This window comes from Myxocyprinus asiaticus, chromosome 13, assembly GCF_019703515.2.
Source record: "Myxocyprinus asiaticus isolate MX2 ecotype Aquarium Trade chromosome 13, UBuf_Myxa_2, whole genome shotgun sequence".
Taxonomy (NCBI): domain Eukaryota; kingdom Metazoa; phylum Chordata; class Actinopteri; order Cypriniformes; family Catostomidae; genus Myxocyprinus; species Myxocyprinus asiaticus.
The window spans coordinates 4,490,313-4,551,992 of NC_059356.1; the positions used below are offsets into that span (position 1 = coordinate 4,490,313).

General features: G+C 39.5%; 1 protein-coding gene across 1 annotated transcript; it reads left to right on the plus strand.

Annotated features, from left to right (window-relative positions):
• Positions 1-7,072: 7,072 nt before the first annotated feature.
• Positions 7,073-36,507, plus strand: LOC127450378 (gastrula zinc finger protein XlCGF8.2DB-like). Its single transcript, XM_051714463.1, has 2 exons — positions 7,073-7,324; positions 28,479-36,507. Exons 1-2 carry the CDS (start codon positions 7,243-7,245, stop codon positions 29,564-29,566), a joined length of 1,170 nt encoding a protein of 389 aa, XP_051570423.1. The 5' UTR covers positions 7,073-7,242; the 3' UTR covers positions 29,567-36,507.
• The last annotated feature ends 25,173 nt before the right edge of the window (positions 36,508-61,680 follow it).

A 61,680-nucleotide genomic window follows, 5' to 3' on the forward strand; every position in this document is an offset into this window, starting at 1 on the left:
CTGACCTCCAACCCCTCAAAATAATCTGCCTGGCAATCATAAACACAGGTCAGAACCCAGTTCTCTATGTGACTATTCCCCACATCGATGACCGCCCCATCTCCCAAAACAGAGTCTGGGGCAAAACGAAACCCGAGTGCCCACCACATCACACACAACGCTCTGAACCTTCAACCAGAATTCCTGAATCTCAATACTCCACCAAAAAGCATGGGCCATGTTTCCATCCTCTGATTGGTATCGCCAGAAGGTGGGTGTGTCTTTAAGACCAAGCCTATACAATCTAGAGGGGGTCCAATAAATCTATGTAAAATCTTGAATTGCATAAGGCGCACCCTTGCATCTCTAGACATTTTTGTTTTTTTAATCCTAGCCCACACTCCCTCCTCCAATACCAAGTTGAAATCTTTCTCCCATAATCTCTTGATAGAAGTTAAAGCTCCGTCCCCCAGACTCTGAATTAGCAGGGAGTAATACATTGATGCCTCGTGACCTTTTCCAAAAGCAGTAATCACCATTCCCAGAGTATCTGCAGCTTTATGGGGGTGTAAGCTACTCCCAAAATAGTACAGAGCAGGTGGCGCTGTTTTAAATACCTATACAACTGAGATCTGGGAGAGTCCACGGATGCCATGCGAGAAGCAGATGTGTGAGACACGAGCTCTGAGAACTTTGCTAGTTTTTTTATTATTTTCATGTTATAATCCGGTGAGATTCGATACACCCAGTTACATACTTGCTCTTTGAGGTAAACATGGCAAAGAAGTCAAAATCCTCAGACTCTGGAGACATTAAAAGACACTTACATGTTCAAGCTGAGGCTTCTGACGGGCCTGCGAGCCGGGGACTCGATTTGGATGGCACGTCGGTAGATGAAATTCAGCGTCAACTTTCCAACATGTCGGTAATGCTGACGAAGGTTGTTGCTGACTTGGAGGATCTCACTGTAATACGTCGATCGATTACAGCGATGGATACAAAATTCTCTGAATTGGTTACAAGAGTGACAGAAGTTGAAAAACAAATCGATTATCTTGAGTCATCGGAAAGGGAATTATTGGCTAATCCACCCGCAGCCGAAGGAATAACATACAAATTGTTGGAATTCCTGAGCATGAAGAGTTTTCTCGACATAACAGGTCATAAACTGGAAATCGAGCGAGCTCACAGAGTCCCGGCTCGCAGAACTGCTGAGGGAGACAGGCCCGATCAATTCTGGACAAATTTCTGAAATCATCCGATAAAGATCTTGTGTTGCGCCAGGCGAGAATCAAAGGGAAAGCTTTCTTGGAGGAATCACAATGTTTTCTTGTTCCCAGACTTTGCGAATTCGACAAGAGAGAAATGCGATCGGTTCAAGGAATGTAAGAAACTCTTACACCAACAGAAGATCACTTTTGCACTGATGTTCCCGGCCAAACTGAGAATACAAATGAAGAATGGTCGCAAAGTATTTACATGTCCAAAACAGGCACTCTCCTTCTTAAATACATTGGAGTAAGCCATTTGATGTTTCTTATATTAGTGGACTAACTCGCGGTTTAGGGACTCTATTATCTGAGGAAGCCGGGTGCCATTTTTGTTTCTTTTTGCACTGGCTCCGCCTAGCGGCTGGAGTTTGTTTTGTGGCATGACTCCAAGAAACTTTTGCATTGACGGAAGATTTTTATTTTATTTTTATTTTTTTTACACGGCCAGATTGAGAATGGATACTATGGATGACCGCAAAATATCTACATGCTCACATAAAGGATGTCTTTTATAAAGTTGACAGGCTGAGTAAATTATGGTGTATTTTTCTTTTTTTTTTCTTTTTTTTTTGTTGTGCGGCCTCCGAGTTAGTTTGGCTCTTGATCATCCAAGGAACCGGGATGCCAGTTTTGCTTTTCGTGCTGGCTCCGCCTAGCGGCTGGAGCTTGTTCTGTTGAATAACACTCTTTTGGAACAGGTGTGGATAAATCTGTTTGTTCTTTGTGCTGTTGGCTGGAGTTTGTTTTTGTGGAGTATTTTTAAGGGACAATAGAGTGATTACATCATCTGCTGAACTCATAACAGCCGGCTCACTGAACAATTGTTTATCTGTCTGAGGAAACTGAATGGCTTTATATCAGCTGGAGTGTGTTTTGCGGAGGACCACACCTTCAAGACGGTTCTGTGAATGAGTCTACATGTTTTTTCTGTTATTCTGCCTGTTGGCTGGGGTCTGTTTTACAAAGTATTTTCTGTTATGCAATTTTGCCTCACAAAATTTGTATAGAAGCACCGGACTTGAGCAATCCAATGGCAAAGTTGTCGCGGGGACTCTCGTAGGCTTACATGGACTCTTTGAGTTTTAAGGGATTGACGCCGGTTGGCGCTGTCGTGCACGGGGTTAATGCGCACGTTTTTCTTTTTTCTGTATGTTTTGTTCGGGGGGAAGTTCAGGGTTTGATTGTTTCATTAATGGGGAATGTGGTCTGTGTAATCTTGTTTTTGACACACAATTTATTTTTTTTATTATATCAATATGTCAAATGTTAATATGAATATGTTGTCTCTCTCCACATGGAATGTGAATGGGTTGGGGCACCCTATAAAAAGAAGGAAGGTTATTTCTTTTCTTAAACGTAAGAAATATGATATAGTGTTTCTTGAAGAAACACATCTTTCCTCGCAGGAAGCTGAAAAATTTGGGAAGATATGGGGTGGATATGTTTTCTTCAGTGCTGGCTCAAGTAAGAGCAGGTGAGTCATTTCATTAATAAGTAAACATCTACAATTCAAATTTCTCAAACAGATTAAAGATAAATTAGGAAGAGTCATTATTGTTTTAGCAGAAATTCAGGGGCAAAGTTTGATTTTGGCTAATATTTATGCGCCTAACGCATAAATTTGCGATCTTTTTTATAGATCTTGAAGGGATGCTGCAAGCCGCTGGCACCCCTCATGATTTAATATTGGGAGGAGACTTTAATCTTTTGATGGACTCAGTCCTTAATCACAGTGAAGCAAAAGTGTGTAAGCCCCCTAGAGCAACAGTGACGCTTCACAGGATGTGTAAAAATCTTGGTCTTGCAGATATTTGGAGACTTTTGAACCCATCTGGTAGAGACTATACATTTTTTTCATCAGTCCATAAGATTTATTCTAGAATAGATTTTTTTTTTTTATATCTAAGTCCCTCGTTTCATCTGTTGTTGACTGCTCAATTGGAAACATCTTAGTCTCGGATCACGCCCTGGTGAGTTTGGAGATGTTGCCACATACGGAGAAAAAGAAATCATATAGTTGGCACTTTAATGTATCCCTTTTGCAAAATCCTGATTTCCAACAAATGTTGAAGACCGAAATCAATGTTTATAGGAGACCAACTGGTCCTCAGTATCTTCTGTGGGCATGGCTTGGGAGGCATTTAAGGTGGTTCTTAGAGGTCAGCTCATACAGTATGCCTCATTCACCAAAAAATCCAAAGCACAATACTTGAGTTGGAAGGGAATATTTAAAGTGCAGAGGCAGAGCTGAAGCGCAGAATGTCGTCTGATGGCCTCAGAGAATTGACTCGACTGAAATACAGATATAATGCTATTTTGTCGCGGAAAGTGGAGTTTTGGTTATTCAGGGCAAGACAGTCATATTTTGAGTCGGGGGACAAAGCAGGGAAGCTTTTGGCTAGATATATAAAGCAGAGAGAATCGTTTTCTACCATTCCCTCAGTGAAATCTGCTGGTGGTGAAATTTTTACCTTGGCCACTGACATTAATAATGCTTTTAAAGAGTTCTATCTTGATCTTTATAGTTCTACGTCTTCGCCTACTGATGAAGATATTAGAAACTTTGTGGAACCATTAGAACTTCCTAAACTGACGACTGAGCAAAGAAATTGTCTTGATTCTGAGATAACCTTGGGGGAACTTGACGAGGTAATTAAGGCCTTACTTACAGGCAAAGCTCCGGGGCCAGATGGTTTTGCTGCTGAATTTTTTAGATCTTATGCTACAGAATTGGCTCCACATTTGTTAGAAGCTTATACGGAATCATTAAAGAATGGAAAGCTTCCTCCAACTATGACACAAGCCCGGATCATTCTGATTCTTAAAAAGGACAAAGATCCAAGTGTGTGTAAAAGTTACCGTCCAATTTTCCTGATCCAGCTAGATGTAAAAATATTGTCCAAAATTTTGGCTAATCGTTTAAGTAAGGTTATGACATCTCTTATACATATAGATCAGGTGGGGTTTATTCAGGGCCACAGCTCTTCTGATAACATCAGGCGTTTCATTAATATCATGTGGTCAGTAGCGAATGATCAGTCTCCGGTCGCTGCCATTTCACTTGACGCCGAAAAGGCGTTTGATGGTAGAATGGGATTATCTTTTTAAGATTTTAGAAATGTATGGGTTCGGGAGTACATTCATTGGTTGGATTAAGTTATTTTATAGACACCCTGTAGCAGCGGTACAAACAAATTGATTAATTTCAGATTATTTTACTCTGGATAGGGGCACTCGGCAGGGTTGCCCTCTTTCCCCATTATTGTTCTGTCTTGCCCTGGAACCATTAGCAGCCGCGATAAGAAAGGAGGAGGATTTTCCAGGGGTGGTGGCGGGAGGTGTGGCGCATAAGCTTCTGCTTTACGCAGATGATATTTTATTATTCGTCTCCGACCCCACTAGATCTATGCCTTGCCTCCACAGAATTATTAATTCCTTTTCCAAGTTCTCTGGATAGAAAGTCAACTGGTCTAAATCTGAAGCTTTAGCTCTAACTGCGTATGCCCAGTAACGGCCTTTCAGCAGTGCGCCTTTCAGTGGCCCGAACAGGGCATTAAGTATTTGGGTATTTTACCCAATCAAGGTGGACTCCAATCAAGTTGTAGAAACATCTCAAGGATGATCAGTGGAAACAGGATGCACCTGAGCTCAATTTTGAGTGTCATGGCAAAGGCTGTGAATACTTATGTTCATGTGTTTTTTTGGTTTTTTATTTTTAATAAATTTGCAAAGATTTCAAACAAACTTCTTTCACATTGTCATTATGGGGTATTGTTTGTAGAATTTTGAGGAAAATAATAAATTTAATCCATTTTGGAATAAGGCTGTAATAACAAAATATGGAAAAAGTGAGGCACTGTGAATACTTTCCGGATGCACTGTATGTAACTTATTGAAATGTAACCTGGGATGCTTACCATTCCAAATGAAGGACTTCACTATGCTATCAAATTGCTTGAAATAAGAGAGGGGGACATCTACAGGGAGAGATTGTAGCAGGTAGTTAAATATTGGAATATAATTCATTTTAATAACATTAACATTCCCAATCATAAATAAATGTAATAAACCCCACTTCATAACTTTACTTAATCTGTTAGCCAAAATTTTTGACAATATTTTAATGTCTAGCTGGATCAGGGAAATTGGATGATAACTCTTACATTCGCTTGGATCTTTGTCTTTTTTAAGAATCAGACTGATCCAGGGGGTCCTGGGTAGCTCAGCAAGTAAAGACACTGACTACCACCCCTGGCGTTTGCGAGTTCAAATCCAGGGCCTGGTGAGTGACTCCAGCCAGGTCTCCTAAGCAACCAAATTGGCCCGGTTTCTAGGGAGGGTAGAGTCACATGGGGTAACCTCCTCGTGGTCGCTATAATGTGGTTCGCTGTCAGTGGGGCGCGTGGTGAGTTGTGCGTGGATGCAGCGGAGAATAGCGTGGGCCTCCACACGCACTATGTCTCCGCTTTAACGCGCTCAACAAGCCACGTGATAAATTCGTGGGTTGATGGCCTCAGACGTAGAGGCAACTGAGATTCATCCTCCACCACCCGGATTGAGGCAAGTCACTACGCCACCACGAGGACTTAAGAGCGCATTGGGAATTGGGCATTCCAAATTGGGGAGAAAATGGGGAGAAAATCGAAAAAAAAAAGAATCCGACTGATCCGGGCTTGTGTCATGGTTGGAGGAAGCTTTCCATTCTTTAATGATTCTGTATAAACTTCTAACAAAAGTGGAGCCAGTTCTGTAGCATAAGATCTAAAGTTTCCTCAGACAGTCAAACGAATGTTCAGTGAGCCGGCCCATTCAACTGTTACATGAGTGCAGTAGATAACCCAATCACTCGAATGTCCTGCAAGAAGTACTCCACAAAACAACCTCCAACCAATAGGGGGCGTAAGCACAAAGAACGTACAGATTCATCTACAACACTGTCCCGATGTAGTGCTGCTACACAAAACAACTCCATTCGCTAGGTGGAACCAGCACAAAATCAGCTTGAGCACGTAAGTGTCTTTTAATGTCTCCAGAGCCCGAGGATTTTGAATTCTTTGACATAATGTCTTCCTAGAACAGTTAAGGATCATGGTGTATCGAATCTCACCGGTTTATGACATGAAAAGTATTAAAATTGCAAAGTGCGCAGAGCTTGCCGTTCACACGTCCGAACCTTGCATGGCGTCACGTGACTGTTTTATTATTGTTCCTAATCAGAATCATTTTTTGACAAAGCGCAGGAAGTGCTTTTTAAAAGTTAATAACATTTTAATTATCGATTTATTTTTCTACACAAATGTATTAATTTTCTTCAGAAGACATTCATTGATCAACTGGAGATGTGTGGATTACTTTTATGCTGCCTAAATGTGACTTTTGGGTTGTCAAAGTTCTGTCACCCATTTACTTGCATTATAAGGACCTGACAGAGATCTGTCTTCTTCTAAAAACCTTTATCTGTGCAGTCATACACATCTGGTATTGCATCAGGGTAAGTGAATAATGAGAGAATTTTTATTTTTGGATGAACTATTCCTTTAACTCCCTTTATTTAGAGAAAACAAACCCCTGAATACAGTGAATACTCAATCCCTGAATACCATCATAATGTAATTAATATTGTGGTATGCATTATATGTAGCCTATGTATTATGTATAATGTACTGAGTATTGTAACTGACTGGTTATTGTGATGTCCGTATGTCCAAAACATTGCATTAAAATATTCTTGTTTACAAAAGGAAAACTTGTCTATGCTTTCAGTAGGTGGCGATAATGCGCGGTATTAGTTAGTGATTGGAAGAAGAAGAAGAAGACGACGACGACGATGATGAAGATGAAGATTCTCCGCGCTGAATGAGAATAAATGTGTGACTTTCATCTGTTTTATTTCTTCAGTGATTTCACAAGTTTTATTTGCAGTGTTTATTTTCGGCGGGAGAATTGTAAAACTCCAGGAAACAAGTGAAATCTGTGTGACACTGTTGTAAAGATGTTTATTAAAGAGGAGAGTGAAGATATGGCTTATCCAGAAGCATGCAGAATTAAAACCGAACACACTGACGAACAAACAGGTTGGTGTTCATTCTTCATTCTTTACATATAAAACCAAAGAAGGTGATCATAACATTGTAAATTAAACAAAGACGCACAAATATATAACAACAACTTTTACAATGCTTCTTAAAGTGATCAAAACATTGAATTACAAACACCTTAAAAGATTTGTTGAAGGGCTTTTGCACAATTGTCACATGCAAGCGGTACAGAATGCAACAAGAACATCAGATTTAATCAAAACAATTTCAATGTAATCATTTAACAATCACATTTAAGGAATAGTTCACCCAAAAAATAAAAATTCTCTCATCATTTACTCACCCTCATGCCATCCGAGATGTGTATGACTTTCTGTCTTTTTCAGAGCACAAATAATTTTTTTAGAAGAAAATCTCAGCTCTGCATGTCCATACAATGCAAGTGAATGGTGATCAGGGGCTGGTTACACCAGCTGTGCGTAAGTTAAAACTTAGCCTAGTTGTGGCGTAAATGGCCACTAAGTCACAATTTACGCACTGCTAAATATTTGAGCTTTGCACCATTAAACTTGGGTTTAACGTAACCCTACGTATAAACCAAATATTTACGGAAGCCTCCGACCAGGAGTAACTGATGGAATAATTTTATGACATCAATGAGCTCATGTTTTGCATCAATCCTTTCAACATATATGATGATGTGGACATTTACACTCGTTTATATTTATGAGAAAGAGAGAGAGAGAGAAAAAAAAATGTACTTTTAAGGCGCTCTTCAGTATGAAACCGATCTAACGGTGCAGTTTTTAGAATGCGTCGCCTGATGTCAAGTTTCAACACATTCAAAATATATAGGATTAAAATGAATAATTGTCTGTTTTTCCAGCCTATTGTATTAGTATTTGTTTATCACCCCTCGTTTATTTTAGATAATATTGTTATTTACACAGGGCAAATATACTATTTATCAAATCTACTTCTATGTATCATATTTTAATGGGGATTTCATTTATTACAGCTGACAGTTACGTGAGCAAACAAGGTTTGAACATCAACCTTAACAAGATCAAATTAAAGTTCATGGATTTTTAACACTTCTGTGTTTAAATATGAAGGCTGCTTATTGGATAAATACGGGTAAACGTCATATTATCCGACTATGCATTACTTTACGGAGAGCTTACGACCTACAAGTTAAGTCTTGCCTTGAGAAAAGGTGGTGCAACCAAATTAAGCACTGACTTAGTTACAAACTAACTAGTAGTTACTAAGCCCTTAGTGTGAACTTTACATCCTAACTTACGTGAGAACTTACGCACAGCTGGTGCAACCCTACCCAGGCCTTTGAAGCTCCAAAACACGGATAAAGTCAGCATAAACATAATCAGTCAGACTCTGGTGGTTTAATCAAAGCCTTCTGAAGTGATCCAGTTGGTTTTGGGTGAGAACAGACCAAAATATAACTCCTTTTTCACTGTACATCTTGCCATTGCAGTCTCAAAGCACGATCATCAGTGTTTCCCCTAGGATTTTTTAGCCTGCAAGGCCGGACCCGTATTTACACACATCGGTGGAGTAATAGCTTAAAATGACCTTAGAATCATTATAGATGGGTTAGTCATGTTCGCGTTGTCTTGTGTGTTTATTATTTACTGGGAGCTTTTGACACTCAAAGCACTCAAAAAATCACTTTCATTATTTTTATTAAACATAAACACCAATAGGAAACATGAACCTATCTAACAGAACATACACGTCACCACAGGGCTCCAGACTAACATATGCCAAGTTCTACAGATGGTGGCACCAGCACCTCATTTCGTAGCAACAGTGGAAAACTAAATATTTTTGATTCTTAATTTAAAAAAAAAAAAAAATTAATGATAGAAACTAATAAAAATAGTGACATTATATTTTGCGCTGAAATGCACATTAGACAGTATAGCATTGATTTTGACTTGATGCAACAGTAACAACTGTAAAAATGTTTATTTATATATAGGCCTACCTAATTTACTGTATATAGGGCTAAATTGAAATATTCTGTGTGTGATTCTACTGATTAAGTACAGTCATCTCTTTGAATTTCTGAAGGCAATCAAAGCCAGTTACTTTTTCACTGAAGTAAAACTGATCGCTTGGTCCAAAATAATTATGAGAAGTTTCCATAGTTCCTCCATTAATGTCCATAGTTTTCAGTGATATTTTTAACTAGATCACAGGTGGGGAGGTATTGTGGGGAGGGTCCGCCATATTGTGAGGCCTCGCACACTAGCCGGTAGCCAAGCACCACACAATGTTTACCTCATACTGGTTTGGTTTCAGTATCAAGTATTTTTAAGTATGCTTACAAACTCCTACCGGACGCCAAGAAATGCTATGTTGAGAAAATCAACATTATCGGAAATGTCGATCCTTATGAAATCCCAAAAGACCAGTGGATACGAGACCTGATGCCTTACCTCCCGTCACATTTCCTGATATTTTTACTTACTCAGACATGTTTACATTTATTGCTGGAAAAATTCAGTTCAATTTCAACCACCCAAAAACTGTTGTTTTTGTACTTGCAGATTTCATTTTTATTAAACCAGTTTGTACAAGAAAATATTGTGTCATCTGTTTTCAATAGAAGTATTTAAGTATACAAACATGTAATCAAAAAAACTAATATAAATGTCTACAACAGTAATATAAACATTTACAACAGTAAAATGCAACATACAATTTTAACATGCACATTTTTCATTTTCATCTGGTTTTACAACCACACTGGGACACATGTTAAGAAGTATACAGCAAACATTCACTATCTTGTCAAGAAGTGTCATCTCCTCCCCCTCACATGGCAGTAACAAACTACTTGGTATTCTCTTATGTAATATTGTGTACTTGTTGCGCATACTACCAATCACCCTTTCAACATGAATCCTCAGATGTGCTATCGCTCGTGTATTTTCCACATCCTTAGCATCGAGTTGACAACTTCCTTTAGTGAACGCAGGAACTTTGACCTCTGCACATATCATTCCCACACTATCCTTGATATCGAAGCCTCGATCAGCAAACACTAATGGCACTTTTCCACTCCACGTTACGGTTCGACTAGACTCTGCTCGCTTTACATTTCTGAGCTTGCTTTTCCACTGCAGTTTAGTGCAGCCTCAATGTGGGTGGGATTATAGGCTGATCGTCATAGTTGCGCCGCCTCTACTGCTGTGACATCATCTTAAACTCGAGACAAACACACAACAAAGGAGCAATGGAGGATATCGAAGGAATGGTGTTCTTGATTCTTGGCATGTGTCTGTTTTTCACAGCAAGACGGCAAACTTTATTTCAAAAGAGGCTGACGGCAGCAAGACAAAATACAGCTAAAAAAAACAGGAGAGTTTGGGAAAATCGCAGACGAGGACATCACTGTGTTAGCTCAAAGACGATGCACGAGGGTAAGCTAACCTGCCATCTAGTTTATAGCAATGATGCTGGTAGTGACGATTTTCTCTGACCAATCAGTGATCTGCAGGGTTTTTACGTCACATTTAGTATCGGCTTGGCTCGCTTGGAACCTCGACCGAGGTGGTACTAAAAAAAGTACCAGGTACTATCCACAGTGGAAAACCCTAAAAAAGCGAGCAGAGTCGAGCCGTACCGTGCTGTGGAAAAGCCCCATATGTCACCTGGTAACAGTTTGTTAAGAAGGCCACAGCTCTCAGTTATGTGCCTGTCAGAGGCATGCGCACCCCATCCCTTGGAAATAAATGATATTGCACCTTGTAGTGTAATACCAATGAGGTATTTCATGGTGTGTGTACTTTTGTAGTGAGCAAAGGCCTGTGCACGTGCTTTTAGATTTTATGGCCTTTCTGTACATATTTCAAAGCAGTCGACAATAATAGCAACACGTTTCCCAAAAGCTTCCAAAAATGTATGTGGCATTGTGGCTTGTAAGCAGTGCCTCTCTGGCCAGTACACCAAGGGGTGAAGCTGTGCATACAACACATCTATGGTGTCAGTAAAGGCAGTGGAAAGAGTTTCACGTGAAACATTAAAGAGATGGGCAGGGTGCTGTACTGGAAGATCAAGCCTCAGACGTATGAGTGTCAGCAAAAGCATTTGAAAGGATGACAACTTTTTTATAAAGGGCAGGAAAGCCTTAACATTGTTGAACAATGACAATAAAATGGCAAAACATGGAATTCCTGTGTAGTACCTGACCTTATTTGTGTTACCTTTTAAAAAGTCTTCATCTTTCTCTTGTTCAGCTCACACATAAGCTCCCTGTTCTCCCGCAACAGATGGTTGATTTCTGCACTGTTGCGCTGATGGAATTGACATTCTGTTCTTTGTCTCTTAGCTGTTGGTTCATGTGCCACTTCATCATCTGCCTGGTTTCCACCTTCCTCATCCTCTGCTGCTTCCACATCCACCCGTTCTCCACATTCATCATCTTCTACAGCTCCCACCTCTGCCTGGTCACCACCTCCCACATCTGCTGCCACTTCTGCCTCTCTGCCAGTCTCTGTCTGGTCATCATCTTCCTTTCTTGTGCTGGTCCCACCTGGTTTATTTCTTCCTCATCTTCTGCAGTAGTTTCTCCCAGCATTTGGGATTCACTGTTGTCTCCTGCTACTGGCACGCTTATTTGTTGTCATTGTAATTGACGAGAATACTGGTCTGACTCTGTAGCACGCACTTCAGAGTGTCCCAGGTGCAGTGTTGGAGCCCAGTCAGGATGTGACTCATCCATTTCATATGCTGGTTTACCTTCAAGAAGACATCAATAAATAAATACAAAATAAATCTACTGCAGTGAAACAACTTATATTTAACCAACACAAAAGATACATATTAAGATGCATATTAAAGACATAACACACCTTAAGTATTTCCTTAAATAAAATGTAGCTAGATAGATAAAAACTGCAGTTTGGTCAGAGTAACAAAACTACTTGGTTGGGTTTAGAGAATGAAAAAATAGACCCAGGCTGACAACTACTATTTATTTAATACTTTGACACTCACCTGAATAAAAATGTCTGGAACACACTTTTAACGATCTTGGGATGCTGGAAAACTTGATGTCTGTATGTCTTACGGCTGATATCCAAGACAACCGTCGTCTCTTTGGCTATGTTCAGACTGCAGGCAAATCTGATTTTTTTCTCAAATCAGATCTTTTCAGGCAGACTGTCCGCACTATTAATTGCAAGTGATCAAATCAGATTTGCATGGGTTGCTTTGATAATGACGTAGGCGTACCCACGACGATGCTTTCAAAACAGATGCGGGAAAAATGGAGGTGCATCATCTCGCTCTCCAAATAAGCACCCTGTTCAGTCACGGTGCAGAACTCCTCTGTCACACAAGAAAAACTCAGCGACGGAGGAGACTGGTAAATATTGTAATGTTCCTTGCTGCAGTCACGGCCAGCTTATGAATACTTCAGGCATTTCCATCACCGATTTTTGACGTCATCGTTTTGTGTCGTGTTAAGATTGATGCAAAAGACCATTTGAAATCCGATTTGAGCAGCCAGAGCTTTTTTCGCATTTGAAACCATCACCCGATGTGGTTTGAATCAGATTTGGAAAAATATGATTTCATGTGGTTTTTTGCTGTCCAGACTATCAAAACTCATCTGGATACAATCTGGATATGCAAAAAATTTGATTTTTAGTGGCAGTCTGAACATAGCCTTTGTTACATCAGACACATTGGCTGTGTCTCGTTTGGAAGGCTGTGTCCTCCGGAGGCCGCATTTGTCAGCTGCATACATCATCGAGGCTGTCTCGTTTCAGAAAAGCGAGTAGGACACTTCGAATGCAGCCTTTGAATACGACCTTCTTTCACGGGAATTCGGAGGATGCATGAGGTGTATCTTTCATGGGCACTCACAACCCACAATTCTTTGCTTCAACGGAAATGTCTAAAAAAAAAATTACGCCAATTTGCCCGTAAATATGATGTTAAAATGCTAGCAATGTTAATTCCCAAGTTGAAGTACCTCAGTAGATGGGTGCAGAGTATATAATATGTATAATTATATTAATAATTAAAATAAAGTATTAGACTAAAAGTATACCTGTAAAATCTATTTCTTTTCTCTTTACATCATTATAACTCTCCTAAAATTTACCTCATACGTTCACTTCTAAAGGGACTTTGTTCCCTTCTCACTCAAAGTGCTTGTGCTTGTTAAAGAGTGGCGTGCTGTCATAGCAACCATGTTACGTTCCGTTTCCGTTTGTCCTACGAAGGCCGTCTTGTTTAAACGAGGCTTGTTTAAAGGAGGACGCTCAGTATACTGCAGCCTTCAAAGGACGCATCCTACCTAGCCTTCCAAACGAGACACAGCGATTGCTTCCTTGATTCTGCCTCCATGCGTGAAAGCTAAAGAAAGACAATCCGTTGTTTAATTTCTTACCTTGTCGGTCGTGTGAATGGACATTACAACCAACAACACAAGAAGTTTTTCCCATGACTTTAGTCGAAATGTATCTTTATGCTTTTAATTAGCGCAGGGCCTTATTCTTGTCTGCCGATTTAACACCGGTACCGCGATGGCATCACAATATGGCGACACTACCCATCAGCCACCGCGGCGTACTGTTGCGTGACGTCACGTTGCCAAGCTCTATAATTAATCTGGGTAGAGGCTAGTGCTCTTGCACTCCGTTTTTCTCATATGAAACAGAAAACATACGCGTCGCGCATAAACAACGAGAGTTGGCAAACTCTGTAGTCGCACCAGTGTGACCCCTAAAAAAAATTTAAGTCTCACCGGCGGGAAAGATTATTGCAAGATGCAGCCGTTTAGTCGCAGTCTGGAGCCCTATATTTCTACTACCTTTGCCAAATAAGTTATCAGAGTAAAAGACTTTCCACTAGAAGAGGTATCATGTCGGGTCTCCTGCTTCTCTGTTGTGTGTTACGCACTCGCGAAAAGCCTTTGATGGGCTGCTATACGATGACGTCACTGTGAATACGTGCGTGTATATATATGGTGGGGTCCCTTTTGCTTCATACAGGTGTCCCATTTGCCTTTGACTGGTGCTGGAAAGTGTTACGTTGCATCATGGATATTAATGAACCATGTGAAATATCAATAATTGCAGTGCCGCTCCTGAATGCATATAGGGGAAACACTGATCATTATTTCAAGATCAATTACACTTACTAGTGCTTGATGCATGCACAGAGCGCTAGATGGCGCCACAGGAAGTGTAATCGAGCTTGAAATTACAATCGCCAAGGAGAGTGCCGTCAAGTATGAGGGAACTTACTTGACAAAAGAGAAGCGAACGGCGCGAGAGAGTTTGGGCATGCGGAAGAAAGACCCAGCGCATCCGCGGGAAGAATTATCTGCGGGAGAGAGAATGAACCGATGGCAAACGCATGAGAGATATCAAAAGTGTGTGAAGAATTGAACCATAAATATTTTAATCATTATTGTAAATGCCAAGAACATCCTACACACAGTGTATTACTGTTACACCCTTGGAACAATATATCGGTATCGACGTATATTTTACCGATATGCGCCGATATGAAAACTTTTTTTCAGAACATATAAATGCAGAAAACAATGTTTTAGAATTGGTGTCATAGCGTAGTTTGTCCAGCAGAGCGCGCTCCGACTCCATTGTTTACAGAGCTGAACTGACGGTGGCTCTGCAGACAGGGCGGAGTTCAGCGGTGTCATCACGGTAAGTTGTTAACTAGATTGTTAAATACATACTGGAAACTTAATAAACAATAGCCTAGTTTCCATCCACTTTTCACGCTATTTTGTTATCGACAGTGAAAATGCGTACAAAATTTTTTCGCAATTTGCCGTCTTCTGCCTGTTTCCATTCAAATGGCCTTTTATCGATAAAAATGGTGTGCGTGATGACATCATGCCTAAAAAAAACACTTTGTTGCATACGTTTTGGTTTAGCGCAAAAGAAATCTGCCTTTAAGCCGTTTCCATTCAGAAATGTGTGTTTATCGCTAATTCGCCTCCCAGATGTCCCTAATTTTTTTCCTCAAAAGTTTTGGTAAAATGGGGAGAGTATTGTGACAATTCAATGAAATTAACCAGCTAACTGTCATTCTAATTTCACAAATTAACGCAATCAGAAGATGAGGAATTGCAATCAAAAGGGAGCAGTTGCCCTTCTGATAGGACTGTAATATTGGTCCTGATGTTGCGCCTATCGCAGGTTACCACCGGTTCTGACCCGAAAGCGAATCATCATGGCCCTGTTCAAGCTGGCAACCTGCACCAAGTAGTGGGGAAATTTTCAGTCTTAGTATAAGGACCATCCATCGATGTGTATATGCTGTGTGCGCAGCTATTACAGAAAAACTGATGCTGTGTAATTTCAGGGTTTACATATGATACATTCCTGATATTCATTAGGCTAATTTGAACAATCATCTAATCTAAAGCATCTCCATCACAACTGCATTATGTCCCGTATATTTGTCCCACAACTTTTAACGACCAACTGAACTTAATTTTAGCATCATAATGCAATTGACATTTTCTGAAGAAGCTCGGCAAATGCGATCCGAGGTAAAGAGGGTTACATGTTCAATGGCTAGTTTTCTGAAAGTGAACTCATTGGACAAATAGTTCAGATAGTTTATAGTCTTGAAGTGTAGAAAATGTCATTCAGCCGACTTTATTCATCTACAGAACAGGGTATAGCTAATTTAAGTTTGTGTAAAGAAAAGGCATATATAGGTCTAAAAATATAATTTTTTTCGTTTGGTAATTTATTTTTTTAATTTAATGCATTTTTCATTTGGTAATTAATTTAAAATAGGGAATTTTGCCAGCATTTTTTCAAAAGTAAGCTAAACAATAATTTAATAGAATTGGGCTGTGTTAGTGTTTCAAAAAAGCAAACTGAAGCTTTTCTTCTAGTATTGTGCATATATTTTTAATTTAAAACATCTTTGTGCACAGTGTTTTTTGTATTGTGGGCTAATTCCATGACTGCCTTCTTTTATTTTGAATGGTGTGTAAAAGCAACATTAATACATAAACGATGTCTACCGCGATTCAATTAATCACAAAGAGTGGCCATTAAGTTGTTCTCAGTGCACTTGTCAATGTGCATGTCTTGATACGAGATATTTGTGTTGGCACTCCTGGAAGTGTCATGTTTGCAGTGATTGGATCTTTATGTCGTTCAGATCAATCCATAATCACGTACAATAAATTGGCTTTCAAGGATCCTATACCTTGTCGTCATGATTAATACAGGCTAACGATTGGGGTAAATTCTGTCATGTGACACTACATTTTTGGTTAATGCCAATTTTCTCTTTCAAAATATTTCCAAACCAGTTTTTCGTGGCATTTGATGTATCGACATAGAGTTTATGCGCTAGAGTTAAACGGAAAAATATGATGTCGACACTTGTGAAATTTTAGCGATATATTGCATTTCCATCAGCTTTATTTTGATGCGCTAAATTTTTTTGCAAAACATCCTTGGATGGAAACGTAGTTAATGACCCCATCATTTTCCCTTTTCAGTATTACTAATACAATGTTAACCTTGTCCCTGACAACCATGTCACTCGTGTCTGTTTGCTGTTATCCAGCTATAGTTTGTAATGTGCAGTAAGTAATGAAGCAGATTGAAAGGTAAACATCAGAGCAGCTTTTTGCTGCTCAGCAGACAACAGTGCGGTGGTGGATTGTGTCTGTTGAGTGTTGATTTCACGCTATGTTGTTACCTATTTGGTGAGACACAATGCTGGAAAGTAAAATAAACAATGTCCGTCTTTTACTCTCCGTGACAATGAGCTTATAGCTAACTAGCTAATCACGTAGCTACTTTCATTGCTTGTCAGCTGAGTGGAAGCTAATGAGTAAACATGTATTCACCAAACTGTTTTGTGTAGGATTCACAGTTTGGTACCCCCTTCAACTGAACAATTCCAGTCGTGTCATTTATAAAATGTAATATTTAAAAGTCTGGTTTTCCACCGTTGAAAGTTTCCCCTGAACTTGTATAGCAGAATACAGTGTAACACCGCTGCCGCTGTTTATCTTGACTCAGCGGTATTAATATAGTCAGCATTTGACTGATACTAAAACATCAGTACTGCTGTTATTTAGTTGTTTATTTTATTTTTATTCTTTATTTTAATGGTCAGCATTTTACTGATACTAAACATACAGTACTGATGTTTATTTAGCTATTTGTTTTATTTTATTTATTCTTTATTTTCTCAGTGTTCATTTCTAGAATTTGTTGACAATGTATAGTAATAATGTCAAATATTCTTTGATAAAAATATTTGTTTAAGAAAGCAGCCTTCTGAGTACCTTTGCATAGTCAAATCGGTGAAATATCCACATAGAAAAGGTCTGTTTTCATTCCAGCTCAAAAATTAAATATATCGGCCACCATACCGTTGAATTTTTCTCCTCTAAAACTGGTATCGGTCTCAAAAATCCCATATCTGTCGGGCTCTATTCTTTTGTCTGTATTCTACCCATTACATTTATACACCCATATTTGCATTAGTATCAGTGTCATCATAAATTTCACTTACCAGTGCATATAATGGTCGCATATAGTGTGTTAGTGCAGTAGCGCTATGAATTCAGAATGTAAACAAGTCAAATTAAGCACTATCTACTACACATGTTACTTTAAATCATCGAGTGGTTAAAACAGCTTATTTTATCTTCTGTGAATTCTACTTGTAGACAGAGGCATGTCAAGTCATTAATGACACATTTTAAGTTCACATCACAGGGCTCCAGACTAAAAAAATTACTTGATAGTTGGGAAGATAAGTTTGCATTCCCTTTTGTCTCATAAATGTTCACACCCCTTTCATAATTTATACAAATATAAGAGATAAGATTTTTTTTATTAGTACTGCTCTTCAGAATCTACATTACAGATGTTTACATAAAGTATAGTATGCATATAGTAGTGCGTTGTCTTCTTGAGCATCAATGAATGTTTGCACCTTGTGTAATAGTTGTGTACAAGTCCCTCAATTGTCCTAAATGTCAAAAGCTTGATTTTATATATATATATATATATATATATATATATATATATATATATATATATATATATATATATATATATATATACATACACTGGCGGCCAAAAGTTTGGAATAATGTACAGATTTGGCTCTTATGGAAAGAACTTGGTACTTTTATTCACCAAAGTGCCATTCAACTTATCACAATGTATAGTCAGGACATTAATAACGTGAAAAATTAATATTACAATTTTTTTTAAGTTCTTCTTAAACTACTTCAAAGAGTTCTCATCAAAAAATCCTCCACGTGCAGCAATGACAGCTTTGCAGATCCTTGGCATTCTAGCTGTCAGTTTGTCCAGATACTCAGGTGACATTTCACCCAACACTTCCTGTAGCACTTGCCATAGACGTGGCTGTCTTGTCGGGCACTTCTCACGCACCTTACAGTCTAGCTGATCCCACAAAAGCTCAATGGGGTTAAGATCCATAACACTCTTTTCCGATTATCTGTTGTCCAACGTCTGTGTTTCTTTGCCCACTCTAACCTTTTCTTTTTGATTTTCTGTTTCAAAAGTGGCTATTTCTTTGCAATTCTTCCCATAAGGCCTGCACCCCTAAATCTTCTCTTTACTGTTGTACATGAAACTGGTGTTGAGCGGGTAGAATTCAATGAAGCTGTCAGCTGAGGACATGTGAGGCATCTATTTCTCAAACTAGAGCCTCTGTTGTACTTATCCTCTTGTTTAGTTGTACATCTGGGCCTTCCACATCTCTTTCTGTCCTTGTTAGAGCCAGTTGTCCTTTGTCTTTGAAGACTCTAGTGTACATCTTTTGTATGAAATTCAGTTTTTTTTAGCAATTTCAAGCATTGTATAGCCTTCAATCCTCAAAACAATGATTGATGAGTTTCTAGAGAAAGCTTTTTCTTTTTTTGCCATTTTTGGCCTAATATTGACCTTAAGACATGCCAATCTATTGCATACTGTGGCAACTCATAAACAAACACAAAGACAATGTTAAGCTTAATTTAACGAACCAAATAGCTTTGAACTGTGTTTGATATAATGGCAAGTGATTTTCTAGTACCAAATGAACAATTTAGCATAGGATAAGCTGTTGGAGTGATGGCTGCTGGATATGGGGCCTGTCTAGATTTGATCAAAAATTACTTTTTTCAAATAGTGATGGTGCTGTTTTTTACATCAGTAATGTCCTGACTATACTTTGTGATCAGTTGAATGCCACTTTGGTGAATTAAAGTACAAATTTCCTTCCAAAACAGCAAAATCTATAAATTATTACAAACTTTTGGACGCCAGTGTATATTAGTTCGGGAAACGTACGTTCATTTCACAAAAAAATTATGCTGTAGTTTAAATTAGGCTTGCTTGAGCATTCTGTGTTTTTCAAGTTTTGGCTTTCGTGCGTGGACATGTTTTAAAATGTCAGTTAGTATTATTAGTTGGCTGCAACATAATGAACGATGTCCATAAGCATAGGGTGTCTTATTAATTGTGAAGTGGTGTTTTCTTAATGGCATGAATCGCACTGAAGGCCTAGACTTGAAATGCACGGTGCGCCACTGATTCCCAATACCAAGACCTATTGACTACACCAGTACATGGTTGTCCTATAAATTGTACCTTAGGAGTTTTTCTTTTTTCAATTAACATTTTTTATTGATTCATAAAGATGACAAAGAAAAACAAAACTTATATATACAATGAATCAACATTTAACTCCCACTACTACCCCTCCCCCTCCCCAATCAACAACCCCACCCCGACCCCCAACGAACAACCCCGTGGTCACACATAAGTACACAAACACACGAAAATAAATAAATAAAAATAAACAAAGAAAAAAAATTAAATATAATAATCATACATATCTAAAACTACTCCTCTCCACAGCCCCTCCCCGAGAGTCCCCCAAAAATGCCAAATAACTGCCCCAATTCCCATCAAATGAATCCCAGATCCCCAGGTGTAGAACATGACACCTCCTCGAAAGCTGCCACCCTCTCCATCTCCGCGCACCACTCCAGAAATGAGGGCGCTCCAGCCGACTTCCATCCCCTTAAAACAATTTGTCTGCCTGTCATAACACTGGTCAGAACCCAATTTTTTATGTGTTTAACCCCCAAATTTTTGACCGCCCCATAGCCCAAAATACAGAGTCTGGGGCAGAGTGAAATTCGAACCTTCAACCAAAATTCCTGGATCTTAACACACCCCCAAAAAGCATGGGATGTGTCTCCATCAGGTGGGTGTGTCTTTAAGACCAAGCCTATACAATCTAGAGGGGGTCCAATAGAATCTAAAAAATTAAAGTTTTTTAGAATCCTAGCCCACACTCCCTACTCCAGTACCAAATTTAAATCTTTCTCCCATAATCTTCTTGAGAGAAGTTGAAGCTCCGTCCCCCAGACTCTGAATAAGCAGGGAGTAATACAATGATGCCTCATAACCTTTTCCAAAAGCAGTAATCACCTCTCACAGAGTATCTGCCGCTTTGGGGGGGGGGTGCCACTCCCAAAAACAATACAGAGCAGGTGGCGCAGCTTTAAATACCTATAAAACTGAGATCTGGGAAATTTTCCAATTGTGCAATCCACAACAGATGAAATGAGGGACTTGGAGATAATAAAAAAAATCTATTCTAGAATAAATCTTATGCAGTGATGAAAAAATCTATAGTCCCTACCAGATGGGTTCAAAAGTCTCCAAATATCTGTAAGACCAAGATTTTTACACATCCTGTGAAGCGTCACTGTTACTCTAGGGGGCTTACACGTTTCACTATGATCCAAGGACTGAGTCCATCAAAAGATTAAAGTCTCCTCCCAATATTATATCATGAGGGGTGCCAGCGGCTTGCAACATCCCTTCAAGATCTATAAAAAAGCCCTTATCATCAAAGTTAAGTGCATAAATATTAGCCAAAATCAACCTTTGCCCCTGAATTTCTGCTAAAACAATAATGACTCTTCCTAATTTATCATTAATATGTTTGAGAAATTTGAATTGTATGTGTTTACTTATCAATGTAATGACTCCCCTGCTCTTACATGAGCCAGCACTAAAGAAAACATGTCCACCCCATATCTTCCCAAATTTTTCAGCTTCCTGCGGGGAAAGATGCTTTTCTTGAAAAAACACTATCATATTTCTTACGTTTAAGAAAAGAAATAAGCTTCCTCCTTTTTATAGGGTGCCCCAACCCATTCACATTCCACGTGGAGAGAGACTGTCCACTCATGCTGACATCTGACATTATGACATATTAGAAAAAACAGACTGTGTGTCAAAAATGAAATTATAAAAACCACATTTCAACATTAGAGCAACAAACAAACCCTGAACTTCCCCCAGTACACAAAAAAAAAAAAAAACAGAAAAAAGAAAAATGTACGCATTAACCCCACGCACGACAGCGCCAACCGGCGTCCATCCCTCTAAACACAAACAGTGCATGTACGCATACGAGAGCCCCCGTGACAACTTTGCCATCGGATTGCTCAAGTCTGGTGCTTCTATACACATTTTTTTAGACAGAATTACACAACAGAAAATAATATGTAAAATAAACTCCAGCCAATAGATAAACACAAATACGTGTAGATTCATCGACAACTGTTCTGAAGGAGTGTTATTCCACAAAACTAAAAGAAACAAAAAAGGCACCCAGTTTCCTCAGACAGTCAAGTGAATGTTCAGTGAGTTAGGCTCACTCGGCTGATAAACGAGAGCAAAAAGAAATATTCCAGAAAATAAACTCAAACCAATAGGAGGCAGAAGAACAAATAACGTGCAGATTTATCCACAAATCTTCAGAAGGAGTGTTACTCCACAAAACATACTCCAGCTGCTAGACGGAACCAGCACAAAAAGAAACAAAGAAGGCACTCAGTTCCTCGGACAAACAAGTGAATGTTCAGTAAGTCAGGTCCACTTGGCTGCATCACACAATGACTTACTCATTCTATTGACTTTATGAAGGACATCGCTTGCTGTGGGCATGTAAATATTTTGCGGCCATCCTTAGTATCTATTCTCAATTTGGCCAGGAACATCAGTGCAAAAGCGACCTTCCGTTGATGTAAGAGTTTCATGCATTCATTGAATCGATCACATTTCACTCTTATCGAATTTGCAAAGTGTGGGAACAAGAAAATGTTCTTCCAAGAAAGCCTTCCTTTACTCTTCACCTCACGCAACACAAAATCTTTATCGGATGATCTCAGAAATTTGGCCAGAATTGATCAGGGCCTGTCTCCCTCCGCGGATCTCCAAGCTGGAACCTTGTGAGCTCGCTCAATTTCCAGCTTATGGCCTGTTATGTCGAGCAGATTCAGGAAGAGCTCGTCTAGGAATTTCACCTATCTCGACCTTCTTCGTTCTCAGGAATTCCAACAATTCTGACATTGTTTCGCCAGCTATGATGATCTAAATCTTCCAACTTTTCCCAAACGCGTTCCAAATGTTTCTCAACATCCGCCATTCTTGTAACCATCTCAGTGAATTTTGTCTCCATGGATGTGATCGATCTACATATTACAGCAAGATCCTCCAAGTCTGCTACGACCTTCGCCAGCATCACTGAAATGCTCGACAGTTGATGCTGAATCTCTCCCGCTGTACCGTCCAAACTGAGTCCCTGGTCTGCGGGCCCTGTCTGGGGGTATCACCTTGAGCACGTAAGTGTCTTTTAACCAGTTTATGACATAAGTATTAAAAACTAGCAAAGTGTACAGAGCTCGCCGTTCGCACGTCCAACCCTCGCATGGCGCCATGCAACTCCCTCTAGATATAGACTTGACGTTTTTTAGAATCCTAGCCCACACTCCCTCCTCCAATACCAAGTTGAAACCTTTCTCCCATAATCTCTTGATAGAAGTTAAATCTCTGTCCCCCAGGCTCTGAATTAGCAGGGAGTAATACACAGATGCCTCATGACCTTTTCCAAAAGCAGTAATCACCACTCCCAGAGTATCTGCCACTTTAGTGGGGTGTATACTGCTCCCAAAAATAGTACAGAACAGATGGTGCAGCTTTAAATACCTAAAGAACTGAGATCTGGGAATGCCAAAATGTTGAACCAAATTTTCACAGGATCTCAACACTCCACTCTCATATAGGTCACAGAGTGTATTATCCTCCCTCACAATCCACTCTGACCAGCAGAAAGGGGACGCATTAATACATAATTTTGGGTTCAGCCATGTGCTCGAGGCAACATTTAAATAGATGTCCGAATTAAACACCTTGGACACTTTTGTCCATACCGAGTGCAAATGCGTGATTACGGAGTGTAAATTAACTTCTCCAATTAGTTTGATAGAAAGGCTTTGCAATGGCGAAATGGGGGCAAGAATTTCCTGTTCAATACAAAACCAGGGAAGGGCTCTCTCAGGTGGAAGCGACCATTGAGCCAAATGTCTGAGACCAAATGCATAATAATAAAACAAAAACTCTTGGGTAGGCCTAGCCCTCCTCTGTCAACTGGCCTATGTAACTTATTGAAATGTAATCTGGGACACTTACCATTCCAAATGAAGGACTTTGCAATGCTATCAAATTGCTTGAAATAAGAGAGGGGGACATCTACAGGGAGAGATTGTAGCAGGTAGTTAAATTTTGGAATACAGTTCATTTTAATAACATTAACCTTCCCAATCATAGATAAATGTAATGAAGCCCACCTGCCCACATCGCTCAAACCTTTTTATTAAGGGGTCAAAATTAACTAACTAAATCACAAAAATTTGTTGGGAATAAAATCCCCAAATACTCAATGCCCTGTTTGGGCCACTGGAAGGCGCCCGGCTGAAAAGCCGTTACTGGGCAGTACGCTGTCAGAGCCAAAGCTTCGGATTTAGACCAATTGACTCTGTATCCTGAGAACTTAGAAAAGGAATTAATAATTCTATGGAGGCAAGGCATAGATCTAGTGGGGTCGGAGACGAATAATAAAATATCATCTGCGTAAAGGAAAAGCTATGCGCCATACCATACCGCCATTTTCCATACCTGGAAAATCATCTTCCTTTCTTATCGCGGCTGCTAATAGTTCCAGGGCAAGACAGAACAATAACGGGGAAAGAGGGCAACCCTGCCGGGTGCCCCTATCCAGAGTAAAATAATTGGAAATTAATCCATTTGTTTGTACCGCCACTACCAGGTGTCTATAAAGTAACTTAATCCATCCAATTAAAGTATTCCCGTATATTTCCAAAATCTTAAAAAGATAATCCCATTCTACCATATCAAACGCCTTTTCGGTGTCAAGTGAGATGGCAGTGACCAGAGTCTGATTATTAGCCACTGACCACATGATACTGATGAAACGTCTAATGTTATCAGAAGAGCTACAGCCCGAATAAACCCCATCTGATCTACAGGTGCATCTCAATAAATTAGAATGTCGTGGAAAAGTTCAGTTATTTAGTAATTCAACTTAAATTGTGAAACTCGTGTATTAAATAAATTCAATGCACACAGACTGAAGTAGTTTAAGTCTTTGGTTCTTTTAATTGTGATGATTTTGGCTCACATTTAACAAAAACCCACCAATTCACTATCTCAAAAAATTAGAATATGGTGACATGCCAATCAGCTAATCAACTCAAAACACCTGTAAAGGTTTCCTGAGCCTTCAAAATGGTCTCTCAGTTTGGTTCACTAGGCTACACAATCATGGGGAAGACTGCTGATCTGACAGTTGTCCAGAAGACAATCATTGACACCCTTCACAAGGAGGGTAAGCCACAAACATTCATTGCCAAAGAAGCTGGCTGTTCACAGAGTGTTGTATCCAAGCATGTTAACAGAAAGTTGAGTGGAAGGAAAAAGTGTGAAAGAAAAAGATGCACAACCAACCGAGAGAACCGCAGCCTTTCGATTGTCAAGCAAAATCGATTCAAGAATTTGGGTGAACTTCACAAGGAATGGACTGAGGCTGGGGTCAAGACATCAAGAGCCACCACACACAGACATGTCAAGGAATTTGGCTACAGTTGTCATATTCCTCTTGTTAAGCCACTCCTGAACCACAGACAACGTCAGAGGCGTCTTACCTGGGCTAAGGAGAAGAAGAACTGGACTGATACCCAGTGGTCCAAAGTCCTCTTTTCAAATGAGAGCAAGTTTTGTATTTCATTTGGAAACCAATGTCCTAGAGTCTGGAGGAAGGGTGGAGAAGCTCATAGCCCAAGTTGCTTGAAGTCCAGTGTTAAGTTTCCACAGTCTGTGATGATTTGGGGTGCAATGTCATCTGCTGGTGTTGGTCCATTGTGTTTTTTGAAAACCAAAGTCACTGCACCTTTACCAAGAAATTTTGGAGCACTTCATGCTTCCTTCTGCTGACCAGCTTTTTAAAGATGCTGATTTCATTTTCCAGCAGGATTTGGCACCTGCCCACACTGCCAAAAGCACCAAAAGTTGGTTAAATGACCATGGTGTTGGTGTGCTTGACTGGCCAGCAAACTCACCAGACCTGAACCCCATAGAGAATCTATGGGGTATTGTCAAGAGGAAAATGAGAAACAAGAGACCAAAAAATGCAGATGAGCTGAAGGCCACTGTCAAAGAAACCTGGGCTTCCATACCACCTCAGCAGTGCCCCAAACTGATCACCTCCATGCCACGCCGAATTGAGGCAGTAATTAAAGCAAAAGGAGCCCCTACCAAGTATTGAGTACATATACAGTAAATGAACATACTTTCCAGAAGGCCAACAATTCACTAAAAATGTTTTTTTTAATTGGTCTTATGATGTATTCTAATTTTTTGAGATAGTGAATTGGTGGGTTTTTGTTAAATGTGAGCCAAAATCATCACAATTAAAAGAACCAAAGACATAAACTACTTCAGTCTGTGTGCACTGAATTTATTTAATACACGAGTTTCACAATTTGAGTTGAATTACTGACATAAATGAACTTTTCCACGACATTCTAATTTATTGAGATGCACCTGTATATGTATAAGAGACATCATAACTTAATCGGTTAGCCAGAATTTTTTACAATATTTTTAAGGAGTTTGTTTCTTAATCCGTGTATCCATGCAGAAGCTCATCACAACTCTCTATAAAAACTCAAAAGAGTACTTCAAAGCTGCTGGGTACTCAAGGTTTACACAATAGATGATGCCTATAAGCATTGCAAAGCTTCATGGTACATCATTGAGATTGTGTTCTACAATGGTCTCCTCCACTACAACTGCTATATTGAAAACCTTCTCTGCACCTTCATAGCCTATCAGGACACCAACTTGTATTCCCTTCATTCATCAGGGGTCTTCAACCTTTTTTGCACCACGGACCGGTTTCGTTTTGAAAACATTTTCGCAGACCCGCTGGTGGGGGGGGGGGGGGGGGGGTTAATTTCACACTCATGTTAACATTGGCTATAAATAAAATTACTGACGTCACACTGCAGGAAACCCCGTTTCCGGGTTCTTTCGAGCAGCAGATTTCAATGGTGGAAATAGGCAGCGCTGCAGTTTAAATAATCTTTTAAGCTTAATAGAATGTAAATATTTTAATGTTAATACAAGTTATTATACAGGAATATCTATGGGTTACAGTGAAGAAATGATGTGGGTTATTTTCTGAAATATCAGCAAAACAAGTTTAAACTTGTTTTAGTGAGCCTGTATGATTATGTCAGACATGAAACAGGTGGATGATTGCACATCCTCACATGTTTAACACACTTCTAAAGCCTAAGAAATGTGATATATAAAAATAAAATCTATGACTAGACATGCAATATGTGTCTTTACTGCTTAAATTATTAACCCACATACAATAAATAATCATATTTTTCTTCAATATGATCATGTTCCATACAGTAGTCCATGTTCTGCGGTGGTGAAGACAGGATCTGTTCCTCCTGTTATATTGTTTCAGTGCAAACTGAGCACAGCGCCCATAGACAGCAGCTCTTTTCTGGGCAACAAAAGAACCAGGAAAGGGCAGGGTGGAGCATTTATTTGTAAACAGTAACTTCATCTATAGGTAGAGTTGAACTGATGTTTTCTGAAATTGCGCCTTTATGTAAATTGGGTTGGGAACCTCTGGTTTACACAATAGATGATGCCCATAAGCATGCAAAGCTTCATGGTACATCACTGAGGTTGTGTTCTACAATGGTCTCCTCCATCACAACTGCTGCATTGAAAACCTCCTGTGCAGTTTCATAGCCTATCAGGAAACCAACATGTATTCCCTTCATGGCCACATCCAGCATTTCACTCAGGCATTCCCAGAATTCCCTGTGTGACCCATCACATTTCATTATATTTTATTGAAATGTTTCATGTTTCTTATTTTTAATATCAGTTATGTACTTTGGGGTGTTCCGTGTTATATATTTTGTAGTTATGTAGTTTTTTTAATGTTTATTGCATTATTTTAGTTACACATGTGTTACCCTGATGGTGTTCTGTGTTTGTGTGAGTGACACTGTGCACACTACATGTCCCTACATATTTATTGGTCTTTGATCCTGGAAGGGCCACTATTGATGGACTTTGTCATTATGTACCTTTCTGCAGTTACTACAGTGAATAACAATACTTTATCATGTGAAAAGCAAATTTTTATAATCCCAGAATGTTAGGGTTTCAAGTTTATATCATTTAATAATATAAATGGTGATGAACCGTAAAATATACAGGCATCAAAATGACATCCCGTAAAGGCTGAAACATGGTCAACGCATGTTTTACGGTAAATGTTTGGCAACCACAGCTGCTGGTAATATAACATCAGATCATGGTTTTAATTTCATTAATTGTGCATTTCAGATTAAAAGGAGTAACAGAGCACACACTCATATAAGCATATGAGCATTTGAAAGCAGTTGTGTGTCAGTCAGACAGCGTGCGGGTTTCAGATTGAGTCTGTGCTCTGTATTACCGGTGCTGCAGAAATATTATTTTATTTTAGTACCAACTGTCCTTTTGACAACACTATTAGGCTACAATACAAAATACAATTAATGTGTAGTAGATAAAACACTTGAATAACCATATTAAAATTTGCTGGCAACAGGTGGTGGTTGAGGAGAGTCCATTGTTATGGATGTAAAAGCCATTTCTTCCATTACATTGAGGGTCACTTTAATTGATATTCATTAATATTATTATTTTTGTTTTCTTTTTAGACTTGAGGGAAGTGAAAGAGGAATATCAAGAACTGATAGAAGTTAAAGAAGAAAGTCAAGAACTGAATGAAGTGAAAGAAGAAAGTCAAGAACTGAATGAAGTGAAAGAGGAAATTCAAGACCTGAAGAAAGTGAAGGAGGAACATCAGTATCAGGATCCTTGTTTTGTAACTGAAGAAAAATCTTTTAGTTGCTCACAGGCTGAGAAGAATTCCTCACAAAACAAAACTCAAGCCAAAAATTCCTTCACTTGCCATGAGTGTGGAAAGAGTTTTATGCATAAAAAAAACCTTCTGATACACATAAGAACTCACACCGGAGAGAAACCTTTCACATGTCCGAAGTGTGGAAAGAGTTTCATACGGAAAGAAGGTCTTAGAATGCACCTTAAAATTCACACTGGAGAGAAACCTTTTACATGCCCTCAGTGTGGAAAGTGTTTCACACAGAAAAAAAATCTTAACATGCACATAAGAAACCACACTGGAGAAAAGCCTTTCACCTGCATTCAGTGTGGAAAAAGTTACATGGACAAAACGGGCCTTAAAATACACATTTTATCTCACTCTGGAAAGAAGCCTTTCACATGCCTTCAGTGTGGTAATGGTTTCACAAAGAAAGGATCGCTTAATGTGCACATGAGAATTCACACTGGAGAGAAACCTTTCACATGCCAACAGTGTGGAAAGAGTTTCACGAAGAAAGGAGACCTTAATGTGCACATTAGAATTCACACTGGAGAGAAGTCTTACACATGCCATCAGTGTGGTAATAGTTTCAAGACTAAAGGATCCCTTAATGTGCACATGAGTATTCACACTGGACAGAAGCCTTTCACATGCCATCAGTGTGGAAAAAGTTTCAATTCTAGAGGAAGCTTTAATGATCACATAAGATCTCACACTGGGGAGAAGCCTTTCCTATGCTCTCAGTGTGGGAAGAGTTTTTTGCGTAAAGGATGCTTTAATATACACATGAGAATTCACACTGGAGAGAAACCTTATACATGCTGTAAATGTGGAAAGAGTTTCATTCGGTCACAGCACCTTAAAAGACATGAGAGAGTGCATTCTGGAGAGAAGCAGTAAATGCCCTTGATGTTATAAAAAAGGGCATTGCCCAGAGTTGTTGTAATGAGCAAACTGGAAGTAATGGTGTGTCATTTAGAGTTGGGGTACGTTTAACTTTTAATGGACTTGTCACAGACTTGGATGAAATTTCACTTGGACTTGAAGATTTTCCACGTCCATGGCACAAACAAGCAAACAACAATGATTCCGTGTCAATGATCAAGTGATGGAGAAAAGATCTCTTGCAAAACAAACCCAGATGGGACTTGTGATAAAAATAAAGAACTTCACGGATTTCCGGTTCCGCCATGTAGTGGATAGACACGTGGTGTCAATGCTCTGAATTCTTTCATAATTTTCTTGCATAACACCTTATTTTGACTGGCACGTAGTAAATACAAGCCATTTTATCACCAGGTAACCTGATCCTAATTAGTAAAGGTACGTGAGCTGGCCGTAAACATAACTCTCAAACCATGGTGTTTCACCCTAGGCAAGACAGCAGCAAAATGTCGGGCGACGTTTCAACCCCGCTAACGACAAGATAAGGAAAAACATGACTGTAAAACTCACTATGCTGCTGAATTCATCTTCAAGTGCCTTCGCTCTTCTGTTGCTTCTATTGGGACTCAAACGACTACCATCACTGATATGGAGACTAGTCTCACCGACCACAGTTACAGGATAACTCATCTTGTGCAGGAGGTCTCAATTCTTCAGTCGAAGTTGTTTTTTTCGGAGAATGCCGCTTTAAGATCTAACGTGGAAGACCTTGTGTCACGTTCTAAATGCCAGAATATTTGTGTGGTTGGTCTTCCTGAAGATATCGAAGGAAAGGATCGGCAGGCAGTTCTTGACAGATTTTTTTTGCCAAAGTTCTTGGCAACGTCCTTTCTGCCCCACCGGAGCTTGACCGAGCTCATCGCAGCCTGAGACCCAAACCTCGCCAAGGTCAAAATGCCCACCTGGTAACAATGAGATTTCACCATTACATTGAGAAGGAAGTTGTGCTTAAATGGGTGAGGGCCATGAAAGAGATCTTGTTCAAGGGACATAGAATCAAATTCGACGAATACTTCTGTGCTTCAGTGGCAAAAAGGAGAGCTTCGTTCAACAATGCTGTACAAGCGAGGTGTTCGTTTTGGCATGATTTACCTGGCCTGACTCTGTGTGTTGTACAACGGTATGGAGCATCATTTCGACTCCCCTGAAGCTGCAGAGCGATTATACCACCAAAACTTTGATGGCTAACGAGCTAGATTTGACAGATAATGGATCTGAGGGTATCTCTGTGTTATTTACATTGTGTATGAGCCAAGAACATTTGCCATTGTGCAAAAAAATGTTTTTTAAAGTGAAACTATAAAAATCCTTGCTTGTGTTTTCGTGGGAGTTTGGCGGGAACCTCCGTAGACAATATGCCCATCAGAGCATTTTAAAGTGGTTCATCTTAATGCACTGCTCTGCTCTGAATGCAGCCAGTCCATTAACTTTACATTCTCAAATAATACAACAAGAACGGAATGAGACACAAAAACACGTCATGGTAATCATGGTATATCTATATTCGCATAAATTTCCCATATGTGGACAGTGAATTGTGACTGGAACATGAAGGATGTAATGCAGTATGGCAAGCCACGAGGTACTTGTGTCATAAATTGCAAAGCAGACTGGTACCTCTTCATTTCACATCGCACAAATCAATCAAACCACAAAAGGTCCCACAAACAAACCGTACACAGACCACCTCCTGAGGTACAAACGAACAGGTGTGAAACGCCCCTGAGAGACTCTTCTTGGGGTAGTTCTTTTCGATAGTTAAAATGGGTATGAACACTGCTTCGGAATACAACCTTTTTTTCTTTTTTTTTTTGCCGGTGAGTAACTATCTTGTATCCTATAATCTTAATGTGTGGGTCTTTTAGCGAGTGTTTGATAACCTTTTGAAAATACAATCACATTTTTGATTATTTTAGTACTTTGTTATTATTTGATAGACTTCAAATAACCACACAAGTTAGCCTTCATTTCTTTGCCCAACTTGCTGATAAAGTTTTTTTTTCTTTTTTCTCTCTTTTCTTGCTGGACTTATATTCACAAGCGCCACTGCAAGAACTGACATGGCATTTTTTCGAAGAACATACCTGCTTATTCTTTATCAGAAGTGATTTACTTGGTATTAATTGTGTTAAACTCTTCAAGCTTGTTGGAGTCAACTCCACTACTTAATTGATTGTGTTAAGGTTTTCCTGGCCACTCGCCATGTTCAGATGGACAAGTATCAGAACAAGTGACTTTTGTTTGTTCCTTTTAAATTCACTTGTGTTTCTGTTTTTTTTATCGTATTGGGTATGTTATGGGGTTTTTGTTTGATGGAGGATTTTTTTATTTATTTGGTTTCTATTTTTACTTGTGTATGTATGTATTTTTTCTCAATTTCATTGGCTTTTCCTTTGATATGTTTTAATGGCTAAGCCTTCTGCTAACTCTAAGGGGGTGGTTGGACACGACATTAGAATCATTACATGGAATGTATGTGGGTTGGTCAGAAAAATTAAGCCTAAAGTTTTCTCTGACCTAAAAACACTATCTTCCTATATTGCATTTCTCCAGGAGACACACCTGCGTACAAGTGACCATACTAGATTGCGCAAACCATGGATTGGTCAGGTCATAGACTATATAAAGATGGATGACATGACAGCTCCCCAAAAGTGAAGTCAAAACATCTCAATCGCCCCCTGGTGGCTGGTTGCACTATAGGTCATAAACCCCGCCCCCTCCATGTTAGCGGATGGGACATGAGCCAAACTATAAAATCAAAGTACACCTCAAAAAAATTCCCCAAAGATGGTTTCTGTCATTTTAGGTAGTTCTTGTCACGGTGATGTATGTTCAAGTGTTCATTTTTCTGATAAGTTTGGTTTTAATTAGTTATTTGGTGCTATAAAAAGGGGGTGTGATGTCATGATTGACAGCTGTGATTGACAGCTTCTCTGAGTGAAGTAGTCACAGGGGCACCTGTGGACTTCTTTTTGGGAATGTCAGGAGATGAAGCGTTAACTTAAACTTTTAACTATACATAACTGTGATTGTCTGTTTAAAACCGTTAGAAATTGTGGTTTTGCTGTAAACTAGCCGACCTACGGGATCTGAGGGATTATTGCAGGTTTTTCGGTAAGTTAAATATTTGCTTTGTAAACTAATCAGTAAATTAATGTTATTAGCTAGCTAGCTAAGATAACAAGCAGTTTAACATTAGCTATGTGAAAAAAAGCAGGTGCTAGCAGTTACTAATTATTATTTATTTTAAAAAATAATATGGAAAAAATATGAATTATACTCTGTCTAAAGATACTGCGACTCCACCCCATGATCACTACTGCACAGACTCTGGCTCCAAATGACATCATTAGCGCAAAATGGCAGCGCCAGAGGTACAGAAATCCTGATACATGAGTCATGCTTTTGGCAGGGCAAGTAATTTCTGATCCTGAGGGATGCTTTGTAATAATCAGTGGCATTCTTTTTCAAACTCTGGTAGTTTTAGTAAATGTCTATGCCCCGAACTGGGACAACCCTACTTTCTTGTCCATGCTTTTCTCAAAAATTCCAAACCTTGACACTCATCATCTAATTTTTGGAGGGGACCTTAACTTGTTAATAATAATCTTGATAAATCACTGTCTAAATCAAGTATATCTTCAGCTATGTCTAGGTCCTTAATTACACTCAAGAGTCAAATGGGTTGTGTTGATCCCTGGCATTTTTTCCACCCACCTGATAAAGTATTTTATTTTTTTCTAGTGTACATAATGTTTACTCTTGTATTGATTATTTTTTCCTTGATAAAGCCCTATTTTCTTTGGTCATTTCCTCAGATTACTCTGCTATTGTTATTTCTGATCATGCCCCGCATATGTTAGACATCACTTTCTCTTCCAATTCTAAGACTCGGCCCCAGTGGAAATTTCATAAAGGGCTACTTGCCAGAATTGACTTCTGTGAATTTTTATCCAAAAACATCAAGTTTTTCATTGAGACTAACAAAACAGAAGCTGTCTCTGCTTCTCTTTTATGGGAGATATTTAAAGCCTTCATTTGTGGTAGGATTATTTCATATAGTGCCCATCAAGTAAAGATGAGGAAATCTCAGTTTTGGAGGTGGATAGTCAGTATTCTTGTGTGCCCAGTCCTGAACTTAAATCGAAATGTCTAAAGTTGCAAACTCAATTTGATTTGCTCTCAACAAATAAAGCAGAATACTTGCATAAAAGAACTAAAGCCACCTATTATGAGCATGGGGACAGAGGGGGCTGTCTTCTTGCATCCCAGCTTAAGCATCAGTCTGCATCCCGCTTTATAACAGATATAAGATAACTCTTCAGACAAGCTTGTTACTAACCCTCACAAAATGTATTCTGTTTTCTCCTTTTACTCCAAGCTTTACACTTCTCAACCTCCCTCAGTCTCATCTATAATGGATACATTTTTCCACAATTTAAGCATACGTACTGTTAATACAAACATGGCAGAGACTTTGGACAAACCTCTCAGGTTAGACAAACTCACCACTTGTATTGGTCTCATGCAGAGTAATAAGGCACCAGGGCCGACGGTTTTCCCTTAGACATTTATAAGAAATTCTTAGCTCAAATAGCCCCCTTACTGTTTGATATGTTTAATAATTCACTGGAGCAGGGTTTTCTCCCAGCCTCTTTGAATCAAGCATCCATTTCCATTCTATAAAAAAACAAAAAAAAACAAAGACCCAACTTTATGTAGTATTTATAGGCCCATCAGTTTATTGAATGCAGACATAAAAATCTTAGCAAAGGTGTTGGCAAGGCACATAGATGCATGTCTGCCCGATATTATATCTGATGACCAGAACGCGTTTATTAGGGAACATCAGAAAATTTTTAATCCATTTGTGGCCCCCAAAAATGGTAATCTCCCTCGATGCTGAAAAAGCATTTGACCGTGTAGAATGGAATTATTTATTCACTGTATTAGAAAAATGTGGTTTTGGCCAAATATTATCTCATGGATTTGTATACTCTGCTCCCTCTGCAAGTGTTAGAACTAATTCTGAAAGTTCTCCATACTTTCGCCTCATGACAGGGTTGCCCTCTTTCTCCTCTGCTTTTTGCTCTGGCCATAGAGCCACTTTCTATTGCCTTAAAATCATCCCTTTTAACATCTGGTATCCATAGGGGAGGCTTAGAACATCATTCTCTATATGCAAACGACCTGTTGTTGTTTGTTCAGGACCCAGTAGGCTGTGCAGATTGGATTATGCACCTGCTTAACACCTTTGGCTCTTTTTCGGGTTACAAATTGAACTTTACAAAAAGTGAATGTTTCCCCATAAATGACACTATGAAAATTCCTAAAAGTGCCTTCCCCTTTAATTTTTCCCCTTCCGGGTTTCACTATTTGGGTGTAAACATTTCTCACTCTCTCAGTTCTCTTTTTAGGAATAATTTCACTAAGTTGGTTCAACAAAATAAACTTCATTTAAAACATTGGGACAGCCTACCCGTTCCGAAGGTGGAGACTATCAAAATGAATGTTTTGCCACAGCTCTTATTTCTTTTTCAGTCTCTCCCTCTTTTTCTCCCTGGATCCTTTTTTAAGTGTCTTGATAAAATAATTTCCTAATTTATTTGGGCAATTAAGATTCCCAAGGTGCATAAAACTATACTTCAATGACATAAGCGTGATGGTAGTTTGGCTCTGCCTAATTTACTATTTTATTACTGGTCTGCTAATATTTCTAAGATTTTCATTTGGTGTATTGCTCCTGATGTTAACTGATGTACTCTAAAAGCTTTTTCATACATTTCTTCTTCCATCGCAGCATTAGTTTTTGCTCCGCTGTCTCTGCGTCCCTCCAGCTACACTAGAAATCCATTGTTCTGTCAACATTGAAAATTTGGAAAAAAAATTGGCAACATTTTAGGTTGAAATCATTCTCCATCCTCAGTCCTATTTGCAGTAATCACTTGTTTTTAACCTCTGTTATTGATCACACTTTTAAATGATGGAGAGATAAGGGCATTGTTTGTTTTTCAGATCTTTTTTTTTTATAATTCTTTTGCTACTTTTAACGACCTTATTTCCAAAGATCATTTACATCCTACAGGCTTATACAGGTACTTCCAGCTTCGTAATTTTGCTAGGACTCATTTCACCAGAAAAATATTTGCTTGAGAATATATTGACAGCCCCTATAGCTGGTAGTCTTATCTCTTCTATTTATGATATGTTGCTTTCATCTAGAATTTCACCTCTCTCTTGCTTAACATGGGAGAAAGAGTTGGATTGTGCTTGGTTAAGTTTTTTTTTTTGTTGTTGTTGTAGTTTCTCCCCTTTTTCTCCCCAATTTGGAATGCCCAATTCCTAATGCCTTCTAAGTCCTCATGGTGGCATAGTGACTTGCCTCAATTCGGGTGGAGGAGGACGAATCTCAGTTGCCTCTGCGTCTGAGACCATCAACCTGCGCATTTTATCACGTGGCTTGTTGAGCGCATTATCGCGTAGAGTGGTTAAGCTTAATTCAACTCAAAAGTTTGCACCGAACTCACTTTACTAAAGCCAGACCTCATAAATTGTTTCTGGGAACTGATGATTCTTGTATCAGATGCTCTTTTTCCCCTGCTGACCACACCCACACGTTCTACAGCTGCCCAACATTGGCTTCATATTGGGTTTCTTTTTTTTTTTATTTCTTTTTTTTTAATACAGGTGCTTTGTATATTTCTCTGTCTCCATGTCCTGTGGTTGCCATCTTTGGTGTGTCTCTTTATCAGCCCTTTTCACAAAACAACATCAGATGTCATCACTTTTGCCTCTCTGGTAGCTAGACGATGCATTTTGTTGCACTGGAAGTGTCCAACTCCACCCCCTTCCACTTCCTGGTTAAGGGACCTTATGTCATATATATATATATATATATATATATATATATATATATATATATATATATATAGTGTGTGTGTGTGTGTGTGTACAGTTGAAGTCAGAAGTTTACATACACTTAGGTTAAAGTCATTAAAATTCATTTTTTAACCACTCCACAAATTTCATATTAGCAAATTATAGTTTTGGCAAGTCGTTTAGGACATATATTTTGTGCATGACACTAGTCATTTTTCCAACATTTGTTTACAGACAGATTGTTTCACTTTTAATTGACTATATCACAATTCCAGTGGGTCAGAAGTTTACATACACCAAGTTAACTGTGCCTTTAAGCAGCTTGGAAAATTCAGGAAAATGATGTCAAGCCTTTAGACAAATAGCCAATTAGCTTCTGATAGGAGGTGTGCTGAATTGGAGGTGTAGCTGTGGATGTATTTGAAGGCCTACCTTCAAACTCAGTGCTGATTTGCTTGACATCATGGGAAAATCAAAAGAAATCAGTCAAGATCTCAGAATAACAATTGTGGACCTCCACAAGTCCTGGTTCATCCTTGGGAGCAATTTCCAAATACCTGAAGGTACCACATTCATCTGTACAAACAATAGTACGCAAGTATAAACATCATGGGACCACACAGCCATCATACCGCTCAGGAAGGAGACGCATTCTGTCTCCTAGAGATGAACGTAGTTTGGTGTGAAAAGTGCAAATCAATCCCAGAACAACAGCAAAGGACCTTGTGAAGATGCTGGAGGAAACAGGTAGACAAGAATCTAAATCCACAGTAAAATGAGTCCTATATCGACATAACCTGAAAGGTTGCTCAGCAAGGAAAAAGCCACTGCTCCAAAACCACCATAAAAAGCCAGACTACAGTTTGCAAGTGCACGTGGACTCAAAGATCTTTTTGGAGAAATGTCCTCTGGTCTGATGAAACAAAAATTGAACTGTTTGGCTACAATGACCACCGCTATGTTTGGAGGATAAAGAGTGAGGCTTGCAAGCCGAAGAACACCATCCCAACAGTGAAGCATGTGGGTGGCAGCCTCATGTTGTGGGGGTGCCTCAGGAGGGACTGGTGCACTTCAAAAAATAGATTGCATTATAAAGGAAGGAAAATTATGTGGATATATTGAAGCAACATCTCAAGACATCAACCAGGAAGTTAAAGCTCTGTTGCAAATGGGTCTTCCAAATTGACAATAACCCCATGCAAACCTACAAAGTTGTGGCAAAATGGCTTAAGGACAACAAAGTCAAGGTATTGGAGTGGCCATCACAAAACCCTGACCTTAATCTGATAGAAAATTTGTGGGCAGAACTGAAAAAGCGTGTGCAAGCAAGGAGGCCTACAAACCTGACTCAGTTACACCAGTTCTGTCTGGAGGAATGGGCCAAAATTCCAGCAACTTATTGTGAGAAGCTTGTGGAAGGCTACCCAAAACATTTGACCCAAGTTAAACAATTTAAAGGCAATGCTACCAAATACTAACAAACTGTATGTAAACTTCTGACCCACTGGGAATGTGATGAAAGAAATAAAAGCTGAAATAAATCATTCTCTCTACTATTATTCTGACATTTCACATTCTTAAAATAGTGTATGTGAACTTCTGACTTCAACTGTATATATTTATATATATGTATATTTTGTGTGTATGTTAATGTTTACCTATTTTTATATGCATATATTGGTATATGAGTATATTGGTATATAAGAATGCTTCGTCGTTTACATTCACATACTGAATTTCCTTCACATACTGATACTCTTATGTGAAAATTCCTCCTGGGGGATTAATGGGAGGAAGGTTATTCCTTGTTCATTCAAGTTTTTTAAATTATTTTTTTTTCCTGCCCTCTGATTCAGTTAAATGTGGGAAAGGGCATTAAAACACACAAATGCAGACAATGTTTTTGTACTGTTGTCTCCTTGTATCTCTACTTAATAAAACGTGAAAAAATAAAGTAATTCACATCCTTTGTAAGTCTGGATTTTACCTCAGAAGCACGTCAAGTCTTACAAAGCCAAACACGATAGATTGAGCTCTTCCGTGGATTGTCTGTCAACAATTTGCTCAAAGTTCATATCATTTAAACTTTTACCCATTGCAGCTGAGATTTTGAAGTGTTAGCTGCATTACATGCTGTCTGCAGTACTTTTCATGTGGAGTTCAAAGTGGCGCTTGGCACACTAACGTGAACCATGTTTATTCCATATCTAAAGTAGATAGCAACAGCCTGCCGGCCAGTTAATATTGTGGAAGATGAGGGTTTAATCTTGTGCGACCCACGCATACACATGCGTGGATGTTGTGTTTTGGCTTCGCTATATGCAACGAATAATTAAAATGGATTTAAACCGACTGATTTCAGTTCAGATGACTCTGTGCTGTCAGTAAAGGGTTAAACTTTCAACACACTGAATCATGTGACAAAACAACATGGCGGCAATTACAGCACAGTTTGTCATTGGGAGAAACACAACCAAAACTACACCTGGTAAGAAACCTACAGTAATTTAGTTTTTACATTGAAACCTGTTTGAGTCAAAAGATTAGAGTCTCTAGTTTAATCTGACATGCCATTTTAAAAGTTTGAGCAATTTATCGACAAACGCCACGCTGTTAAACACAATGACCAACAATCCTGGGAACTTTATTAAAAAAATGATTTAAAAAAATAATAATCTTTCTATAGCTTAGTGTTATTTAAAATTTCACAACTTAGTCCCGCTGTCCAAATCTGAGGACATACTTTTTTTGGAAAACTATTTGCTCTACATTTTTATTTTATTCATTTTTTTAATTTATTTATTTTTGCATGTTTATTATTACACTATTTACAAATGAGAAATGGAAAAGGCACACAGCAGTCACACTCGGGTCTCAGGAGGATAAGACACTTTATGCTTCCTTTTGCCATTATCAGACATATTGTTAATTTAACAGATAAATAGTTCATCAACATTTAAATATATTAAATCATACTTTATGACATTCATAAGAATGCAAAATCCATGCCATTATTGGTGAATTAGAATCAACAGCAACCTCCAAATGTCCAAAAAGATTCACAGTAAGAACAAGGACATGTGTAAAACTGGGGGGATGCATTCTCAAAGAATTTGAAGTGAAGTTAGATTTTCCTATGGACTGTACAAAATTATCAGATATTTTCAATAAGCAAGGTGAATTTCTCTCATTTGATGATTTTATTACTTTGAAGGGTGCAACTGTTTCTTTAAAGGACTATAATTAAAACTAAAGTTGTTAAAGTATTCCATTACTGTAAAAAAAAAAAAAAAATCTGTTTGACTGAGCATCAGTTCCTTTTCTTCTTCCAGCTTGGGACCCCTTTTTTTGGTGCTAATATGTGTGAATTATGTAAATCATGTTTATGTCATTAATGTCATCTGCTTTCAGTGTATGATAGTGTTTGAGTATGTCTGTTCATTCATGTCTTATGTATGTTTTAGAATAACCGTTTGCACCATGCAGAGTCATCATCTATGTACTGGCATTGGTCATTGAATAAGTAATGCAAATGGTGTTTTGACTGACGCCCCATTGCAATACTCCTATGATTCAGCATTCCTACACCCTTCAAAGATTTTACATGGTAGTAAGCGATTTTTATCACACTAAAATCATGTTATCATGTACAACATTTACATACTGTTATACTTTTGAAACAGTGTATTTTAAAATTTACACTGAGCCAAAACTTTAAGACCACATGCTTTTGGTCCTCCGCATGCCATCAAAACAGCGCCGATCCGCTAAGGCGTGAACTCTGCAAGACCCCTGAAGTTGTCCTGTGGTATCAGGCACCAAGACATCAGCAGCAGATCCTTGAAGTCCTGTAAGTTGTGAGGTGGAGCCGCCATGGATCGGACTTTTTGGTCCAGCATGTCCCACAGACTAAATACATTTAAAATTGTTAGGTGACATTGGTTTTATGAAAAAAAAAAAAAACTGAAATATATTGCTTGCATAAGTACACAGATGAAAGAAATTGCCCTAACAAGGACACAATTACTTTACCATTGGCATCCACCTGTGAATCATTAAAGTTGCAATCATATTTTCTGGATAACAAACCCATTGTTGAAGGATCATTGGTCAGGCTGTGAATCTGAAGGAAAATGAAGACCAAAGAGCATTCCACAGAATTTAGAGATAAAGTAATAAAAATGCATAGATTAGGGAAAGGGTACAAAATAATATCCAAATGTTTGGATATACCAGTGAGCACAGTTGGATCAATAATCAGGAAGTGGAGCTGCACCACACCACCCAGGCACTGCTAAGAAAAGGCTGTCCCTCAAAACTCAGCGCTCTAACAAAAAGGAGACTTGTGAGAGAAGCCACAGGGAGGCCAACATTCACTTTGAAGGAGCTACAGAGTTCAGTGGCTGGGAGTGGAGTAATGGTGCACCAGTCAACCATATCAAGAGCACTGCATAATGCTGGCCTGTATGGGAGGGTGGCAAGAAAGAAGCCATTACTTAAAAAGTACCATCTGAAAGCAAGTCTGGATTTTGCCAGAAAGCATGGGAGTGACCCAGCTGTGATGTGGGAAAAAGTTTTGCGGTCAGATGAGACCAAGATAGAGCTTTTTGGCCAAAACAAAATGTGTGGCACAAACCTAACACTTCCTGTGCCTCAAGACACACCATCCCTACAGTGAAGTATGGTGGTGGCAGCTTCATCGTGTGGGGATGCTTCTCATCAAAAAGGACTGGGCATCTTGTTAGAATTGAAGGAAGAATGGATGGAGCAAAATATAGGGAAATACTGCAAAAGAACCTGCTTCAGTCTGCTAAAAAAACTGAAGCTTGGGAGGAAATTCAACTTTCAGCATGACAATGATCCCAAGCAAAAGGCCAAAGCAACATTAGAGTGGCTCAAGAACAAAAAGATAAATGTTCTACAGTGGCCCAGTCAAAGTCCTGGGGTCCGTTCTTTGTACATCGCTAACTCAGTTAGCTGGATTTGATTACTGACGATTTGTCATGATCTTGGATTGTTAGGTTCTTCGACGCTCATCCTGGACTTGCTGTCATAGCAACAGGTCCGTAAGCTTAAACCTGCTCGGGAGCAGGCTTATTTCATGTAAACAAGATTAGATTGCGGCTTTATAAGCTGAGGTGATACGGGAAGTCTGTAACAGCCATGTCTTGTCCGTTTTTACGACAGCAACCTGTTGCAGAAGGTGCAAGGATAATTCGCAGAGCTTTTAGAATTAATCGCGTATTGCGGGATAGACAGGATCCTTTAGCGCAGTGCGATACTATACTTTTTGAGAGATATCGGTTTTCTCGTGAGGGTGTCATTTACATCATTAATTTGTTGGAACCACATATTAAATGTTCGACCCGTCGGAGTCGAGCTTTAACTACAGCACAAACTGTGTGCATTGCCCTGAGATTCTTTGCAAGTGGCACTTTCCTTTACACTATTGGAGATGCAGAGAACTTGGTGAAAAGTGCTGTCTGTCGTGCCATTCGCAATGTTTACCTGGCGCTCAAGCAGTTTTTAGGGGTTTTTGTGGTATATCCAAGCCGCTTAACGCCCCAGGTTGTAAAACAGAATTTTTTCGCCATTGCAGGTACATTAAAAATTGTTAATGAAGATCATGCAATCATGACTATGCCAGTAAGTATGACTTATGTGTCCCCCAGGCTTCCCTAATGTGATTGGTGCCATAGACTGCACACACTTCCCCATCAAGGCCCCACCAGGCCCCAATGAAGGGGATTTTGTGAACCGAAAGGGGGTTCACAGTGTAAATGTGCAGGTAAATTACTATCAGGATTCTTAATATTCCAGATTAGTAATATTATATCAAATTAAAAAAAGGAATGTTATAAAAAAAAATATACAGTTGACTGACTAAAATCTCTTAGATGGTGTGACTCTATGTGCTCTATGACTCTATGAGAGAATTGGTCAGGGGTCTGAATACTTTTGCAAGGCACTGTATATTCTAGACTATAACTACAATAATTTAAGGTATGATAATTATGGTGTTTTCTAGTTGTATTTAGTAGAAATTAGCTGCAAGTTGATGCTGTCATTCTAGTGATTCTCAATGTATTTGTGCCATATTAATATTACTTTTGCAAGGATGTTGTGTTGATTATGGTTCCAACATGTCACCCAAACAAAGTTTTCCTTGCAGTTGATTCAACCTTACAATTGGACCTCAAATGCTAAAAAATATTAAATAGGATTATTATTTTTTTAGAATACCATTATTAATTTATTACAACAAAACTCTTTTCAGAACATGTATCTTAAGTTACACGTTGTCATAGTCAGAAAACACAAACCTAACGTACACATTACATTATATTGGTTCCTGAATGATTAAAAATTGGACATAACAAAAAAATAATTACTCAGTTCAGTGAGAGTGTGAGTTGTGAACTCTGTAATGGCTCTGAATGATTCAACGACTGAGTGAGTCTGATTCAAACTGCTAATTAATGAGCAAGTTCATGGCTGTTTTGTGAATCTTTTTTAAATGACTCATTAAAAATATCCAGTTTTTCATCTTATGGACATCACAGCTCACGTGCACGAGATGATATCTAACGAAATGTGGACACAAAAATTTCCAGATTGTCAGCAATGGTGACTAGATTTGACATTATTGTTGCATGTTTTTATTATTGGTTACATTTGTGACCATTTTAGTCACAGTTTTGAGCCCTGCTGCTTAAATTTCACATGGTTCATTAATATTCTTAATGCAATGTAACGCTTGCTAGCACCAGTCAGCTATGCGCTTTCAGAATCAGAATCAGAACTGACTTTATTGCCAAGTAAGTTTTCACATACAAGGAATTTGCTTGGTGTTTGATGCATACAATAACAATAAACATAGTAAGATAAATAATAAACTATATTTAAGATACAATATATAGAGAGAAAGTAAAACTGACTGGTTTTAATAAAGGAGCTGTACAGTTGTGCAGGGATGTGCAAAATATGTGCAGAATATGAACCACAGAATGTGCAAATGTTCACTGTTCACAGTTGTTCACAGTTCACAGAAAAATTCACAGTCTGAGTATAATAAAAAGTGCAATAGACCAGATAAATGTTCTTTACATTGACGCAAGACACTTGTTTGTACTACTGTTGTATACAACCATTATCGCAATTGTGCTGTTGTACTGAATATCGGCACGGCTGTGATTACCTGCAGCACACAGCCTGCAGCCGAATCAAACATACTGATATTCAGAACAATAGCCTGATTGTGAGTGTGATATTGCTTAATTACATTTTCCCAGTTATTGGCCAATAATATATCGGCACCTCTAATGAAAATGTTGTCATAAACTTAAATAATATTTTATTCTCATAGTTTTTTCCACTAACATCTTTGTCAAGGCACTCCAAAATGCTTTTGAGTGCTGGCTATTTCCCAGACACTACTGCTGCTTTGTACACCTCCAGCAGTCTTGGGACCAGGCCATCAAGTCCATCAAGAAAAGACTGGAAAAGGTCTGTGGTGATGATCCTCTTGAATTCTACCATAATCTAAAGAGATAGATGTATGTCACAGCTGAACATGATATACAGTAAATATGCCACACAGTGTTGGGGAAGTTACTTCGAAACAGTAGGCTTTCAAGCTATAACCTATTCATGATTTAAATTAGTTGAGCTACAGCCAAGCTACTCTCTTCAAAAATACTTTATCAAGAATTGGATTTAGTGTGACTGATTACCTGTCTCTCAGTAAACAAAGATAGCCATCTGGTAAGGACCTTGGCAATAAGTGGTTCATCCCCAACGATTTCCTGTCTGCGCTGTGAAAACATAAAGGTCATCAATTCATCCACAAGCTGAAGATCAGGATCTTTGTTCTGCATTTCAGGCACCAATATCTTCTGCTTTGCTTCCACACTTTCTTCATTCTGCCCTTCAGGTGGATCTGGCAAATAGTGCACTTCCCCCTTTTTGGATTTCTTCACATGATTCCCCTTGGCATCTCCTCTTTTCTTTTTTGTATGACAACCTCAGGGCATCCAGCAGCACTCAACTTTTGATGGTAGTTTCCAAGCTTAAATTTCAGGCTATAAAACCAAGAAAACCATCCATTGAATGAACCTGGCTCTTTCAGACAAGGGTGCTTCTCTACAAGAGCTATGGCAACACTCTCATAGTGAGGCTTATTTGGATAAGTCATGATCTTGGACATAACATCTACTAATGTGTCAAGGATATCTGTCTTAAGACCCTTAGAAATGGTCATTTCATCTCCATCCTTAGCATACCTACAATTTGCCTCCTTCAGCTGGAGTTCTACATCATGGGAGAACTGTGGAATTCTGAAAGGATCAGGCCATTCTACAGAGTCCCCACTACAAGAGTGCAGGTGTCCAAAGTTGAATCCGTCAGGACAGAATCAGTTGTGAACAAAACTTTCAAGGTTGCCCGCTCCACATTGAATACTTTATTCCTTTAAGAAAGATGTTGGGGAAAGCCCAACAGTGTAAACATCACTGAACTATTTCAGAATGGCTTGTCTGATTCCACATTCTAAGATGTCCAGGCACACAGTAGACACTTTCGCTTTTTTCACTTTTTTTACAAAAAGGCAACATTAGTTGATGGCTTGAGGCCAGGGTGAGCAAATAATTTTTAAAATTGCTGGCATCATGTACAGTCTTGAAAAAAGGAAGTTTTGCCTCGAACCTAATTATCCAAACTCAGTTAGGGGTCCAAACTTTTGTATGAGATGAGGATAATTCTCTATGAAATGATGCTTGGGACGCAACTTGTAATCAGAGAAAACAGTCAGAAGCAACTCTCTGTGGTCCGATATTTTGGATTGCAAATAACAAAGTCTGAGGTGAAAAATGGGGTTGACAATAACTCCAAGTCTTTTAGCTCAATAAATAATTCCCAAGTTTGATCACCCTCTGGAACATGATGGACGATGATGAGTGGAAGGAACCACACAAGAGTCCAATTTTCATGTCCATTACCCCCTACAGTTCCATTCTGTTGAAAAGTATATGTAATTTTTTGAGGACAATTTGTTTTGTCTGTGGATTTCAAAGGAAAACCTTGTATTTCACTTTTAAGATCTTCCAATGTGAAATACTTCTTAGAAATAAAATCTGCAAGGCACAGACTTAGTTCCACTGGTACAATGCCTTCCAGTACATCATGCAAAAATTGGGGGGAAAGTCCTTGCATGTGTGAAAGAATGTCATTCTGTTTTAAGGACAGTCTTGTTTCACACCATCAACAAATGCAAGTTAATTTTGCTTTAACATATTCACAGCTTCATCCAACAACTTTGGTGTTCTTAAAACTAGTATGTCTGCACGACTCGCCAAACAAAACCTACAAAACTTCTCCACACTGAAGGACTGTTGGAATCCACCTAAAGAATGTGCACCCACATTATCAGCTGCCACAAACAGCAATGTCCCTTTTACATTACAAGCAAGTCTCTCTATGAACATACCATCATTTTCTAGATGTTGAATATCTTTAATCAGTGGCTCCAAAATCCTACCTTACCCATAAGCCTTGATATGTTCAGGTACAGAAGATTAATGACAGTGATGACTTTTATCTTGTTGGAAACTGGCTACCACCCCTGGAGTTCGCTAGTTTGAATTCCAGGGCATGCTGAGTGACTCCAGCCAGGTCTCCTAAGCAACCAACATTACAAAGTCATCAATGTACAATGCTATCACTACACTTAAGCGCTATTCAGATGGCAATTATTTTACATGGGGACATGAAGTAATTCCAGCATTTACAGGGGGTTGTTAGTGATGTTATTGCCATCCGAATCCAAAATGTCAGTGTTTTTCTCCCACCTCCCATGAGAAAATTCCCAGCCAAATTACCTACTGTTTTTTGACAAACACCAAGGTCGTGTGGTTATTTAATTACCGTCCGAATCCACATCTCTGAGTTTATAATCCAAAAGCTGTTTTGGACATCCTTTTTGATCACTTCCAAGTGCTGTCAATTGCGCTGGATGTGGTAACAGCTCTGGCGGTAATGGACAGTTGTGAAAGTTGGAGGATTGTGTGACAGAAATCTAATAATAAAATTACGTCGCCGCTAAGGGTTAAGAGAAAGTTTGTTTTTTGTGAGTTAAAGATGGATCGAAGTGAACATAAATGTGAGAGAGTGTAGTGTTAGCCCATTATACACTGGAACAAAATACGTTTTTGATTAGTCTTTTTTTGCTTGTTTTCTAAAATAATATCTAAAACTCCTTTAAAACAATGTACATTTACTTTAGGCATTATACTGCAGAAGAAAATATTTTATATCTGAGAATGTTGAATACAATATTTAATAAGGGCTCGACATTAACACTTGTCCTGGACAAGTGGATTTTTGAAGGGGCAAGTGAAAGAGAATTTTACTTATCCGACCAGACAAACAGACTGATTAAAATGTCAATAACAAAAAATAACCGGCTGTATTTGTGTTAGCCTAGGCCTGTGACACTTATTAGAAAGTTCATATTCTTATTCTGCTGTTGAAAGTAATCCAGAGTGCGTAATTTTATAATTTGCTATCGATCTAGTATCAGCTGTGCCCTGTTTGATTGACAGGTGGCATGTTTGTGTGCTGAACATGCGCATGTGTTCCGAAAGAGCTCTTTATTGAAAATGTGTGAGCATCTCGTGCATGTGTAATGAGCACTGTATTCTTTTTTGCATTCTTTATTGCATGTGCTTGGATGTGAGACACAGAAACAACATTTTGAACAACATTATTCCTTTCCCGACAAACAGCAGTGGGGAACAGGGGAACAGTGTCGTGTCTCCAATAACCTTTGTCTTCCCTGTGGTCCACTTTAGTGAGGAGAGTGGAATCGCTGTGCAAGTGAGCTGTATAGGGCGCGCACCAGGATTTTTTATATCGAAGGCAAGGTAGAAGAGGACCTCTAGACGAGAGATGAATCACTGTCTTGAAGGAAGAAAATTCTGATATAACCCATATCTTCGCTCTCCTCTTTAATAAACAACAGTATCACACAGATTGCAGTTGTTTCCTGGAGTTTTGCTGCATTACAGACAACTCACAATTCTCCTGCCTCCTACTTGAAAATAAACACTGGAACGACGATCGAGGTCGGTAATAAAACTTGTGAAGTCACTGTAGAAATAAAAGAGATGAAAGTCACACATTCAATTCTCATTCTGTGTGGGGAATCTTCATCTTCTTGTTGTGTAATGGCAAATCGCAAACTACTATAGCTCATTATCGCTACCTACTGACAGCACGGACCAGAGTAAGAACATATTTAAATGTATGGACATCACAATACATCTGCCCTGCATTCGAATATCCATACTTCCCTACTATATAGTATGCCAAAAACAGTATGCCAGTGGAGAAGTATGTCCGAATCCATAGTATTCATAAGACAGTAAGTGAGAAATGCCCAGATGACCTACTACTTCCGGCAGGAATCCGAAGTGTGGATCGGTTGAAAACTTTCCTATCCCACAATGTATCGGGAGCAGAGGAGACGTCATGTTCAAATGCTAGATTTAAAACAAATGGTGGAGAAACACGGGGCGTAAGGCTTCCAACAGTAAGTGCTGTATACACAAAGTAGGTTGCTCATTGTGCTTAAATAGTGCTTGTTTAACTGAACTTGAGTGGAATATTTTCACAGTTGTTGTTGTCACGTCATATATTCTGGTCAACAGTCTTGGGGGTAACACAATAAAAGTAATGCACGTTACCTAATCAGATTACTTTTTTGAGTTACTAAATAAAGAAACGCGTTGCTTTTATACACATCTACTGTCCCTGTATTGCGAGAAATCAAGAGTAAAAGTGTGCAAACTTCGGGGAGGAGACATAGTGCATGATTGGCATTTTTGTTCTATAGAGTGTGAGGCTAGATACTATTTAGCAGAGAGAGACTAGTCCCTTCTATTTAAATGAATAGGAGAAATTGGAATGCCCAACCAAGAAGCTCTAGCACCCAACAGTCAATGATTGTAGAAAGGAAGTCCCGCCTTGCAGGTAAAAGATCCAATCACCTTTTAGATACAGACATTGCCTGTCAATCAACTCACTAACACGCATGTGCATTTTGTGTTTTAGAATAATATGAGGTTAGCATTCGGTTGAGTGAAACGCATTTGATTCATGTGTTAATACAAACTGCATTAAAAAATCAGTAAATGGGTTTAGGCAGAGGGATTATAAGACTAGTCTTCCACTGGTCACGACATGATACACAGGGTGAAATACTCGCTCAGTTCACTGACTTATGCAGCCGAACTGCTCCGTGTTAGAGCTCCCTGTAATTGGGAGAATGGGATAAGAATAGCTAAATCTGGATCAGTGACTCCAAGCAGCGTTCTACATCGACTGTGTGCGCAGAGAAAATGTCTTAGTTTCTAAAAAGATTCTACATTTTTGTTTTATAATAAACAAGTAGTTTAATTCATGAAACAAACTGTTTTTATGACATTTTGTTAGCATTAAAAACGATTCCATTCAAGTTGTATCAACATACGCCTTGGCGTCTGCACGCACTGTGGATCAACTCAAAACAAGCATGCACTGAGATGACTTAAGTGAAAATATTCATTTATTCATCAGACTTATTCCTTGAACATGTTAGACTGGCATTCCCACTGAATTTTATCCTGACTTCCGTAGAACTTCTTAAGTTGACTCGTAATTGTTGATGGGCATAGCACCTGATGACATATATGATGTAGGTTCAAGTGTTGGACTTTGCTGCTTTAGACAGTGGTTATTTTTCATTATTCATATTGGCTGCCATGTTGATGGGAAAACAAATAATGCATATTCATTTGATTGATTCTTTATTATAAATATGATATGTAGACCTAATTTCTAAATATCTGTTTGTTTACTATGTTGTTTTGACATGAGTGTTGTACAGTAGCTAGCATGACCTGTAATGTCGGATGTATGCTGCATGACTTATTTGTATGGAATGCATAGCATAGCAGAAGAGAAAGTGGCTGTGAGAAAAAAGTAACGCAAACGTAAATTAATGCTTTACTTTCCATAAAAAATAACTTTTTAAGGAATAACACAATATTCTAACGAGTTACTTTTAAAAGTAACGTTACCCAATGCTGCTGGTCACGGGACCATGCGTACATTCCCGGATGTTAGTGTAGTATATTTGGTGCAGAAGAACAAACAATTGCTATGCAAAATGACATGAATCCAGGAAAAACCAACCTTTTATCCCTGGAATTCCTCAAAGCCATGAAACTAAGAGACTGACAAAATGGCACCCTAAAGTCTGGCATGGCCCAGCTAAATGAGATGAACCACATCTGGCCAATAAAGTGAACAAAGGAGACTTGTCCAAGATCACACTTCCCTCGGGGAGTCCCCACTTGGGAGACTGAAGCTCCTTTTAGGTTATTGATTTGAGATAATTAACGAGTGCCAAATGGCTGGTCAAGGAGACTAACCATTCTGCTAAAACAGCAAAACAGCATGATTTAAAACAAAAGGGCCACTGGTCAGAGAGGCTCCTGCAACCCACGAGACAGTGACATAGGGCAGACTCAGTATGACCTTCTGAACTTTTGACTCTCTATGCATGTTGGACAAAGCGTACAAGATCATTTTATATCCCAGGCTTAGCCTCACTATATAATCTACAATTCAAGCATCAGCATGCTTTAAGTTAATGGAGTAACCATTATAACTTTAAATCTAGCATTATATTTGGAGCTCTCAGTTGAAGAACAAAGGAAGGGAGGTCCCACCCCATTTGATCTGAAGCTGTGAAATTCCAAGAATTGATTTACTAACATGTTAACCCTCTAAATGCACAGAATCTACTTGTTTGTATCAAGATGTACACAATATCCTGCAGCCTTGCCCCGGTGCCCCTCAAGTTACGTGCAATGTAGGAGTCCAGAGAAAAGCTCAGAGGAAGCCCTCTCTTCTCTGCGCAACGACACACACACATGACGGGAGTCGCGAGTCTTCCATGCGGAAGGCCTCGCTTCAAAGCCTGCATCATCATCCATCGACGCAACAGACAACAGACATCTACAATCTTAACAGAGGTCCAAAACATTGACGGAACAATCAGAACTTTCTACAAAGAGCCAAAGAACCAAGCAACGCAAAGAAATGCAAGTACATCTCCAGACTTTGCTGAAAGTGCTGGTGTTTAATATAATTCGAGTTACCCGATTGCAAATCGAGTTAGACTGAAATAAGTACCAATGGTTCTCAAGGCATTGTCTACAGACTCCATAAAGTTCATAAAGATGCAGGGCTAAAGTACATTATAGCATAAAAAAAGGTTTTGAATGTATTAATCTGGCTTAACCCAGAAGGCAATGAAGATTAAAATCATTTGATTCAATATCTGAAACAAATAACATGGTTTCTGTAATCTGTAACAAGTTATCCAAAAATATTCACAGTAGGAACAATGATTTTTGTAATTAACATTTTTTATTAAATCATACAATGACAATTAAATGTACAACATATATATATATATATATATATATATATATATATATATATATATATATATATATATATATATATATATATATAAAATCAACATTTAAACCCCACAACCCCCCTCCCCGAACCCGCCCCTCCAAAAAACAACCCTGTGGTCAAACATAAGTAAATATATAGAAATAAAAATCAAACAGACACACATTGTAATGATGGAGAGGCGGAAGCCGAGGAAGAATCCATATGCGGATGTTTATTCAAACAGTCCATCGAAATCCAAACACAGTGTCAGAAAAACAGGCAGTGAGGTCAAAAACACAGTAAAGCAGTCCAACCAGGCAAACAGGCAAAAGGGGAGATCCAAAAGAGAAGTCAAAACAAACAGGTCAAAACACTAGGCAATAAGGCAAAGATATAAATGCTTGGTAAGGCAGATGATCTGGCAATACTTCGCAATATAGGAATGAGCATGCATGGCTTATATACTAGGCAAACAGGAAATGACAATACAGGAACTGATGTGGCAGGAAACAGGAAGTGACAGTTCAGAATTCAGGTGAGGGCTCCCTCTGGTGTGCAGGAGACCGCTCAGATGTTACAGAACCCCCCCCCCCAGGAGCGACTCCTGGTGCTCGGCGTGGACGTCCCCGTGGTCGTGACGCTGGGCGGTCAGGCCTGGCTCGATGAAATTCCTCTATGAGTGAAGGGTCCAGAATATCAGAAGCAGGTATCCATGATCTCTCCTCAGGCCCGTATCCCTCCCAGTCCACCAGGTATTGGAGCCGACCCCCTCTACGCCTCGAGTCCAGCAGCATGTTCCCCCTATAAGCTGGCGATCCGTCAATGTCCAGCGGAGGCGGTGGTTCTTGAGACTCAGCGTTGGGATCAGCATTCAGGTGGACCTGTTTGAGGAGTGAGACATGAAATGATGGAGAGATGCGGTAGTTAGCAGGAAGCTCAAGCTGATATGTAACCTCATTTATCTGTTTTACGATTTTGAATGGGCCAACATACCTTGGGCTGAGCTTCTTGCTCGGCAGACGTTACTTGATGTCCCTCATAGAGAGCCAGACCCTCTATCCCGGTTGGTAGCGAGGATGTGGGCGCCGTCTTCGGTTAGCCTGGAGTTCTTGCCTTCGTACGGCTCTTTGAAGATGGACATGAGCGCTATCCCATACCCTCTCGCTACGACGTATCCAGTCGTTGACCACAGGAACAGAGGAAGGTTCGCCAGACCACGGAAACAAAGGAGGTTGATATCCTAGCACGCATTGGAATGGGGTTAGTCCTGTAGAGGCATGGGTTAATGAATTCTGTGCATATTCTGCCCATGGCAAGAACTCAGCCCACCTATTCTGTTGCCGGCTACAGTATGTTCTCAGATATCTACCGATTTCTTGATTCAGTCTCTCGACTTGACCATTTGACTGGGGGTGATATCCTGACGTCAGACTCACATTGATGTCTAATTGTCGGCAGAAGGCTTTCCAAACCTGAGATGTGAATTGAGTCCCCCGATCAGAGACGATGTCTTCAGGTAAACCATAGATGCGGAAAACCTGGTGAAACAGGGCTTGAGCCATTTCCATGGCGGTTGGCAGACCCTTGAGGGGAATAAGATGGCAAGACTTGGAGAATCTATCAATGATGACAAGAATTGTTGTGAAATTTTCGGATGGAGGGAGATCAGTAACAAAGTCTATTGACAGGTGAGACCATGGACGTTGCGGGATGGGTAGTGGTTGCAGAAGACCAGATGGCAGTTCCTTGGGGGTCTTCGATTGTGCACAAACTTGGCAGGCTTTCACGTAATCAGTTACTTCTCTGTTCATCGTTGACCACCAGAAAGTGTTGTGGATTAATTTGATTGTGCGTGAGATACCTGGATGACCTGAGGTGATGGAGGTATGAACCCATTGCATGACCCGTTGTCGTAGTTCCTGGGGAACATATTGTTTGTTCGAGGGGCACATAGCAGGTGGAGGATTTTGCTGCATGGCTCTTTGGATCTCCTCCATGATGTCCCAGTTCACAGGAGCGATAATTACAGAAGAAGGGAGAATGGGTTCAGGAGAATGATCTTGGAGAGGAGGGTCATGGCATCTGGAGAGGGCGTCTGCCTTGCTATTCTTACTTCCTGGGCGATATGTCACAGTAAATTGGAATCTTGAAAAGAACAGTGACCATCTGGCCTGACGTGAGTTTAGTCTCTTGGCACTCTTTACATACTCAAGATTTTTGTGATTGGTGATAACCTGGAACGGGTGAATGGCTCCCTCCAACCAGTGTCTCCACTCCTCTATCGCAGCTTTCATGGACAGTAACTCCTTATTTCCAACATCATAGTTTCTTTCGGCAGAAGTGAGTTTTCTTGAAAAAAATGCACACGGGTACAGCTTAGCTGGTTGACCCTGACGCTGTAACAGTACTGCTCCAATTCCGCAGTCAGATGCATCCACCTCCACTACAAATGGGAGGTTAGGGTCAGGGTGTTTCAGGATAGGTGCCGAAGTAAAACTTGACTTGAGTTTGTGAAGGTGATGGTGGCTTCGTTTGTCCACTTTAACTTGGATGGTTTCCCTCTCATAAGAGACGTCAAAGGAGAGGCAATCATGCTGTAATTCCTGATGAAATGGCGGTAGAAGTTGGCAAAACCTAGAAATCTTTGAAGTTCCTTGATTGTGGATGGTTGGGGCCATTCTATGACTGCCTGGATCTTGGTAGTGTCCATCTCCACTCCCTGATGACTTATGTGATATCCCAAGAATGTTATTTTCTGAACATGGAACTCACATTTCTCAACTTTTACATAGAGTTGATGCTTAAGAAGACGAGAGAGGATGTTTTGGACATGTTCAATGTGTTCAGCTTCCGACTTGGAGTAAATCAGGATATCGTCAATGTAGGCAATAACATACTGGTTCAAGATGTCTCTGAAGATATCGTTAATGAATGACTGAAACACAGCTGGCGCGTTGGCTAGCCCAATCGGCATCACCAAGTACTCATAGTGACCTCTGGTGGTGAGAAATGCAGTCTTCCACTCATCACCTTCCTTAATCCGGATGAGATTATGTGTATATCTCAATTAACTTGGTGTATATCTTTGCTTCACGAAGTTGTTCTAGGGCAGCAGGAACAAGAGGGAGCGGATAGCGGAATTTCACCATCACGTTGTTAAGTCCACGATAATCAATGCATGGTCGTAGACCTCCGTCCTTCTTCTCTACGAAGAAGAAACCTGCTGCTGCTGGTGAGGTTGAAGGTCAAATGAATCCAGAGTTACTAGCCTCTTCGATGTAATCTTCCATGGCTTGAGATTCTTGACGCGATAGTGGGTAGACTTTACTCTTAGGTGGCATGGCATTGGGCAGAAGGTCGATGGTGCAATCCCAGGGGCGGTGTGGTGGTAGCTATGTAGCTTTGACTTTGCTGAATACCTCTAAGTAGTCGTGATAGCAAGCAGGAATTTTGGGACTGGGGGCAGTGAGCGGACTCTCAACACTCATGGCGAGACACGGTCTTGGCATATTGATGTTCATGCAATGGGTTAGGCAGAATTTGGACCAGTGAGACAGTTCTCCATGATACCATGATAGTACAGGATCATGAACAGATAACCATGGATGTCCAAGGATGATTTCATACCTAGGTGAGTCAATGATGTAGAGTGATATGTTTTCACTATGGAACAGACCAATCTGTAGCTGTGCAGGTGCAGTTTGTCGGGTGATACCTCCCTCAATGGGTTTATTGTTGACATTAGTGATGCAAATTGTGGGAACACAAGGTAACATAGGTAGACTGTATTTCTTGACAATATCTTTGTTGATCAAATTCAGAGCAGCACCAGAGTCAATCAACGCTGTCAAGGTAATGGGACCATTTTTAGTAGTCAGCTGAACAGGAATAAACAACGATTTTGAAATCTGAAGAGAGCATTGATTAACACTCACCCGTCTGGTAGTAGTGGTGGCTCTCCCGACTTTGTGTGGGCACTCTACGTTACGGTGGCCTGCTTCACCGCAGTAAAAACACAGATCATGTTGGCGGCGTCGAGTTCTCTCTTCATCAGATAGATGTGCATAGCCTATTTGCATGGGTTCTTGGTTGACGGTTGGTGTAGTGAGGAAGTGTGTGTGAGGCAGATGAGCAGATTTCCTCTTAGGATTGTTTCTCAACAGGTTATCTATCTTGATAGCCATAGTAACAAACTCAGAGAACGTTAAATCCTCACCCTTGCAGGCCAGTTCCGTCTGAAGCTCAAGGTTTAAACTCTGTTTGAAAACAGCCCTTAGAGACACATCATTCCATCCACTTTGAGCGGCAAGGGTTCTAAATTCAATAGCGAAGTCTGCAGCGGTACGGTTGCCTTGAGACATGTGTAACAATTGAGTGGAAATATCCTTTCCCCCCTCGGGATATTCAAACACATCTCTGAGTAGTTGTAAGAAGTATGCAGAGGAGGAACGAAACTGTGAATCTGTCTCCCAAACCGCTGCAGCCCAATCAATCGCTTTACCAGATAACAATGACATCAGAAAAGTGCATTTACTTGCTTCATTTTGAAACTGATCTCTCTGGCTTTCAACATAAATGCGTGCTTGTCTGATAAAACCACGACATTGTCCTGCAGAGCCATCAAACTTGTCTGGCAATGCCAGTCTTACCGTTGGTGGTGTAGCTGAAGGAAGCGATCGGATATAGTGGGTCAAATGATCGTTTGCCGACTGCAGCTTGTTGAGCTGCTCTTGGTAGTTCTTCAGTATTTCGCTCTGATAAGCCAACGCCGCTTGAAGCTGAGAAACTTCCGCTGGATTCATAGTAGGCGAAGTATTCTGTAATGATGGAGAGGCGGAAGCCGAGGAAGAATCCATATGCGGATGTTTATTCAAACTCCCTCTGGTGGGCAGGAGACCGCTCAGATGTTACACACATATACACACACACACACATATATATATATATATATATATATATATATATATATATATATATATATATATAAAACATATATGTATATATATATATATATATATATATATATATATATATATATATAGACATACATACATATACAAACATAAATACATACACATATATATACACATACATACATACACACACATAACAATCATACTAACTATATTACACTACTCTCTCCACACCCCACCTGAGAGCCCTCCAAAAACTCCAAATACCTACCCCATTAGCATCTGCCTCCTTAGGGGGGTGTGTGCTGCTCCCAAAAATAGTACAAAGCAGGTGACGCAGTTGTAAATACCTATAAAACTGAGGTCTGGGGATCCCAAAATATTGGACCAAGTTTTCAAACGATCTCAACACTCCACTTTTTTATAGGTCACCGAGTGTAGCAACCCCCCTCACAATCCACTTTGGCCAGCAGAAAGGGGACTTGCCAATACACAATCTTGGGTTCTGCCATATACTTGAGGCAACATTTAAATAAGTGTCCAATTTAAACAATCTGGACACTTTAGTCCATACTGAGTGTAAAAGCAAAATAACGGGGTGTAACTTAACTTTTCCGATTAGTTTGATAGAGATGCTTTGTAGTGGCGAAATAGGGGCAAGAACTGCCTGTTCAATAACAAACCAGGGAGGGGCTCTCTCAGGTGGAAGTGACCAATGAGCCAAATGTCTGAGACTGAACGCATAGTAATAAAACAAAATTTTGGTAGGCCTAGCCCTCCTTTGTCAATCGGCCTATGTAACTTATTAAAATGCAATCTGGGACGTTTACCATTCCAAATGAAGGACTTCGCTATGCTATCAAATTGCTTGAAATAAGAGAGGGGGACATCTACAGGGAGAGATTGTAGCAGGTAGTTAAATTTTGGAATACAATTCATTTTAATAACATTAACCTTCCCAATCATCAATAAATGTAATGAAGCCCACCTGCCCACATCGCTCGAAAATCTTTTTATTAAAGGGTCAAAATTAACACTAACTAAATCAGAATAAAATCCCCAAATACTTAATGCCCTGTTTGGGCCACTGGAAGGCGTCCGGCTGGAAAGCCGTTACTGGACAGTACGCTGTCAGAGCCAAAGCTTCGGATTTAGACCAATTGACTTTGTATCCTGAAACCTTGGAAAAGCAATTAGTAATTCTGTGGAGGCAAGGCATAGATCTAGTAGGTTCAGAGACAAATAATAAAATATAATCTGCGTAAAGCAGAAGCTTATGTGCCACACCTCCCGCAACCACCCCTGGAAAATCATCCTCCTTTCTTATCGCGGCTGCTAATGGTTCCAGGGCAAGACAGAACAATAATGGGGAAAGAGGGCAGCCCTGCCGAGTGCCCCTATTCAGAGTAAAATAATCTGAAATTAATCCATTTGTTTGTACCACTGCTACAGGGTGTCTATAAAGTAACTTAATCCAACCAATAAATGTACTCCCGAACCCATACATTTCCAAAATCTTAAAAAGATAATCCCATTCTACCGTATCAAATGCCTTTTCGGCGTTAAGTGAGATGGCAGCAACCGGAGACTGATCATTCACTACTGACCACATGATATTGATGAGAAGCCTAATGTTATCAGAAGAGCTATGGCCCTGAATAAACTCCACCTGATCTATATGTATAAGAGATGTCATAACTTTACTTAATCGATTAGCCACAATTTTTGACAAAATTTTTACATCTAGTTGGATCAGGGAGATTGGACGGTAACTTGTACACTCGCTTGGATCTTTGTCCTTTTTAAGAATCAAACTGATCCGGGCTTGTGTCATGGTTGGAGGAAGCTTTCCATTCTTTAATGATTTAGTATAAGCTTCTAACAAAAGTGGAGCCAGTTCTGTTGCATAGGATCTAAAAAATTCTGCGGCAAAACCATCTGGCCCCGGAGCCTTGCCAGTATGTAGGGACTTAATTACCTCGTCAAGCTCCTCCAAGGTTATCTCAGAATCAAGAGAATTGTTTTGCTCAATCGTCAGTTTAGGAAGATCTAATGGTTCCACAAAGTTTCTAATATCTTCATAAGTAGATGAAGACATGGAACTATAAAGATCAAGATAGAACTCTTTAAAGGCATTATTAATATCAATGGCTGAGGTAAAAATGTCCCCATCTGCAGATTTCACTGAGGGAATGATAGAAAGAGACTCTCTCTACTTTATATATCTAGCCAAAAGCTTCCCTGCTTTGTCACCCGACTCAAAGTATGACTGTCTTGCCCTGAATAACCAAAATGCCGCTTTCCGCGACATAATAGTATTATATCTATATTTCAATCGGGTCAATTCTCTGAGGTCATCAGCTGGCATATGGTGCTTCAGCTCTGCCTCTGCACTTTTAATATTTCCTTCCAACTCCACGAGTTCTCGTGCTTTGGATTTTTTGATGAATGAGGCATACTGTATGATCCGACCCCTAAGAACCGCCTTAAGTGCCTCCCAAGCCACGCCCACAGAGGATACTGAGGACCAGTTGGTCTCCATATAAACACTGATTTCAGTCTTTAACATTTGTTGGAAATCAGGACTTTGCAAAAGGGACACACTAAGGGACCAACTATATGATTTAGTTTTCTCTGTATATGGCAACATCTCTAAACTCACCAGGGCATGATCTGAGACTAAGATGTTTCCAATTGAACAATCAACAACAGGTGAAATGAGGGATTTGGATATAAAAAAAAAAAATCTATTCTAGAATAAATCTTATGGACTGATGAAAAAAATTTATAGTCCCTACCAGATGGGTTTAAAAGTCTCCAAATATCCGTAAAACCAAGATTTTTACACATCCTGTGAAGCATCAATTTTGCTCTAGGGGGTTTACACACTTTTGCTTCACTGTGATTAAGGACTGAGTCCATCAAAAGATTAAAGTCTCCTCCCAATATTATATCATGAGGGGTGCCAGCGGTTTGCAGCATCCCATCAAGATCTATAAAAAAAGCCCTGATCATCAGCGTTATGTGCATAAATTTTAGCCAAAATCAACCTTTGCCCTTGAATTTCAGCTAGAACAATAATGACTCCCCCTAATTTATCTTTAGTCTGTTTGAGACATTTGAATTGTAGATGTTTATTAATCCATATAATGACTCCCTTGCTCTGACTTGAGCCAGCACTAAAAAAAACATGTCCACCCCATATCTTCCCAAATCGTTCAGCTTCCTGCGGGGAAATATGTGTTTCTTGAAGAAACACTATATCATATTTCTTACGTTTAAGAAAAGTAATAACCTTCCATCAACCCATTTACATTCCATGTGGAGATAGTACACTCATATTAACATTTGACATTTTGATATAGTAGAAAAAATAAATTGTGTGTCAAAAACAAAATTATACAGACCACATTCCCCATTAGAGAAACAATCAAACCCCAAACTTCCCCCCGAACAAAACAAACAGAAAAAAGAAAAGCGTGCGCATTAACCCCGTGCACGAAAGCGCCAACCGGTGACAGTCCCTCTAAACTCAAAAGGTCCATGAACGCCCACAAGCCCCCATAACAACTTTGCCATCGGATTGGTCAATTTTGCCTCACAAATTTGTGAGGCAAAATTACATAACAGAAAATACTTTGTAAAATAAACCCCAGCAAATAGGAAGAATGAACACAAAGAACGTGTATATTCATTCACAGAACTGTCTCAAAGGTGTGATCTTACACAAAACAAATACCAGCTGATATAAAACCATTCAGATATGTTCAGTGAGCCGGCTGTTATGTATTCAACGGATGACGTAATCATTCCAATGTCCCGTAAAAATACTCAACAAAACAAACTACAGCCAGCAGGAAGAATAAGCACGAAGAACGAACAGATTAATCCACAGCTGTTCCAAAGGAGTGTTATTCAATAGAACAAACTCCAGCCGCTAGGCGGAACCAATACAAAAAGAAACAAAACCGGCATCCCGGTTCCCCGGATGGTCGAGTGAATTCACTCGGAGGCCGCATAAAAGTATATACCATGACTTTCACAATCCGTCAACTTTACAAAAGACATCCTTTGTGTGAGCTTGTAGATATTTTGCGGTCATCCGTAGTGTCCACTCTCAAACTGGCCGTGAACTTCAATGCAAAGGTAATCTTTCGTCAATGCAAATGTTTCTTTAAGGAAGAGTATTATTCACAAAACAAGCTCCAGCCGCTCGATGGAGCCAACACAAAAAAAAAAAGAAACCAAAATGACGCCCAGCTTCCTCAAAAGCCAGAGTAAGTACAGTGAGTCGACCCACTCACATGAGAAACACCCAATGGTTTACTCACCCATTGATTCAATAAAAGACTTTGCCTGATTGGGACATGTAAATACTTTGCGACCGACCTTCGTTTCTATTCTCAGTTTGGCCGGAAACATCAGAGCATAAGTGATCTTTCACTGATGTATGAGTTTCTTACATTCCTTGAACCGATCGTGTTTCTCTCTTGTCGAACTCGCAAAGTCCGGGAACAAGAAAATATTGTGGTTCTTCCAAGAAAGCTTCCTTTGCTCCTCGCCTGGCGCAACACAAGATCTTTATCGGATGATCTCAGAAATCTGTCCAGAATCAATTGGGGCCTATCTCCCTCAGCAAATCTGTGAGCTGGGACTCTGTGAGCTCGCTCGATTTCCAGCTTGTGGCCTGTTATGTCGAGCAGACTCGGGAAAAGCTCATCTAGGAATTTCACCATATCTCTGCCCTCCTCATGCTCAGGAATTCCAACAATTCGAACATTATTCCTGCAGCTTCTATTCTCAAGATCTTCAAGCTTTTCAAGGAGATGTTCCAAATCAACTTTGGCTGTGGGCGGATTAGCGGTTAATTCCCTCTCCGAAGATTCCAGAAAATCGATTCGTCTCTCAACATCAGTCACTCTTGTAACTATCTCAGAGAATTTTATTTCCATCGTCGTAATCGATCGACATATTACTAGCGAGATTCTCCAAGTCAGCAAGAACCTTTGTCAACATCACCGACATGTTGGACAACTGACACTGGATCTCCTCTCCCGCCGCGCCATCCAAATTGAGTCCCTGGTCTGTAGGCCTGTCGGGGCTTTCATCCTGAACACGTAAGTGTCTTTTAATGTCTCCAGAGCCCAAGGATTTTGACTTCTTTGCCATGTTTTGCCTCAAAGAGCAAATGTGTAACTGGGTGTATCAAATTTCACCAGATAATAAAAAGCTCATGTGAGCTCGTCGCTCACACGTCTGCTTCTTGCATGGCGTCACGTGACCCCCCACAGTAGGAACAATGATAAAACAGGAACATCATCATGCATTCTCAAAGAATCTGTATATCAACGTATTACAAGGAAATAAATATGAGTAATTTTGAAGTGAAGTTAGATTTTCCCATGCGCTGCACAAATATCCTTTTTATCTCTGATATTTTCAATGGGCAATGGGAGTTTGTCTCATTTGATTACTTTATTACTTTAAAGGGTGCAACTGTTTATTTTAAAGACTATAAGTTGTTAAAATATTACATCTATCCTAAGATGTGTACTTGGAGCACACTTAAGTTGTGGGTTTTTGTTTAATCACACTCCCATTCTTTTAATTAATGGTGTTAGTATACTCCATGAGAGATGTAATAATTAGAAAACATATTCTTTCAGATCACACAAATATTACAGCAAGCCATTGCTGAATACGTATACTGCAAAATTACAGTTCATGTCTTTAGGAGTTAAACTTTTTTTTGTTAAAAAAATACTG

Bases quoted from the DNA above. Each gene is read 5' to 3' on its own strand.
- LOC127450378 (XM_051714463.1), top strand. From the start codon at position 7,243: ATGTTTATTAAAGAGGAGAGTGAAGATATGGCTTATCCAGAAGCATGC. The intron at 7,325-28,478 runs GTTGGTGTTCAT...TTTTCTTTTTAG, and splicing joins ACACACTGACGAACAAACAG to ACTTGAGGGAAGTGAAAGAG.